The 60,948-nt window shown below is 47.4% G+C and overlaps 1 protein-coding gene across 1 annotated transcript; it reads left to right on the top strand.

The window, feature by feature from the left end:
- Positions 1 to 203: 203 nt before the first annotated feature.
- LOC142817327 (uncharacterized) lies at positions 204 to 45,793 on the top strand. The gene is made up of 7 exons (XM_075894364.1): positions 204 to 429; positions 4,169 to 4,812; positions 8,757 to 9,143; positions 38,697 to 38,827; positions 41,880 to 41,918; positions 45,315 to 45,429; positions 45,659 to 45,793. Exons 1-7 carry the CDS (start codon positions 424 to 426, stop codon positions 45,669 to 45,671), a joined length of 1,335 nt encoding a protein of 444 aa, XP_075750479.1. The 5' UTR covers positions 204 to 423; the 3' UTR covers positions 45,672 to 45,793.
- Positions 45,794 to 60,948: the final 15,155 nt, after the last annotated feature.

The following is a 60,948-nucleotide window of genomic DNA, read 5'->3' as shown; positions in this document are numbered from 1 at the left end:
TGTTAAAACTAAAAATAAAAAAGTACTTTTCACCATCACGTTAGAATAAATGTCTTCCTTCGTATCGAGAATCGACAAAAAAAGAACAAAGATCAATTGGTGCATTGTTCCAAATAACTGAAAAAGAAAAAAAAAATGTAGCGACGGGACTGCGTCATCAACGCCGAATCCTGCACAAATTAAAATGTTTGCTGCTTAAAAATATCTCGACGACGACGTTGACGAGATCGCTAGTGCCACATCAGCCCCATCATCATTATTGGGAAGCCACAGAAAAAGCTGCCCAACAGTGGTCCTTTGACGGCTATTTCCCAGTGCTATTTGATTTTGTTCGCGGTCTAGTTTTCTAACTGGCAGTTCGGGACACACGGTTACTCTACTGGAAGCGGACAGGAGAGGCTGTTTCAAACACTGCACCGAAATATGAAGGTAAGTTCACAACAGTGCTCCTGCGATGGGATTATTCTTTTTAACACTGCTAAGGTGTTTCGCATGCCTCGTGCTAGTGGCTGAGTGTTGCAACGCTAATGATTACGTGGCAGCGAGCAATTAGCATCGAACTGCATCTGATAAAGGGAGGTATGCAAGCACAACCAGCTTTAGTGACACACTCATTGCAGTCGCTAAAGTTATTCGCATGTATTGAAACACAGCTGCCGCGAACGAAACCGAAGACACCGCGCTGAGGCAGAAAGGAGCTTTGCCGCATATGGGCTGGCTCCTGAAATCCGAGCTTCGAGCTGTCCGCTGCTTTATTCATAACAAGAACCCGGTCCGCAGCACAAACTAAGTTAAGCGAGAACATCTTAGTCAGCAATCAGCGTCTATCGCGCGCGTATATATATATATAACGAGTTCATCGGCTTACGCGAACGTGTGCCCGTACATATCTCAAAACAAGGCACGTTTCCTTGTTGCGTAATTACTTGCAAATAAGACAGACTACTAGCCTGTCGTACAATTCAAATCACGTGGTGGCCTCTGAAGAAGCTCAGTGGTTGTCGTGAAATGAAAAAAAAAAAGAAGTTACATTTTTTGTGTGCTGCATAATATGCTTTTTTTTTCGAATAAACGCCGACTGAATTCTGCTCTTTGGCCCTGGTATTCTCTGGTGGCTGTCCTCACTATCGAGTAAATCTAGCAGGTTCAAGTTATTCGGTTTAAAAACCAGCGACCCCACTTGATGGGAGAGCACGAGCAGCATATAGCTGCGGCAGCTGCATTTCCGATAGAGGCGGAAATGTTATAGGCCCGTGTGCTCAGATTTGGGTGCACGGTAAAGAACCCTAGGTGGTCAAAATTTCCGGAGCCCTCCACTACGGCGTCTCTCATAACCACATCATGGTGGTTTTGGGACGTTAAACCCCAAATGTCAATCAAGAGCAGCATATTCTCTGCTCGCCTCACTCTCTAGATTCTTTGCCTGACTGCCCAGATTATTCAATTGTCTTGAAGAACAAAAGCATGGCGTGTTTCCTCTATAACTTCAACGTAGTGTGGCATTTGAATACGCAACAGTAGCGCCAGTGTCAGTTTTGTTTTGGCAATAGGCGCCCGCATCGCCTTCACTTGTCGCCGCTATCGTACGCGGGGGTGGTTTGCATATTCACGCTTTGATTGTGAAAGCTCCAGCACTTATTCCCTATAGCTGGATGTTGCTGTGAGAAAAAAAAAGTACCTTATTTCGGAATCTGGACACTCCAGATTATGCAAGCCGACAAGGAATCAGATTATGTTAATGTAAGCACTGCAATACCTGTGCATTATCCTGCGTAAACCACTTGAGTGACGAATTACCTGCTTTAACCCTGCATACTATAACACTGAGCATGTAGCTTGCCGGCAACACGTGATTTCTTGCCCAATAAAGCACATCGGAAGGAGTTTACCGGAAGCAATAGCTGTACTTTTTCAGCTGCAAACACACAATACGTCTGGTTTCGCGAATCTGAACGGTAGAGGTAAGCCAAGTTGAACGCTGGTGAAGAGTTAACGCAATGCTTCACCCAAAAAGACAACCAGCTCAAGCATAAACTACGAGATAACCTCCGGCAACGCGCCATTTATTGCCGGAGCAAATCTCGAAGGCCATGGCTGAATGGCCGTATTTGATGCCACCCTCGCCTGAGGCACTGGCTGCATCCATATCGGTGCCGCGTTCGCATTTAGAACACATACGGCACTGAGAATCGTCTCTGTGTTGTCCTGCTCCGCACTTCGCGTCGTCTTTTTTTAAAGGAAGGTGTGTAATAATATTCACTATCTGAACACCAGCGGCTTGACCTTTCACCGAGTGAGAAAAGCTGAGTTATCGCTCTAAAATATTGGTCTGGATACATTCAACGACTGGCAAATTTTGAATAATGCATTATTACAAGCGACAATTGGTGGCGAATTCATTGAATATTTTGGTTGTAAGTGCTCATTTGTGTTAATAAGGCGAAACATGGCATCTTGAATTAGCAAATTTTGACGTTAAGGGCGCGTTAAATAGGGCGGTAACAAGGAAGACACACACGAAAAAATTTGTGTGTGAGTTCATTGATATTATTTCGGTTGGTCTATACGCCTTTTACTTTAGAACAAATCTTGGCCACCAGTCATATGCCTTCTGTAGTGGCTTGTCAAACTTTAGTAATGCCTCACAATTTCACGGACATCCATTGCACTAGTTGTCCGTACGAATGAAGCCACAAGAGTGGCACCATACCCAAAGTTGCAGGTAAATCAGAAAAATGCATAATGTAGGGCGATTTCGGGAATATTCGTTTTTTACCTCTCAGACAACCATGTGGCTAAAACTACGTTAGTACGCCATAAATCACCTTAATTTACTCGAGTGCGGGATGTTGTACGAAGTGATTACATTCGTTCTTGCATGTTTTACTCAAGAAGTATTTGTGAATACCCCGCGATGTAGCAACGGTTATGAAATTAAGTAATTACCGTTGACGGTCATGACAGCACAATTCTGTAGAACGTGAAAGAAAGTAATTGTACTTTTTGACGTAGTCCGATAACGCATCCAAAGTATTCCCATTGGCTTAAGCAACAGAGAGTGCGTTGGGAAAAATTTTTTATACCTTTAAAATTGGCGTAGTAAAACTAGTTCAATTTGTCTAACTTAATAACAGCTGTTTCCCTTTGTTATTATTCATTTCAGTGGTGGTGGCTATGTTTCTGTACGCAACTCATTCATGTTATGGTGGAATGAAGGTGTTGTCGAAGAAGAGCAGGATATATTGCATTTTAGATGAATGGAATCTTCTGCATAATTAATATATCTTGATTTAATCTCGGTTATTTTCGCAGTATAGCAAATCCGCAAAACACTGTTTTGCAGCAGCAACTCCGCTGAGCAAGTTTCGCTCGCGGTGGTTCGTGGTAGGGTGCCTATTGGAGCAAATGGCATGCTGGCCGTCTGGTCGATAGGTTTTTTGTCTGTTTTATTGCGATAGCAATTATAAGGACACTCTCGGCTGGATTTCGCCACCGGTGTCGGCGTCATGCATCGTATATGTATACGTATCTATGTATATGAAAACGCAAGAAAGAAAGATCTGAATTAAAAGACTCCGACGTGCGGAGTCGAACGTGGGACTTCCGCATCGTGAATGCGAGACGTTACTCAGTAAGCCACCGACGCGAACCTCCCTGACTGTTCAAACAACACGCTATTTATATCTACCACTTGCCGTTGTTGGCGGGCATTTCGAGGAGGGGGGACTATTGTGCTTCCGCGTTATCAGCAAGATGGCACAATGAGCGCGCGGCGGCGGCTCTCATCTCTCACACGTACTTTGGCCCGCGACAAGGAGGGTGGTGGATTGATGATTTCTCGAGCACCCTCGAGAAATACAACAGAAACAGGAATGTTTCTGTTGTAGTTCAATTAGCAAATTCACAAAGGGCACACAAAGGTCACTGCAATCGTTCCACAGCCTCCGTTTGCGAAAGGGGCGCGCTTTTCGAACCCAGCGATGTAACAACTGAGACCCTTATTTGCGTTTAACTGTACCTGTGAGTACGTTTCGTGCGTAATTTGTGCGTGAGAAACGTGGGGGCACGTTTCGACCTGCTTGCCCATCCGCGCGCCACCTTCAAATTTGTTGCTGTCGCGTTCATTGCTTCGCCTTTGTGGCAAAGCTGTGACTTTTTTCTCCACCAGACTAACACGATGCAGCAGGACGTGACACTGAAGAAGGATAAAGACACCGGCGTGAACGTGGCAGTAAAAGTCGCGTCCAAGCAGAAAATCGCTGGTGTTCAGGGCGACGCCAACGCGGGTGCCGAGGACGATGACGAGGACGCGACCACCACGAAGTTCAAGGACAAGAAGAAAAAGAAGAAAAAGAAAATCAGGAGAAAAGCCGAGAGTTCTTCGAGCTCTGATGACAGTGACTCGGATGGAGACCGATCCAAGTCCAAGAAGAAAGCGACCGCGGGGGTCAGCACCCGGATCAACATATTCACAGGAGCTCAAGGACCTCAGGGCATCGGTATGCAGAGTGGCATGATGGGACCCAACATGCTGTCTAACATGGCAGCGCCCCTTCCCGAAATCCAGCAGCAGCTACCCTTGCTTCCAATGTTGCAGCAAGTGCCGGTGGCACCCAAGAAAGACAAGAGCAAGCGGTCGACAAAATCTGCGAGGTCCAAGAGTTCTCAGAGCAAGCAGAGTGCGCCAGGAATGCCAGCGGTGATACCACCTGCCATGGCGGGCCTCGTTTCCGGTCCTGACGGCCAAGACGTACTCGTCATTCCAATGCCTCCGGGCCTGAAATTGCCACCGTTCGGAGCAGGAGCAAATCCGTGAGTGCTTCATTTACTTTGGGTACCAGTTAACGGGTAGGAACAGAATAGTACTGACACGTCAATTTGTTTTTTTTTTTGCATCAAACTAAAGACCAAGCTGTCAAGGGCCTTAAAATGTGCTAGTAAGCATTAGTGCGCACTAAAAAAGCAATTAGAGTATGTCCGTTTAAAATCAATTTGGTTTTTCCGGTGTCCTTATTTATAAGCCATTGTATGAGTTTCATGACATGTGCTTGTGCAAGAAATCAGTGCGGTTACTCCGTCTGCGACATCGTTGTTGATACACAAGTTCAATTTTGAATGTGTCTCGTGACGCACATGCGGCGAGTTTGTTATGGTGGTTTACGCAGCCGCACTAGTGCATTAGGTCATCCCAATTCACATTGTAGCTGGACGTCACAATAATGTAGATGCCAGGGCATGCGCCATGAGAAAATCTGACCTGCATTTACTGTGCTTCAATCAGCGCAGAGCCAACTTTATGAAGCGGAGTAAAATCACATTAGAACGTTCACGTCAGTACCCGTTTAACCCGTTCAAAAGCAGTCATTCTAGAACGTGCAGATAACATATTCCATGAATTGCTGCAGAAATTATACAACTCGTTTAAAAAATGGTGACTCAAATTATACTTAGAAAAGTTCAGTAATGCTGATTACCCTTGCGTGATAACACTCCAAGTCGTAGCGAAGCACTATGTCTGTGTACTGCGCAGTTGAGCTACTGGTGCCGGCCGCCATTAGACATATCTTAGACGTCACTGGTGCGTCGTACCACGATTGCTCATTGTTCCTGAATGACCCATTTACAATTTTTTTTGTAAATATGAATAGACTTCCGGTGGTGCGACAGTCTATGGCGTATATATTTGTGTTGGAGAAGTTCTAAAAAGTTAGGGCGAAATGAAGGGAAACTTTCGTAACCAAGATATCTTTGTTTGTTCTGGTTGCTTGCATAAATGAAATGTAGAACCAGGAAATTTTGATACCTTTAAGCTATTCAACAATTATTACGTAATAATGTTCAATAATATCAGCCATATGGCACAGTGTAAGCAAAGACAAATCAAGCTCCATTCTTGAAAAGCACCAACGTGTGAGATATGTCTAATGGCGGCTGGCACCAGCAGCTCAACTATTTTGGTGCAAGCTGCCAATACATTGCCTGCACTGAGGTTATTGAAACGACCATCCTGACGCACCACATTGCATACGCAAGGTTTACGACGTCACTTGTTAATGTATGAAGCTGCAGAAATGACGTCAGGACAATCTATCTGTACCTGTGCGAGAAGTTGCGCGATAATTTGCAGCGAATGGAAATAGGAACAATTCACAACAAGCATTATTGAAATAGTGCTTTTCTGATTAACCTAATTGTGTTTATACAGTATAGCCCTAAGATCCCCTTTTAATGTCACAACTTCGGGATCTGTGCATCTTCAGAATTATACAATGATGACCTTGCAAGATTACTAACTTGAACAAGCTCAGGCGTTCTTTTAATCAATGATTTTCGCGGTTTTCAGTGTTGGCGTGTTTCAATATGTATGCTATCCCATTTATTATGCAGTTAGCAATACAAACACACATCCAGCCTCAATAAATAGTGACCATCCAGCATTGGCACGCTTTTGCAGTGTTCGTAAAACGACTCCGTGCATGTTGTCAAAAAGTAAAATAACTATTTAAAAATTGCTTCAAACCCCTCCTCTTATTAGTGCTTCTCTGAGATATCAATTTCTTGCGCAGACCATGAATTCACGAATTTTCGATTTTCAATAAAGACGAAAACTTTTGCGGTGAAAAAGAGGACATATGCTGTACACCTTTTTTATGTCAGGGGTCAATAAGAAAGCTGCGCACATCTATTCTTGAAGTTTCCCGCACCAAGCTGAATTCAAGGCTTTCAAACTTCCACAATGGAAGGCTCTGCGTGCTATGGTTACTTGTGCCCGAATATACAAGGGGTGTCAAAAGAGTTATGCCACTGTTCTAGGTGTTTCTATATTAGCGTGGGAACTTTTGTCCAAGACTGAACGTCTTTCCTCACGTGGCGCTTTTACCAGCGAGGTCTTGGAGAACTCACTGTAAAGCTGTAAGCTTGGTTCTTTTGTACTGTGCAACCGAAAGTCAAGTGTATCTGACGTCAGCGTGGCAGATCCCAGTAGTTGTAGAAACCATGGGAATCATTCTACTATTGAGTGCAGAAAAAAGGTTCGTATCAAGCTTTCTGTGCCGATATGTGTCGAAATATTTTTAGTCCTTGTCGCTTCACCACTCCAGATATGCTCAACTAACCCCCGTATTGAAGAACGTCGCCTCTCAGCACTCCACCTTGACTTTAAAGTGTTGGTGGCCGATCCACTTTTAGGGAGAAATGTTCGCTGCATACGAACGATAGCCGGCATCAATTTGTGTATTCACTGACGGCTGGAATTCAACTACAAGCTTTTTTTTTTGCAATGCAGGGGTAGCTCTGTAGGATGGAACACTGGGCGAGTTTGCAAAGCTTCATTGCGACCACAGCACGATTAAAATAGCGCCGTGTTGAATCCATTTCTTTGCCTGTCATGATTGCCAGTGGCACTGAAGCAACAATTACTTTTTCGAAGTGGGTTACCAGTAAACAGTTTACGAAAAACGGTACGTTGATAGTGCGACGGTAGCAGAAGAGGATAAATGATAAGTACTCTACTATAAAAAAATCACAGTTTCGTCGCAAGGGCAAATCAGTGAATCCAATTGCAACAAATTGAAATAATATATACGAAGTAAGAGTTGCAGCTACCTCTTTCCGATCTGATCTAACCTAATTAAAAAAAACGCGGGCTGAAGAGACTGCAGTTGCTCCAGGGACCGAAGCAGTTTTTGCGCTGTCAGTCGTCTGAACGTGGTGTGAGAGCACAGCATGTTTACGAGCCGTTTCCTAATAGACACATTTAGGTGGGCGTACGTAGCGAGACGACGTACGCAGCACTGCCGCGGGAGAGAACTGCGCATGTGCAGTACGTAACGCATCAATTCAAGAGATTCGCACGTACATTAAAAAAAAACGTGGCGTGCGTAAACGTGACGAGGCGAAGCGTACGTGGCATGACGCTCTCTCGATATCTCGATTGATGTAGGAACTGAAGAGCGAAACAGCAGCGACGGCGTCGAACGCAAAGAGCAACAAAGCCGGCCCAAACCGAGCATATTTTATTTTGAGGGTTGTTGTTGCGCTGCTACCGCACGAGGGCGCTAACAATCACCCAAAAGCTGTTTTATTTTTAAGAAAATACGTTTAGTTGAACCAAACGTATCGCGGTACAGTCAATACGGTGAACTAAAAGTGTCGTTGAGCGCTTCGCATTCAGCGTACGCAACGTATCGTGCCACGAACGTAGGCCCAACTAAAACTATCCAATCTCTGCCGAGATTTATGCACACGCCCCTGAACAGCCGCGTTCTTATGAGCAAAGTTCACAGTTACTGCTGGAGTGACGCAGTTCTCTTCCCCTTGGAGCCCTTTCCATGCTTCTTCGCGGGTAGTTCCACCTTTGCTTAACGAACCGTCGGTTTTCTGCCGCATACGCGGTGCGAATGTTATCGCATTTGCCCTTTGTGCGACTGAGACGTCCGGCTCCTTCGATCTCTGTTTCGGCTGTGCTTGTCCGCAGCACTAGCTCGCTTTTTGCGAAAGAGCACTCAATACGCGGACGAGTGTTATCTATTTAGACCTTATACAGAGCATCAACAGTGACAGGTAAAGCCTGCTGAGAGAATAAGTATAAATATTTTCGCAATAATACCTCATTTCTCTTAATGTCAGACAAAGAATTCAGCGTCGCAAATTCACGGTAGCGTATTTTGTACAAGCCATGACAACACCTGAACGTGATGCAATGCTATCGTGCGTGGAGCCTCAGTGCTCAAATGATACCAGATTGCCCCACGCAGGCTTTTCGGTTCTGGATTTCCTTTTGCCGACCCTCATCAGCTGGAGCAGCAGCATCCCAAAAAGAAGAAGAATAAGAGCAGTGAGGCTAGTGAGAGTGCTGCCGCCCGTAGTGTAGCTTCAAACACAACGCTTGGCCAGGAGCGTCCACGGCCCATGGTGGCCACGGGTTATCCAGCGCCCGATGCCATCGCTGGCGTAGGAACTGTCGTCGATGATGCGGCTGTCGAGGCTGTACTGCAACATACCCAGAAGGCTATGCCACCCGGAAAGCGCCACATGGACGCGCCGCAGGGCGGAGATTGGGAGCCCTCTCCGTCCGCCGTCACGACCAATGAACTGGACCAGCAATCGACCACTGCGCAGGTGGCCAGTGACGCATCACCTTCGTGAGTTACAGATTTATTCGATTTCAATATTTTTATCAATTTCCAGGTCTTACCTAGCTCGATGGTTAATGGTAGTATTCGTGCTTATTTCGTTATTAGGGCTAAATCTTAGATTATTCACCAAATTAGAAAAGCGACTGGCGTCCCGCGTCTGGGACCCACGTAGGCGGCATCAGTGCGAGTGACAATAAAAATTATCAACACGTAATGACGTAACCAAATGACCATATCTCGATGTCTCGGGTCACCAAAAGTTGTCACGTCATCAAAGCGTCACTATGGCGTCACCATGACGTCCCATAGCGCGACCTCAAATTCTGATTTCGTCACATGACATCAGTGCTTCTTCAAAGGTGCATTAATTGCGAAGGCGATGCGAAGCGAAATGAGGCGCGCAAAGTTTACAACGTTTCTGATGCAGCAGGCGTTTCAGTTGCAGAAACCTTTCGAAAAGGAGCGCGGTAGGTTCAATATATTGACTGAGAAGAAAAAGATTGTTTGCGCCTTTGAGTATACTGAAACGGATGAATAAGAGACCCCGTGAGTTTTATATCAGTCAACCAATAAATCAGTCAATAAATAAATAAATAAATAAATAAATAAATCCAATCTTTTTATTCCTATTAAATATGTAAACACAATGGAGGTAAAATATTTTGAAACGGCTGAAAGGGGACCTGGTGAAATACCTCCTCTCCTTCCTTGCGTTTCAAAGAAATCAGGTTTTACCCACGACAACTGCCACCACCACTAGTAATATGGAAACTGCGAGGCACCTCGCCCGTAGGTCTAGTGGCGAAGATACTCGGCTGATGAGCCGCAGGTCGAAGGGTCATATTCAAGCTGCTGCGGCTGCATTTTTAATGGAGGCGAAAAAGCTGTAGACCCATGTGCTCAGATTTGGGTGCATGGTAATGAACCCCAGGTGATCGAAATTTCCGCAGCCCTCGACTACGACGTCTCTCATATTCCTATGGTGGTTTCTGGACGTTAACCCAACTTACCATCAACAATGTCTCACCCTGATATGTGAGACATTGCCCGGATGTCTGATGATTTACTCGCACATCATGAGTTACTCGCACGTGAGTAACATGTTGCTGGCACGTCAGGAGCAACCGTGGGGTTTCGGGATCTATCCAGAGACCCAATGGTGCGCTGAAAGGTTCGATTAGTTGTGTATAAAAGCCGAGGCACTTCTATGGTCAGCAGATTACCGCCGGTCGGAAACTGTGGTCGCTGCTGTCAGTGTACGGCTCCTATTGCTGCTACTTTAACTTTTCATTCACTGTGCCCAAGTTTGCCCAATTAATCATATCGTCTTCAACAGCTCGGCAGCCACCTTCACCGCGAAGAACACGTCACAATCTTCTGTGGGGTATGACGTGCCAGATCCGCGATATGATCACGAGGGACGGCCTGGAGGAGGACTTGGCGAATTTTGAGCAACTCAGGTTCTTCATTCTTTTCAGACACAGGGTATACATAGTCGTGTACATCACTTGATTTTGCTAAATGTGTCGCCTGATTGACTATCAAAGAGCCGGGTACAGAGAAGGTAGGGTAAATTGAACATGCTACGTAATAAATGCGTCTGCATTCAACTTTACTTTGCATTGAGTAGTGCTGCCCATCACCAATTTGCTCGCTGAATGCACTACCATGCTCGACTAGTTGTGTAATTCGCCGTTTTATGTAAACCCAACAAAAGAAATTTTCTTCGCTCGAAACGAATGCGAAGGCACAAAGTATCTCTCGCCTGAAATTTGATACTGTTCACAAAAAGCCAAAAAGTAAATAATTTCAGAGTGAGTAAATACTGAATGCAATTAAAATAGGAATAATTACAACAGAAGACATGAATCCAGCAATCGCTACATTTTATTGTTGCAAGAGAATATTCATTACATTGAAATAACGTCTGTATTCGGTGCATTCAGATGACGGACCAAATCCTGATTTAAAGGTGCGGACGCTGGTCCCGTGATCTCACATCAACGATTATCCTCATCCGCAACTCATTCATAGGAATCGCGGATGAATGAGCTCAGTCTGTTCTTTGAATCGAAATTCTATCGGCAGAACACCCCAGTTCCGGATAGCTAGCAAGCTGGCAACCCGCACACTTTTCTTCCGCTGAAGCCGCACGCCTGTCCACCTAGTTAATATCAGCGCCGCTATAGCTCTTAGATCTGGTTATTTCTGGCTACCTATGCTCGCAAGATCTCCTTCAACATATCTATCACTTCTAATGTGAGCTGATTGGTGGGCTGGAGAATAAGTTCTCACTTTAATCAGGGCAGACGCCGGATTCTGTGACGGGAAAATGGTGCTGTCTTAGAACACAGCCAATGTTCCAACACTGATCATAATCAAGACGCAAACCAAGAGATGGAAACACAATGGCAAGCAAGTCAATCTGCACTGTCGGTACCTGTTATCTGCAAAAAAGAAAAAAAAGAGCAGCTAAAAATATAAATTTTCTAAAAAACTAACTAGAAAGAACTCTGGCGCTGCAATGTGCACGTTCAGCGACCTTGGGAATGATGGGTAGCACAAGGATTTGCCTCGTCTGCATGCTTGCTAACCTCAAATGCACTTCATGCTTTTTTTACCGTTGCGTTTTTGGTCTTGTTTCGAAGAAAATAACGGACCATTTAGAATTTCTTGACCAGACTTCAATTGGTGAGCCTATAAAAGAGCAAGATATATATAAAAGGTCAAGCCGAACATTTTCTGATTGTCATCTAGTTACTAAGCAACTCCAAGCCTCGTAAAGCCAAAACGGAGCCAAAAGAACGAAGATTATGCAAATCCGTGCATGACTCATTTTCTTGCTCCCTGAAGTACTGCGCATTACAGCTCCCTTAGACACTAACGAAAGAGATCGCTTGACGGATTGATTTGTTAAGTTTAACATCCCAAAACCACCATATGATTATGAGAGAGGCTGCAGTCAAGGGCGCCGGAAATTTTGACTACCTGGGGTTCTTTAACCTGCACGCAAATCTGAGTACACGGGTCTACAACGTTTTCGCCGCCATCAAAAATGCAGGCGCTGCAGCCGGGACTCGATCCCATGACCTGTGGGTCACCGATTACCTTAGCCACTAAACCACCGCATCGGGACGACAGAGTTCTCTCTTGTGTACTTATAGAAAACTGCATGGCTGATATCGACACATGTCCGTATCCTCCCTCCGTAAGCGGGGCGTCGAAAGCGACTGGAGCGATGTCAGTCTTTTTTTTCGTAGATCTCTGCAAAGCGCATTAATCTTTCACACAGCCATTGCGCCAAGAACAATGTTTTCACGGCTACCAATTACGTTCCTTGACAATGCCCGACGAAGCTTGGCGACGTTGGCGTTCTGTGGCTTCCATGTTACTTAATACCCTGAAACATGTGTGCTGGCAGTGGGCTTAGGTGAGCGGAAAGGCTGCGGTCGATAGTGATCCGGCTGTTCGGCCCTAGGACTCCGGTCTTAGTGTAGATGCGTCTGCAGGCGCCATCATTCGCGTATTAGTCGTCCACGACTAATGTGGATTCGGTCACTCGTCTCAACACACCATTAGTCCGCAGCGGTGGAGCATTCAGCAGCCGTGGCCGGGGCCACGGCTGCTAACCTGAAAGTCGCTAGTTTTATCCCGACTGTGATGGTTGCACTTCAGTGGATGTGAAGTGGTAGAGGCCCGAGTACTGTTCTGATTCAGTGTACGATAAAGAACACCAGGTTGTCTAAATTTCCGAAGCCGTCCACTACGGTGTCTTTTATCCTCATATCTGTGTTTCGAGACATTGACTGATTTGATTGATTTGTGGGGTTTAACGTCCCAAAACCACCATATGATTATGAGAGACGCCGTAGTGGAGGTGTGTTTCGAGACGTTAAACACCAGGTATTAATATTGAGTGAACCATTACAAACTATTTTTCATAGGTGGCATCAGTTAGTATGAGGCACCAATTACGAGCATGTTGGGTGTAGCGCAATCCATTCGGCTGATGTAGAGCGCGTAGCCAGTTCCCGACCCGTCAACTAGCGAAGGCGATCGGTTCCGCGAAGGCGAACGCGGAAGACCCCGATCATGGGAATGAAAGGAGCCTCCTTTGTTCGCATGGTTCCCAAGCGGAGCCGTCTAAGTAATCGCCGTTCGGGACTAGAAGGAGAAGGCTTACTCGGAAAAGTGTCTAGCAAGAGGCAGGTCAGGCGCCACCGTCTGAGTTTAGGCTATTGTTGGCATGCATGCTTGTCGTTGAGAATGACGCGGGGACTTGACCACTTGGCTGACCGAGACATAGTGGCGGCAGGGAAACGACCATAATCTCCCCCGCTGTTGTTAGGATGTCGGGGCGCCTCGCTGTCGCATGCACACCTGGTAAGTGCACGGAGCCCAACGGTGTACCCACCACTCTTAAGGAGGCTTCTGGGAAGCAACAATTAATGAGAGAACTGACGGGGCTCGAGCGTGAGAATGGCTGCCGACGGAAGTCGGCCGACGGAGGCAGCACGGCCTGGCATGGGAGAGAGTGTTACACGCGCTGAACCTATCTCTTTGCGTGTTTTATTTGGTTACGTGGTTTTTACTAATGTAGTGCCTGTTATGAAAGTGTTTCTGCGATTGGTTGTCATGATGCAAGTCCCAGCATGTGATTGGTTTGTGTAAAGACTGTTTGTTCAACCGAGGGTTGAAAAGAGGATGTTTCAATTTGAAATGAGAGCGGATGTTCGGGCTTGGACTCGGGCAGTAGCCTGAGGCTGCACTAAAGCGTCTCTTCACCGGACTACAGCTCTTCCTTCGCGCTGCCACCGTGCACTCGAGTCATCGAGGGGACCCATTCCGAACCTCAAACATCTTCCCTCCTTAGCTAGTGTTGAAGCTTGTCGAGGAGGAGGAAATTAACTGGCGCAATCGACAGGATGTGGAGAGCCCGCAGCGAGGAAGGCGCTGAAGTCCGGGAAGCTGAGAAGACGCTCACCGCTTCGGGACCTGCTGTTGCCCTGCAAGAAGCAGCATTGACATCTGGTACGAGCCTGCCGGTCAACATTGGAGCCTGGAGTTTGGCAGCGCAAGAGCACTGCGCGTCATTGAACGAGAGCAGAGCTAAAGGTCGTCGTTGAGCGACGGACTTGCCGGAGAGGCGCTGCAGGTTGCTGGTTCAGGAGCAGAGCAGCAGAGACAGTCAATGTGAGTCAGCGACAGAGGTGATCGGGCGGAGTCCTGCTGCATTGGAAGTGGTCATCGCACATAGCGTTGGTGACGAGACGGACGCAGTTTCAACTGTCAACTTAATCGGGCGACGCATCACTGCAAGGTGAGGCCTGCTTTGTGCACTCTCGGGGCCCCCCAAATTTGTTTTTACTGAATGCACTTGCGTTCAGGCACTCTCTGGGAAATGGCGGACTCAGATAAAGATGCGATAGAAGATGACAGAGTGAATAAATCGGATCGCACCCGTAGCTTGAGATTGAAGTTTTAAAGCTCAAGCTCGAGCTAGAAAATATGAGATCGTCGCGTGCCTTATCAGAGGAGCCGGAGAACCGGAACAAGCAAACCAGTATCAGAAGGTATGCGAAAGAGCTAAAGGAAGTCCTTGGGCGCATGCCCACTGATGAGCCTATGATTCCCGCCTGGTTCAAGAACGTGGACGCTCTTTTTGTGGTGCTGAGCATTCCTGAGCAAATTCAAGCAATTCTGTTGCCATTTTTAACTGACAAGATGCGGGCTGCATTTCCGATGGGGGCGGAAATGTTGTAGGCCCATATACTCAGATTTGGGTGCACGTGAAAGAACCCCAGGTGGTCAAAATTTCCGGAGCCCTCCACTACGGCGTCTCTCATAATCAAATAGTGGTTTTGGGACGTTAAACCCCACAAGTCAATCAATCAACTGACAAGATGCGTACGTTCGTGGCCAATCAGGCAGAAGCTCGGGTGATGCCGTACGTGGATTTGAAGTCTAGAATGCTGAACGAACTGAGGATGACTCCGAGCGAATACCGGCGAATGTTTGTGGAAATCAAAAGACAGGAAGGCGATTCGTAGAGCCAAGTGATGGCGCGCCTGGAGACCATGTTCACCTACTACGTTAGAAGTAGAGAAGTGGAGACATTTGAAGGTCTTCAAGAGTTGCTTATAGCTGACAGGCTAAAGCAGGTAATGCCAAGTGATCTTCGCTCACTGGTCATTCAGCAGGAAGTGAAGGGCTGGCTGAAGGCCAAGGATATTGCGGAGTTGGCCACCAATTTTGAAGAAAGCCTCGACAACAGCAGGCAGACTAGTTACCGCGGTGCAGGACCACGAAATTCAATATATGGGCCGCAAGGCAAACTATTTACTAGAGCGAATTTAAGCCGTAATTCGGGAGCGTGTTTTGGCTGCGGACAACGGGGCCACTTTCAGAGAGATTGCGAGCCCTCTCGTGAGACTGCTGCTATTACAGCAAAAGTTTCATGCGTAGCTTCCCAGAATAAGCGACCATTTGATAGCCGAGCCACACCATCGCGACACTCTGCGGTTATGAAAAACTCCTCCATGAGGGATCTGCAGATTCAGATCCTCGTGGGAAACAAGCCAACTTTCGCACGCGTTGACTCAGGTGCGGATGTGACAGTGGTGCGTGAGAATGAAGTGTCCGCTGATATTTTGGGTCAGAGTAGGGCCACAATAGAGCTAACCGGCGCTTTCGGGCAAGGTGTGACCGCGCGCCTAGTGTGGGTACCTCTCAGACTCCCAGTCTCACCAGGAAGTGTTGCTGAGCCGGTGAAATTGCGATGCGCGATTACCGATCAGTTGGCTTCGAGTGTATCCATTTTGCTTACACCGAAAGATTACGAATGTCTCCGTCACCAACGGCAAAAGCAACTGAATTGTCTAAAGGAGCGCGATGCGAGGGTGAACTGTGTAAAGCGGGAAATTAGACAGGAGCAGTATTCACCGAGGAGGGAGCCAGATCATGTGCCTCGAAATTTAAGCCTTAGCGCTAACGCCGTGCAGCGCACAGTGGAGAAACAGGACGGCCGAGCAAAGGAGGCGCAAACGATTAAGTCTGCTTCACTTGTAGAGCAGGGGGAATTGAAAAATGCCGCCATATCCACGAAGTGAATGATGATGAGTGGGCGAAGCTCCGGAGGTAAACCAGGTAAACCATGAATCCTCCGTACATTTTGCCCACTCGATTTTATTGCAACGCTCCCCCTAGCGTACGTCGCCGCACTATATCGAACGATGACACGCGCCATATGTGGCATCATTCCTATTTTATAACACCTCGCATCTTTCATAATCAACTACACGTACCGCCGTCTAGTTTATAACATCTTGCATCTTTTGGACGGACGGACGGACGGACGGACGGACGGACGGACGGACGGATGGATGGATGGATAGATGGACGGACGAATGGATGGACGGATGGATGGACGGACGGACGGACGGATGGACGGACGGACGGACGGACGGATGGACGGACGGACGGACGGATGGAAGGATGGACGGACGGATGGATGGATGGACGGACGGACGGACGGACGGACGGACGGACGGACGGACGGACGGACGGACGGATGGACGGATGGATGGATGGATGGATGGATGGATGGATGGATGGACGGACGGATGGACGGATGGACGGATGGATATGGCTGTCTCTTTAGATCGGGCGGTGGCTAGCGTAATACTTAGAACTGAACGAGAGGTGGCTACATACAGGGGACGCACAGCCCACGCCTTAAGGAGCTTCGCTCCTAAATGTCTCAAATATGCGGCAGAATGTGCTATTGTGGACATCGAGAGGCTTTGTCCATTCGATGAAAATCCTCTCTACGGAGAGCAGAAACAAGATGATCCACTGGCTGATGTGTGGCATCAGGTGAAAAAGGGGTCGCACGTCTAAAGAACTGATAGAAAGCAGTTAGACCGGAAGCAGCCACGCCATTCAGTGAAACCACAGTCGTGCCGAGACGTAGTGTTAAAACACAACGACTCTTCCGGTGGTAAGTCATCAGGGAAGATGAGGAAGCGCGTTAGCGCATACTTTGCCAAAAGGCGTCTGGCGTTGGGTTTTGGCAGTAGAACGAGGGGGTTCTATGTCTGGCGTATTCCCCGTTCAAAAGGAAAGGTTGTCAGGATGGGACCGTCACGTGTGCGACTCAAGATTGAAGTGGAGCCGTAAATTCTTGGAAGGATATAACTACCGGATTTTTTTCGAAGGTATTTTTGTTCTGCGTTGTCTTTTTTTAGTTTTGAAACAATTTTTTATGCAATCGCCGCGGAGAGAAGTTATTTAAGTAATTGGTTTTGCGCTTTCTTTTTTTTTGGTGTTTAGGTATGGCGTGTTATCGAAGAGTGGTGAAGACATGGTGAATTGCTTTTAGTGAAAAGTCTGTTTATTGGTAACGGCGGTTCGAGAGTGTTGAACACGCTGCCGTGCAACGTAGAGGCACGGGTAGCGTTTAATTGAGGTAGAGGGCTTGGCGTTGTTTTCTAAGTTGACGGCAACCAACCCCAGCAAAGCTTTTTGTTTCGCCACAGACGCATCGAAAAGGGCAATTAGAGGTTGCCTCTCCCAAACGATAGGGGAATGGCAACGATCAGTCGCATTCTTCAGTAATAGACTGAACCAATCGCAACAAGAGGCGTCCACAGTTAAATAAGAGGCGAATGGGAAACAAAAATTGTTGTTAATTAGGGCACAATGAGTGAGGCTGCTGATGCTCTTTCGAGTATCGGATCATCATTGAAATCGGTAATTGCAACTGTTTAGGGGCAATGGGATGTTTTGTCTATTTCATTTGGCTGAGTTTTTGTTGTTTTTATTGATATTGTCACGTAAGAGTGGGGGTAGCCCGAAGACAGGAGACCGGGAGGTTAGTAGAAATAGAAGGAGGTCCGTTTATTTGGCGGACTTGGGCCCACTAAAGGAAAACAGACACACCGGCTTAGCGGGAGGCGAACAGCGCGTTCGACGGCCGTCGGGTAACAGAAAATGTCCCACTGGAACGCAAGGCGCGTTCGACGGCCGTCGGGTAACAGAAATGTCCCACTGGAACGCAAGGCGCGTTCGACGGTCGTCGGGTAACAGAAATGTCCCACTGGAACGCAAGGCGCGTTCACCATCCGAGATACAGTCGCCGTAGCGTCTGGCGCTATCTCGTTATCAACGAATGGTCGACGTGCGGGCCATGATCTTCGCAGATGGGTCGCGGTGCATCCTGGACCACGATAAGGCCGCGTGCCGGCGGTATCGGCATGCGCAACACTATCCGCAATACGCCTCGCGGCATTGCTCCCCTCCTCAACGTAAGCATCAACCCGATGCTTTGTTTAAAATGAAACCAAAACAAAAGGACAGCCTGTGCGAAAGAAAATGGCAAATAAGCACGAATCACGCACACATAAACAAAACAAGAGATGCAAACATGGAGCCTCCTTTAGCGCGCATGATAGGGCTTCAAACGGGCGACGTGTACCACTTCTTGTCGTGCGCGGCGTCATTGGGGTGAGCTAGCCCCATCAGGGACTACTTCATAGTCCACTTCACCCACTTAATGGATGACTTTGTATGGGCCGGAATAACGGCGCATGAGTTTTTCGCTTAATCCTCGGCGGCGAACGGGCGTCCAAACCCAGACTTTGTCACCTGGCCTGTATGTTAAATCGCGTCTCCGCAGGTTGTAGCGTCTTGCGTCGTTTCGCTGTTGGTCTTTAATGCGCAGACGAGCAAGCTGCCGGGCTTCTTCTGCGCGCTGAAGGTAGGCGGTCACGTCTAGGTTGTTTTCATCGGTGACATTAGGCAGCATAGCGTCCAGGGTAGTAACGGCATCCCTCCTATGGACGAGAATAAATGGTGTCATTTTAGTGGGCTCCTGCACCGCGGTGTTGTAGGCGAAGACCACGTAAGGCAGAATTAAGTCCCAGGTCTTATGTTATGTGTCCACGTACATAGCGAGCATATCGGCAATGGTCTTGTTCAAGCGTTCCGTGAGACCATTTGTCTGCGGATGGTACGCAGTTGTTCTTCGGTGATCTGTATGACTGTAATGTAAGATTGCCTGAGTAAGATCAGCCGCAAACGCTGTTCCCCTGTCTGTTATTAGTACCTCAGGTGCGCCATGACGGAGGAGAATTGATTCGACAAAAAATTTGGCAACTTCTACAGCTGTGCCGTTCGGGAGGGCCTTAGCTTCAGCGTATCGGGTAAGGTAATCAGTGGCCACTATGATCCACTTGTTACCGGATGTTGACGTGGGGAAAGGTCGAAGCAGGTCCATACCAATCTGTTGGAATGGTCTCGATGGGGGTTCAATTGGCTTGACAAATCCAGCTGGTTTTGTTGGAGGTCTCTTCCGGCGCTGACATTCACGGCAACTCTTGACGTACCGCGCAACATCTGAGGAGAGGCGGGGCCAGTAGTATCGTTCTTGAATTCTGTGGAGTGTGCGTGTAAAACCGAGGTGGCCTGCAGTGGGTTCATCATGTAACTCTTGTGAAATTTCTTCTCTGAGGCTGCTTGGAACGACAAGAAGGTAAGCTGCCTTATTCGGTGCGAAGTTCTTTTTAACTACCACCCCGTTTTGCACACAGAAGGAGGATATCCCACGCTTGAACAGTGCAGGCGGTATGGAGGACTTTCCTTCGATGTAGTTGATCAACTGTTGTAGGATCGGGTCTGAGCGCTGCTGTAATGCAAAGGTGCTGCTGCTGATAGGCCCAAGCAAGGCATCGTCGTCTTCATGGCTTGGTGGTGCGGCGACAGGGGCTCTTGAGAGGCAGTCTGCGTCGGAGTGCTTACGACCAGATGTGTAGACTACCTTCACGTCAAACTCCTGAAGCCGTAGGCTCCATCGAGCAAGGCGGCCAGAAGGGTCTTTCAAACTGGCCAACCAGCACAACGCATGATGGTCCGTTACGACCTTGAAGGGTCTGCCATATAAGTATGGGCGGAATTTCGAGGTGGCCCATACTATCGCAAGACACTCCTTCTCAGACGTGGAATAGTTCACTTCCGCTTTCGACAGTGAGCGGCTTGCATACGCGATGACGCGCTTGCAGCCCTTGTGCTTCTGAACGAGAACGGCACCTAAGCCGATGCTGCTGGCGTCTGTATGTATCTCAGTTTCGGCATTTTCATCAAAGTGACCCAGCACAGGCGGCGGCTGTAAACGTTGTTGAAGTTCTTTGAATGCCTTACGTTGCTCAGCTTTCCATTCGAAAGGGGCGTCCGACTTGGTGAGCTGCGTCAAAGGGGCAGCAATGTGTGAGAAGTTCTTGACGAAGCGTCGGTAATAGGCGCACAGTCCTAAGAATCGGCGCACTGCTCTCTTATCTTGCGGTTGAGGAAACTGTGCGATAGCGGCTGTCTTCTCGGGATCTGGTCTTACGCCATTTTTGCTTATAACATGGCCAAGGAACTGTAGTTCTTCATAGGCAAAATGGCATTTTTCTTGCTTCAGTGTCAGCCCTGATGACTTAATTGCGTCCAGTACCGTCCGGAGCCTTTTCAGGTGGTCGCTAAAGTTGGAGGCGAAGACGACCACATCGTCCAGGTATACGAGACATATTTGCCACTTGAGACCTGCCAGCACTGTGTCCATTAGACGCTGGAAGGTTGCTGGAGCGGAACAAAGTCCTAATGGCATCACTTTGAACTCATACAATCCATCCGGCGTGATGAAGGCGGTCTTTTCTCGGTCTCTTTCATCAACCTGAATTTGCCAATACCCTGTCTTCAGATCAATGGACGAGAAGTACCTTGCATCACTAAGACGATCTAGGGTATCGTCGATCCTTGGTAAAGGGTACACGTCCTTCTTGGTTACACTATTCAACCGTCGGTAATCGACGCAAAACCGAAGACTTCCGTCTTTCTTTTTGACAAGGACGACTGGTGCTGCCCATGGGCTTTTCGATGGCTGAATTACATCGTCGTGTAACATTTCCTCAACTTGCTCTCGGATGGCCTGACGTTCACGTGCCGACACACGATAAGGGCTTTGATAGAGAGGGCGGATGTCTTCTTGTGTTATGATTCGATGCTTTGCCAGAGAAGTGTGTCGGACCTGTGAAGAAGTGGCGAAACAGTCGTCATAACGTCGAAGGAGGTTCTGGAGCAGTTGCTGCTTGCATTGAGGCAAGGAAGGGTTAATGTCGAATGACAGCTGCGAGTTGTGGGTCTGTGGGGTGATGGTCGCTGGATTCGAGAGGGCGAGGGTGTCACTGACTTCCGCCATTTCATCGAGAAAGGCAATGGTCGTGCCTTTGGCCAGGTGACGGTGTCCTTGGCTGAAATTTGTTAGCAGCACTGGGCCCTCTCCATTCCGGAAGTCCGCAATGCCTCTTGCGATTGCGATATCACGGCCAAGCAAAAGCTGTATGTTACCTTTGACGACGCCATGGGCATTTTCGGCTGCACCAGTGGTTACGGGGATTAGAGTCGTTGATCGGTGTGGTACGCTCACGTCATTCTCGAGCACACGGAGGGCTGCGCGATTATGTGGTGCCGAGTATGAATTTATGGCTTCATCCGAGGAAAGTTTGATGGATCTGGACGCCAGGTCAATAACCGCGTGATGTTGAGTCAAGAAGTCCATGCCGAGAATGACGTCACGGGAGCACTGTGGGAGCACCAAGAAAGTGGCAAGGTATGTGTGACCATCGAATGTCACCCTTGCAGTACATCGCCCCGATGGGGTGAGGAGGTGGCCTCCCGCTGTGCGGATCTGCGGGCCGTCCCAAGCCGTCTTAACCTTCTTCAGTTGTGCTGTCAATGGCCCGCTGATGACCGAGTAGTCAGCTCCTGTGTCAATCAAGGCAGTTACCGGGTGGCCGTCGATAGATACTTCAAAATCGGTGGCACGTGGGCTGGAGTTGCGCGTTGGTTTTGGGTTCGGGTCATGGCTTCGTCTTGTTGCTTCGTTTTGCTTCGTCTCGCGGCTTGGGTTGTTGTGCGTTGTCGTCGTCGTAGATGATGTGCTGTCGTCATATATGGTCGTCGGTGGAGGGTCTTCAGCTTTTCCTCTTGAAGCAACCTCACCTCCCAAGGTTGCTGGTTTTAGTTTCCCCTACGGGGGCTTGGGGACCTTTTTCGTTCGTTGTTGCTGCGGTTCGGTGACGTGAAGCGTGGGGATGGCGGTGATGGAGAACGGCTGGACAAGTACTCTGTATGGCGCAAGTAGTCTTCGATTGCCGGAGGTCGTTGTCCAGGGCGTGGCCGTGGTGCCTGAGATGAGAAGCCATGCAGTCCCATTCGCCTGTAGGGGCAGTGTCGAAGAATGTGGCCGGCCTCACCGCAGTGAAAGCATAGGGGACGGTCGTCGGGAGTTCTCCAGGTGTCGCATTTTCTTTGGCTCGGGCGTCTCTCGTATGTAGGGTGGGCGGATAAGGGCGGACGGCTACTTGGGGCTGCAGCGTACCGTCGAGGACTGGGCTCGTTTCGTCGGGGTGGCCTAGTGTTCACTGCAGCGGCGTAAGTCATTGCTTCAGCCTCTGTTCGAGTCGTCGCTGATGAAGAGCCAAGCGCCTGCTGGACTTCATCACGCACTATGTCCAAGAGAGATGCTCCTTGGGGGGGCTGGGGGGTAGGAGGTAGCAATCGGCGTAGTTCTTCCTTAACCACTTCTCGAATAGCTTCCCGCAGATCGTTGGTGGTTAGCCTGCACCTCCACCAGATGTCACGTAAGAGTGAGGGTAGCCCGAAGACAGGAGACCGGGAGGTTAGTAGAAATAGAAGGAGATCCGTTTATTTGGCGGACTTGCGCCCACTAAAGGAAAACAGACGCACCGGCTTAGCGGGAGGCGAACAGCGCGTTCGACGGCCGTCGGGTAACAGAAAATGTCCCACTGGAACGCAAGGCGCGTTCAACGGCCGTCGGGTAACAGAAATGTCCCACTGGAACGCAAGGCGCATTCGACGGCCGTCGGGTAACAGAAATGTCCCACTGGAACGCAAGGCGCGTTCACCATTCGAGATACAGTCGCCGTAGCGTCTGGCGCTATCTCGTTATCAACGAATGGTCGACGTGCGGGCCATGATCTTCGCAGATGGGTCGCGGTGCATCCTGGACCACGATAAGGCCGCGTGCCGGCGGTATCGGCATGCGCAACACTATCCGCAATACGCCTCGCGGCATTATGTAGCCACTGAATAGTTTCTGGGAATAGAATTACTGTACAGTAGTTAGCATCGCACGTTTAAGTGTTATGCGTGATGTTAGGTTGGTTGAAGAGACCAATAATTCCGGCGTGATGCGAAAGTGTTTTGTTTGTTGTACCAGGCGTTTTTTGTTGTGTTTTTGTTGTTGTTGAGATGCGAGCTTGCCTCTAAGTGGTAGAACTGCTTTTAGGTGTAGTTTATGTGTTGTGTAGGAATAATTTTGTAGATGAAATAAGATAGCGTTTGTGAAGTGAGTTTGCTATAAATTTTTTTCTTGGTGCGATCCATTCAGAATGAGGTATACCTATAGTGCTGGGTCCGTCGCTCTCTTTGAGTGTGTTATGCGGGGCCTGGAGGGCGCATGGAGTGGGTCTGCCGTTTTGGGACAATGACCGTGTGGTGTTGTGTATTTAAAAGAAAATATGCCGCCAGACTATCCACGGTGCGTGTGGCCTGTGCCAAGCTAATGCGAACTGACTAGTGCTGTGGACTTCATCCTAAGTGCATTATTCAGTGTTGTGCATTACGACAGTGCTTTCTGCCGGAGGACTATTTGAGGGCATTAGGTGTCTATTTCGCAAAAGGACGCGAAAGCTCTCCTGTTGAGATGGAAGTGATAATCGGCTCACGCATGTGCGTGCACCGAGAGTAAGTTTATTTTGAGCGATTTTTTGTTTGTTTTTGTATCGCGTTACTGGACATCGAGTATCCAGTAACACTCTTGAGGGGGGAGGAGTTAGTATGAGGCAACAATTACGAGCATGTTGGGTGTAGCGCAATAAATTCGGCTGATGTAGAGCGCGTAGCCAGTTCCCAAACCGTCAACTAGCGAAGCCGATCGGTTCCGCGAAGACGAACGCGGAAGACCCCGATCATGGGAAAGAAAGGAGCCTCATTTGTTCGCACGGTTCACAAGCGGAGCCGTCAAAGTAATCGCCGTTCGGGACTAGAAGGAGAAGGCTTACTCGGAAAAGTGTCCAGCAAGAGGCAGGTCAGGCGCCACCGTCTGAGTTTAGGCCATTGTTGGCATGCACGCGTGTCATTGAGAATGACGCGGGGACGCGACCACTTGGCTGACCGAGACATAGTGGCGGCAGGGAAACGACCATAATCTCCCCCGCTGTTGTTAGGATGTCGGGGCGCCTCGCTATCACATGCACACCTGGTAAGCGCACGGAGCCCAACGGTGTACCCACCGCTCTCAAGGAGGCTTCTAGGAAGCATCAATTAATGAGAGAACTGACGAGGCTCGAGAGTAAGAACAGCTGCCGACGGAAGTCGGCCGGCGGAGGCAGCACGGCCTGGCATGGGAGAGAGTGCCACATGCGCTGAGCCTATCTTTTTGCATGTTTTATTTCGTAACGTGGTTTTTACCAATGTAGTGCCTGTTATGAAAGTGTTTCTGCGATTGGTTGTCATGATGCAAGTCCCAGCATGTGATTGGTTTGTGTAAAGACTCTTTGTTCAACCGAGGGTTGAAAAGAGGATGTTTGAATTTGAAATGAGAGCGGATGTTCGGGCTTGGACTCGGGCAGTAGCCTGAGGCGGCAACAAAGCGTCTCTTCACCGGACTACGGCTCTTCCTTCGCGCTGCCATCGTGTACTCGAGTCATCGAGGGGACCCATTCCGAACCTGAAACATCTTCCCTCCTTAGCTAGTGTTGAAGCTAGTCGAGGAGGAGGATATTAAATGCATTTGAAATTGTTAAAGTGTTCCTCAATATAAGTACACCAGCCTCCAGTGTTTCGCTACAATATAGATGCGGCCACCACGTGAGGAATCGAACCCGCGACCTCAGCATCAGCAGCTGAGCGCCGTAATCGCTGTGACATCTTGACGGCTCGCCTTGTCATTGCTAAAAGAACGATCATCATCATCATTATCATCATCATCATCATCATCAGCCTAACTACGTCCACTGCAAAAAAACGATAAAGTGAAACAATTATTTTATTAGACTGGCAGGCCGTATTGAGAAACTTTATTGTATACTTGATTGTTATAGGTGAAATATTAGCAGACAAAAATCAAGCTAGAGGTATCATTTTAAGTTTCGCACCGAGATTTCCGAACACATACGTCAGCATGACGTCTCGGATTTCAAAGATGATTTTTTGTATTTCAAACAATTGAGCTGAGAAAGGTTACTTAAAATATAGCATTTCAGTTATTTGGCCACCCGAGGGGTCAATGAACTTCATTTTAACCGATCAGTACGTAGGTTTCAGTAAACAGCGTCAACATTTATGACACCACAGTGACTTTGTAAGGGAACAATCAGGTGGCGTCACTATTATTTCTTTGTTTTTGCGTGTTTTTTCGCGCCAAGCGTCCCTTTATACTTCGTCCTAGTTCACGCTTGCTTCCTTTCTTTCTTTTTTGACATGTAAGTCTTCTTGTCCTTTACCAAACGTACTCGTTTTTTTTTTTGCGGATAATGATGATAGGTGTTCATAATGGGCGCACTGGAAGAACGAAACAAAAACACTTCTCCTTTGCGCGAGCACGCCAAGAGCGCGCTCTCGCCAAGGAGAAATCTTCTTTTTGAGCTAAGAGACGATGACAGCACACGATAGCATACGACTGTTTGACCTCCTAAGGAGCTCCCGCATGCGGAACTTAGCAGCGAAGAGCGAAGACCTCTTTTGCCGCTTTTGTCGCAGAAGTACCAACCCCCGTAACTAGGGTGTGTGCCGTGTGGCGGGAACATGGAGGCCTCCTCATCTGGCGGAACCATCTGCCAGATGGTGTTATCAAGCAATGGTGTTATCATCGAACAAGAAAATTTTTGGAATAGCTCACCTTTTACGATCAAGTTGATACTTTGCGAAAAAAGTTAGGAATGACGTTGTAGGCGAGCGCAATAAATGGTCACAGTTCTGGCGCGAGCCCGAAGACATGAATGCGATAGCGGCCAATTCGATTGCTATACGAAATAAGGCCTTGAGATTAGCAGCCATACGGAATGTAGTGAACACGGTCAAGTGTGCGGTGAGCTGCAGCATTTCTCGCACACGCAACAGCACATTCTTCCTTTGTCTGGGCACGCATGCGAGCCTGCCTTGCTTCAGCGCGACTACCATTCTGTTGAAGCTGTTGCACATGCACGTGGTGGCATCACAAAGGCCAAACTACATACAGCGTTTTCGTTAGCGTTTGTCCGGTACTTCCTTCCTTGGCGTCCATCGACGTCGACGATGCCGATGAAGTTAGCGAAAAATCGCAGTTTCATAGCGCTTCAGTAAAACGTCCAGCTGAGATTATTCCAGACATTTCAGTGTGGACATCGACGCCAGAAGAATCTAGATGGCGGGCGAAGCTTGCTTTCTTGCTTGTTCCTAAATATATGACTTCCCGCGAACATGGATTCGTTGTGCCACTTTACGATGAAACTCGCTGTCTCATGTTTTGTGCTGCATAACAACAATCAAGACAAACGAGCTTTGTTCAAGAATGTTGCATTTAGGTTCATTGACAGTAGTATAGTAATAAATAGTATATATATATATATATATATATATATATATATATATATATATATATATATATTATATATATATAGTCGCGGTACAACGCGAATAAAACAGAAGTACACCTTGAGGCAACGAAAACAGCGTGTTTTTAACAGCTGAGCCATAAGATCGTCTTCTTCGGTCTCGAGTGAAGCTAGAGGCCCACTACCTCGTGTCCACTAAATCCCCCATCGTTGTTTTCGTCCACATGTAGACACGCGTCATTAGCCACCCTCTTTAAGAGCATCGCCCCGATGCAAAGTCTGCAATGAAGTTTAGTTTTTTTTTCTCAAGAAGAGTCTCACATCACTCGCTGAGTAAGGCTTCATGCGGACTACGTGAACGAGTTCAGGATGGTGCTGGTGACACCTTGTATTATGCTAACTGTCGGGAACAACTTCGTAAGTGACGTCACTCAGTCTTCGCAGCACTAGGTACGGTCTAAAGTATCTTCTTAAGAGCTTTTCTTAAAGTCCTCCTTTTCGTACCGGCGTCCAAACCCATACTTTGTCGCCAGTTTGGTAGACGACTGTTCTGCGGTGAGCATTGTAACGGCCTGCATCGTACTCTTGCGACTGGCTGATCCGTAAACGTGCAAGCTGCCTAGCTTCTTCCGCGCGTTCGGTAAACGTGTTGGCATCCGAGACGATGTCGTCGCCTTCGTGCAGTAACATTGCATCTAACATGGTTCGTACTTCTCGTCCATAAACGAGGCTGAACGGTGTCATGCGGGTCGTTTCTTGCTTGGCCGTGTTGTATGGAAACGTTATGTATGGCAAGATTTGATAATTTTTGTGTTCAACGTCTACGTACATTGAAAGCATGTCTTCAATGGTTTTCTTTAGACGCTCTGTCAGCCCGTTCGTTTGCGGGTGGTAGGCGGTGGTGTTACGATGCTTTGTTCCACTCAACATCAAGACATGGTCCAAAAGAGCTGCCGTAAATGCGGTACCTCTGTCTGTGATTACGACGGCTGGTGCACCATGCCTCAGTACAATATTCTCAATGAAAATTCTTGCCACCTCCGCTACTGTACCTCTCTGGATAGCCTTTGTCTCGGCATAACGGGTCAGATAATCCGTCGTGACGATAACCCATCGGTCGCCTGCAGTAGAAGTAGGGAGTGGGCCCAAAATGTCCATGCCAATCTGGTGGAATGGAGTCATTGAGACCTGTACGGGTTGCAGGAGGCCAGCTGGTTTAGTTGGTGGTGACTTGCGTTGCTGGAAGTCAAGACAGGTACGAACATGGTTCTTCACGGCTGTGGTTAGTCTTGGCCAGTAATACTTTTGCTGTACCCTAGCCAACGTTCTTGTGTAACCCAAGTGGCCAGAGGTAACCTCGTTGTGGCTCTTTCAGTACTTCGGTGCGCAGGGCTGCTGGGCTGACGAGTAGAGAGGCAGATCCCGTCGACGAAAAGTTTCTTTTGTAGAGTACTCCGCCCCGTAAACAAAACGATGACAACACTCTTGCGAAAACTCTTGGCGCCTTCCGAGAACTGCCATCCAAGTAGGTAATTAAGCCAAGCAACTCAGCGTCGTCGCGTTGTTGCTGCGCAATGATGGGCGTGTCGAGGACACTGAGAAATGATGTTTCCTCCTCCACGGGTAGGGTCGCCGACTCAATGGGTGAACGGGACAAACAATCGGCGTCCATATGCTGCTTCCTTGACTTATGTACTACTGCCATATCAAATTCCTGCAGCCTGAGACTCCTACGCGCCAATCGGCCGGTAGGGTTTCTAGGATTTGTTAACCAACACTGTGAGTGGTGATCGCTAATTACTTTGAAGGGGCGACCATATAAATACGGACGAAATTTTGTAACCGCCCATACCACGGCGAGACATTCCTTCTCAGTCGCGGAGTAATTAGCCTCAGCACGTGTTAACGTTCTGCTTGCGTAAGCGATTACCTTTTCTGTGCCTTCTTGCTGCTGCACAAGCACAGCTCCCAGGCCAACATTCCTAGCATCGGTGTGAAGCATCGTAGCGGCTCTCTCGTCGAAGTGGGCAAGGGCTGGAGGTGTTTGTAGTCGCTGGCGAAGATTGTTAAAAGCAGCATCCTCTTCGTTATTCCACTCAAAGGTGACGTCTTCTCTCGTGAGGCGAGTTAACGGTGATGCTATGCGTGCGAAGTCTGCGATAAATCGTCGATAATATGCACAGAGGCCGAGAAAGCGTCTGAAAGCATTTTAACGGTCAGCAAAGGGAACTGTTGTAGGGCTGCAATTTTTTCAGGATCGGGACGAACACCTGCATAACTGAAGACATGACCAAGAAATCGCAGCTCTTCGTAGCAAAAGTGGCACTTCTCAGGCTTCAACGTCAGGCCCGAGGACTGTATGGCTCGTAAGACCACCTCAAGTCTCTCAAGATGCTCGTGAAACGTTGCGGAGAACACTATGACGTCGTCCAGATATACTAAGCATGTTTTCCACTTTAACCCAGAAAGCACAGTATCCATGAGTCTTTGAAAGGTAGCAGGCACTGAGCACCAACCGAATGGCAAGACCTTAAATTCATACAACCCATCTGGTGTTACAAAAGCGGTCTTCTCGCGGTCTCTCGGATCCACCTCAATTTGCCAATATCCACTCCGCAAATCTATTGAAGAGAAGTATCGAGCGTGTCGAAGTCTGTCGAGAGAGTCGTCTATACGCGGTAGTGGATATACGTCTTTCTTGGTCACCTGATTTAGCTTGCTGTAATCCACACAGAAGCGCAGGCTGCCGTCCTTTTTCTTAACGAGGACTACAGGTGACACCAAGGGGCTCTGTGAATGCTTAATGACGTCATCTTCAAGCACGTCTACCTGCTGTTGTATCGATTCACGTTCTTTTGGAGCCACGCGATAAGGGTTTTGGTGAATAGGTCTCGCCATTTCGTCGCTAATTATTCGATGCCTGGTTAGAGGCGTGTGGTCAACTTTTGATGTTGTCGAAAAGCAGTCTTTAAATTTGGCCAGTAGCTCAAGGAGTCTGCGTCGGTCGTCTTTCGGCAAAGTAGTGCTAACGTCCAGAACAGGCGCTGAATCAAGATTTAGCGACACATCGACTACCACCAAGCAGCCTTCGGCAGTTACGACATCGTTGAAGTAAGCGACAGCCGTGCCTTTAGGAAGGTGCCGGCGCTCAGCACTGAAATTGGTCAGCAGCAACTCCGTGCGTCCAGCAGCAACTGTGACGATACCTCGTGCGACGGAAATACCGTGGGTGAAGAGCAGCGAGCTTATTTGGTCTGCAACTCCTTCGGCGTCAAACTGAGCATCAGTGGCCACCGAAACAAGCGTGCCTTACCTAGGAGGGAGAACCACGTCGTCATCAGTAATACGCAGTTGGTTTGGTCGCGCCTCTGGAGAATTGGGTAAGCCCGAACTGTTGCAAAACGTTATCAAGCTCTCTGGTAAGTTGATGACGCCGCCATATTCCCGTAAAAAATCCATGCCAAGAATTACATATCTGCAGCATGCGGCGATAACGACGAACGACGCAGTGAAAGGACAACCTCTGATGTCAACTCTTGCGGTACATCTTCCAGAGGGCATCAGTAACTGGCCCCCTGCTGTTCTTATGTGAGGGCCCGTCCACGGCATCTTCACTTTTCGGAGGCTGTCGGCGAGGTCCTGACTGATAATAGAGAAGTCGGCACCAGTGTCGACTAAAGCTGTCACTTTCTGACCATCAAGAAGAACATTAAGGTCGGCCGTCACAATTTCATCGTTTTTACGGCCAATCGGCTGTACGAAGTCATGCTGTGGGGGCTTCTTGTCGTCATATTTATGGACTGCAACCTTGCCCCCGGAGGTCGCCGCCCTAAGTTTCCCCGTCGCGGGCTAGGTGACCCTCTTGTATTAAGGTCCGCGCATGTGCGGCGGTGCGATAAAGGCGAACGCGCGGGAGACGGAGAGTGGGCTTGACGTCTCAGACTAGGAGGGTGAGTAGGCGTTGCCTCCTCTGCAGTGGTACAGCCATCCTCAAAGTGAGAACGGGCTCCATAGAAAGGGGTGTCGTCACGGCGTGGTGTGTCGGTGTGGTGTGTTGACGGTCGTCGTTGGCACGTCGACCATCAAACCAAGGTCTATGAGGACGGAATGAATCACCTCGATGCCAGCAATGACGGGAAATATGGCCTGCACCACCGCAGTGAAAGCACAGTGGACGTCTGTCCACAGTACGCCATGCATCGGTTTTCCGGGTCGGTGGGCGTCTGAGCATCTCCCCTGGCGTCGCTGCCCATGGGATGGCTGTGGACGGCTGGTTGTGTGACCGTAGCGTGGGTGGTTGATGCAGTGTCTGCTCTTGCGGCGGATACGAAGGGGCCATCGGCACCTGGTGGTACAGCGCCGGCATAGCGGGTGGTGGACGTCGGAGAGCGGCAGCGTAGCTCATAGGACGCTGCTGAGCATCAGGACTAGCCGTAGACAACACTTGGTGGATTTCGTCGCGTACGACTTCAGCGATCGACGCGATGGGATTTTCATTAACAGGAGTCCGTAGCCTCTGCAGTTCTTCGCGAACTATCTCCCTAATCAACTCTCGTAAGGAGGTCTGATTCTCAGACGTCATGGCGTTAGCGTTGATTGGGACATTGCAGGACATGCGGTCATATTGCCTGCAGCGTTGATGAAGGGCCCGCTCGATAGCCGTAGCTTCCTTAACGAAGTCAACCACGGTACTTGGAGGGTTGCGCAGGAGCCCGGCGAAAAGCTGTTTCTTGACACCGCGCATGAGGTAACTCAGCTTTTTATCTTCCGTCATGTGCGCGTTAGCTCGATGAAAGAGACGAGTTATGTCCTCGGCAAACATTGCAAAGGTTTCGTTTGGTTTTTGATCCCGTATCTCCAATAACTGCTGCGCGCGGTCCCTTCTATCGACATTTGCGAAGGTATCGACGAACTTCTGTCGAAAGTCAGGCCAAGCTGACAAATTGCCTTCTCTATTTTCATACCAAGTACGAGCACCATCGTCAAGGTAGAAATAGAGACGCGAGAAAGCTTTTCCTGTTCCTACCACTGATTGACCTTGGCAACACGCTCGTAGTTGTCAAGACAGTCGTGGACGTCTTCATAGGCACCGCCACTCAAGCGATCGTGAACGAGGGGTTGAAAGATGGTCACCTGGGATGGGAGCGTCGAAAAGCTGCCTTGGGGCACCTGTTGTGGGCTTGCGTTGGTCATCGGTTGAGGTATACGGTGCCTAGGAGGTTCCGGCGAGTCAGTGAGCTCTGGTGCGAGGCCTCGCAACCGTCGACTGGAGCGATGCACCGGAGTTGCTACCGGTGACAATGATTCTGGACTTGATGAACGGCTCCAAGCGGGCGTGTGGAGCATCAGACAGGGTTGCGGCCCAGCTCCTCCACCAGTGTCGCGGTACAACGCGAATAAAACACAGGTACACCTTGAGGCAACGAAAGCAGCGTATCTTTAACAGCTGAGCCACAAGATCGTCTTCTTCGGTCTCGAGTGAAGCTAGAGGCTCACTACCTCGTGTCCACTAAATCCCCCCCCATTGTTCTCGTGCACATGTGACACGCGTCAATATATATATATATATATATATATATATATATATATATTTATAGGTATAAAAGTTGATGCACTTTCACATAACAATTTGCTTATTCAGCCGACGTTTCGACGGAGACCCCATCTTTTTCAAGGCATATGCCTTGAAAATGACGGGGTTCCCGTTGAAATGGCGGCTGAATAAACAAGATATATATATATATATATATATATATATATATATATATATATATATATATATATATATATATATATATATATATATATATATATTGTGGGCATTTGTTACTTGCATCGTCCTCATCCCTGCATGATCACAATCACCATCATCCGCTTGTATATATATATATATATATATATATATATATATATAAGACGAAGACAGAATAAGAACACCTGGCCCAGGATCGGGTGTTGTCTCTTGTTCTCTGTCTCGCTCATTACAATGGCGCAGCCGACGAAGAAGAAGTCTTACATCCCGGCTTCGTCATCCAGGACAGCCGCAATAAGCGCCGCTTGAGGACGGCGTCAAGGCCTCCTCGGCAGCTGTTCACCTGCCGCCACTGCCACCACCATTCGGGGACGGCGTCAAGGCCTCCTCGGCGGCTGCAGTACACGTTACCGGTACCATTTCACAAGGGACGCCGTCCACTCGTCCTGGGCTATGGATTCTGCCATCAGCGCAAGCCGACAAGTGAACCCTCTGCGGGAAGCCACCGGTACGTGTCTTCGTGGTTCGTCGGCAGTGCGGGCTTCTCCAGCCAGGAACGCCGTTCACGCTTCTTTGGCGATGGAGTCAACAACCCAGCCGCCGCTTCAGCTGCCCATCGGATCATCAGTGGACGGTGTCAATGCCTCCTCTGAGGTACCAGGGCATCACCCAATGGACACTTTGCTACCACTTCGCGGCCGTAATACGCACGGGCTTCTGTCCTTTCGTAATGCTGTTCAAGCTTCCTACGGCCTGCATTCCCTGTCAGGGACTCTTCCAACACATGAGCCGCCAAGAAACGCTGTGCATGCTTTCTTGGACGTGCGTGTCACCACCGTGAGTACTACTAGAACCACGTACTTCACGGACGCGAACCAAAAAGGTTCAGAAGCCTCGTGCGATAGTGCCGTGGAGCTGCGGTGTACCATCGCGCTACTCCGCGTCGAGACTAACAAACTGACAGCATTGATGACCGAGCGAGCTCCTAGAATGTTGCCAGCATTGTGTGACATTAACGCAGTGTTGGTTTTAGCTGCCTCATACGACCTTGAGGCAAGCACACCGGAGCAACGCAGGTAGCTTCGGTCTTCTCTGATCCTGCTCTCACACCAGCTCGACTGCTTCGCATCGGTGATCTCTGCGTTGCCACCTGCCACCTCACAATCACCAGCTGTCTGCGAACTACCGAAATTCCACGGGGTCCAGAACGACGCCGACAGCTGGGTGGCAACCGTCAAGGCGATAGCAATGCGTGAGGCCTGGACGGAATCTCAGAAATGGACCGTAGCTGTAGACCGTCTTTGGGAAGGTGCAGCGGCATGGCACCGGTATGAAGGCTTCAAGCAGCAGTCCTGGGTGGAGTGGAGCTCCAAGCTCATAGCTGCTTTCGGCTGGACACTCTCCGATCTCCTTTCCACCACCCAGTCCAACCTGACCGGTACCGAAGATGGAGTTCAAGAAGGGTTCCATCTTGAGGCTCCAGCTGAGTACTTCAGTTCTCCACATGAGCTTCCAGACTCGTCGCTGATACCGGACCCAAATTCGTGTCAGCCATCCGTAACTGCTCACCACCACGCTTTGACCGACGGTAGTGATGTGCCGCAAGCAGGCTAAGTCAACATCAGCACTTCCGGCCTCACGGCGTACAGCCCTACTAGGGATCACGGGCAATGCAATATGACTTTGAGACCATCTGAATGCCGTGCGAATCACCAGGAGGCAGTGTGCGTTGAGGAGGAATCGGAGATGCATCGGCCAGTCGGTGACCAGTTCGCACAGAGCAGCGAGGTGAGGCCTTCATACGCCCCTGGTGTCTGCAGCATGATGTGCAGTTATGGTGGCGTTAAATTGTACGGACGCCGCGGTCAGAACAACTAAGGAGCATCCTGATTCCTTGTGGCCGCAGAACAAGAGGAGCCAAAGATGGCAGCGCAGAGGCTCCTGTGCCAAGGCATGATGGCCGAGAATCTCAGCCTGTCAAGGACGCTGACGGCAATGAAGACCAGTGCCCCAAACTGTACCAACAAAACTGCCTGCTAAGCGTGCTGTGACCGCTACGAGATAGCCATGGTTACCGACCCGCATATGGTTCGAGATAGCATATCGCTACGAGATAGCCATGGTTCGACAGCCCCGCAAGGCGAGTCATCGCGTCCACGAGAGGGACCCAACAGACGCAGCCAATACGATGAGAGCTTCACAGAATGTCCTGCCGCAGATGCCAAGACCGGCCGTGAAGTATGTTTTCTGCCACACATCACAGAAGTTGCGCACCCACTCTCGACACCAGCCAAGGCACCTAGCTCGTCTTTTGGGATACGTTTTCGGCAACCCTCGCGCGCTGTCAGGTGCATGTTTAGCTGCTTCCCACAGGGAGTCTCTGCATGGGCGAGACCAGCCGTGAGCAGGTTCCTGCTCACGGCTGGTTATTTTTTCACCCACTTTTTTATTTACATTTCATTGGTTCTAATAACTTCCCCCTGTACATTCCTTGGCATTACTGTATGCTAGATCTCATTATATATATATATATATATATCTATATATATATATATATATATATATATATATATATATATATATTTATATATATATATATATATATATATATATATGTGGAGGCTATAAGAAGTCGCACGCTGGCTCTGATAGTGTAAAAAGAAGCGCGCTTCCACAACGAACGTTTCAGCACACATTAGACCAAAGTTTCGGCCGTGGGACCGGCCTTCGTCTATGAATCCCGGATGAAGACGAATTTCCCAGACGAAGACGAGTTTTCAGACGAAGGCCGGTCCCACGGCCGAAACGTTGCAATAATGTGTGCTGAAACGTTCGTTGTGTGAGTTACGCTTCGCGATATATATATATATATTTATATATATATATATATATATATATATATATATATATATGCTCGTCGTTAGTAAGGTGAGTACCATGAGTGGCGTGACTAAGTTGATTAACGCAGTAGGCTGAAGACTGAGGAGTTGTTGGTTAGAATCACCAGTGAAAGCCCTAAGGCCACTAGTGAAGCTGCATTATTTCTGGGATATGTGCACAGACAAGTGTGGGCTTCAGCTCTCCAAGTTTTCAATTTCGCTTGCGTATATATATATATATATATATATATATATATATATATATATATATATATATATATATATATATATATATATATATATGTGTGTGTGTGTGTGTGTGTGTGTGTGTGTGTGTGTGTTGTTGTGACTCCGGGTCCTGCGGGTCTCAGTTTGGTAGCGGGCCCCCGTCCTAAGAGCCATCGTCGAACAAGTCAGTTGAGGCGTTCGTAAAAACGACAATTTATTTACATGCTTAGTAACTGGAAAATAGAAAAGAGGTGATCAAGTAGAAGTCAAGAACTGTACATAAGAACTGTTGAACTTTAGAACTTTAAATACACGAAAGTCTTCGGCTTATATAGCGCCTCGTTGCCAACCCTGGAATTGTCCGCGGCTTCCGCCAATAGCGCGCTCCATGGTCTAAGTGCTCCACCCACGAAGGCGGGAAAAGAGACCACACAATGCACGTGCAGAGGGCACAGTCTACACGATGCCCAAATATGGCCACCAACGCACTGCACCAATGTTTTCGCACACGTCACCAAGTTTCGCGCACGTCCGATGATATTGGCTTCCAAGATTCTTCTGGCAGCTGGGTTAGGTTCGAAAAACCGGCTGCCAGTACACGTGTCAAACACACGTCACCAAGTTTCGCGCACGGCCGATGACTTTAGCTTCCAAGATTCTTCTGGCAGCTGGGTGAGGTTCGAAAAACCAGCTGCCAGTACACGTCTCAAATTTGCCTGACTGTTTGGGTAGGACAATGTAGTGGTGGGCCAGCATATCGTCAAAATATGCCACCCATTCAGCCGATCCTATGAAGAAAGGGGGAAGGAGGAGTGGTCGACCAATCCCTCGTCGTCGAAGCGGCTCCCGCAAGTGCTGCAACAGCTAGTGCATTATCCTTTCCTTCAACCCCACATTCCATTCCTAGTTGTTTGCCAGAAGCTGTGGCATAGCTGCGCATATCCGGGACTCCGTTTCTCCTCGCAAGATGCAGCCACAACCAGTTTGGCTTTACCTTTCAGCCTGAACTGCAAATACCATACTGGTTCCGAGATTTCCAGATCCTCGGTGACCTCTAAAATGGCCCAGCTGCCTCCTTGCCTGCCTCGAAAGCGTTGCTCGCAGCAAACACAATGGCCTTTCTTGAGTCGAGCTCACAATGGCCTCTCTTGGCTCGTGCGTTTTCTTTGCGCGAACCAGTCCCGAACCCCTCGTTCAGGTTTTGCCGAGAGGAAATCAACCCGTCTTGACGGCACACCCTTGCTTGGAATGCGTCGGAATATTTTCGTCCCATTCAAAAAGGCCGAAAAACTTCAATAATGATGACGGTCGTAACAATATATAATGTGGGCATTTGTCATACGCTTCTTTTCATATATGCAGAACGAATGGACGAACAGATGCTTCGCCACACTATCCATCATTCACTCCGTGAATATGCTGCCATTTTTTTTCGGACTGGTTTTTGTGAACGCGACCGCACCAACGGTTGTTTTCTCGCGTTTGAAGAGGTATCTGAGTTTTTCACTTTAAAGGAAAACTAAAGAGAAAAAAAAATCGCAGCATATCCACAGTGTGAATGATGGAGAGCAGGGCGAAGCATCTGTCCGTCCATTCGTTCTTGTTTCCATTCGTCCGCTAAACCTTTCTAACGCCCGCTAAACTTTTCTAAAACCAAGGATCCTTGGTTATGCCCAGCGAGTAAAACATACCGACTCTTTCTTGTCAGATAGTGCTAAATGTACATGCCAATGGCTGCTAACAGGGAATGAGAGACAGGAGAATTTGGCATTTAGTTGACGCGCCCGCTGCGAATTTTTATTGTTCAACAACGCACAGGAGAAATCTCCCACCGACACCACCTTGCAGGTCAAAACGTAAGACTGGTTATACACTACGACTGCGACTACGAGGGACGAATGGGTGCTGCTTTAAGGAGGTTCGCCCCTAAAAAATCTTTCCGTATTCTAGAATCACTTCTCTAGGAGACAAATATCACCACTTTTTTCAGAAAAAACGCTCAGTTGCTTGAAAAAAAAATCTGCAAAACGAACCTACAGAAGCTAGGCGACGCCAACTTGAAATTTCCGCACCAATCGTTGTGACATAATCGATTTTTACAGCATCTCCTAGATTTTCCGCAGCTCTCACTAACTTAAAACTGAACATATTGTTTTTTGCAAGGGCCGTAGACCAAACATACTAAGCTTGTGGACATATCCTTAAGTCAATATCTCCAGAATACCAAAAAATACCCTTTAATGTTTGTGGCGCCACACCAGGTTCATAGCCAGCAAGTTTTTTTACGTGTGGGAGGCACTTATGAAAAAACTTGGAGAACACCCATTTTTTTCTGATTTATTATTTGTCGTCTGTAAAACGGCTTCCTGCTTTTGAACTTCGAAAAGGGGAAAGAGGCAACGCACCCCCTTGGCAACGGGCCTGCGTCGCGAGCTGAGATTTCTGCATGAAGTTTAAAAATGAAAGTCTCACCTCTATTTTATCTTCGAACTTAAGACTATAATAGTGAAGTTAACGACATCATGGTTCTAAGAGTACACCGTATCAATTACACTAATTTACTAGAACACTTTAGTGTTGCTTTAATATGCATGATGTCTTTCGTTATAGAGTGCACCGAATTTTCGCGTTACCAGCCTGAATGCACTCGTAAGTCAAGCTCCTCATAAGTTTCATCGCAAGAACTCAAGTGGCCAGTGAAGGGGCCTTTTTTGTCCGCCTTCCACTTTTTGGGAATTTTCTTTGTAAATTTTCACGTTATCGCCACCATTCTCATTACGGTTGTCTACATGGCTGAGATCACAGGTTGGTGAACCCATTCATGAATCGATTCACTAGGTCACACTCAGACAGAGATCGATCCGTGACCCTGAGTGAGTTCGAGTGAGTAGTATGTCAGTGAGATTTAGTTCGCTTGAGTGTGGTTGAAGAAAATTTTGGTGAGTCTGCGTCAGTGTGAACTCTAAACGCGAGATATATTTCTAGAGAGAGTCTGAGTGAATTCACTTCATTTTTTTTGCTGATCTATAATATGTGACTGTTACAGCAAGAAGAGCCTTTCCAGTGAGGACGACACCAACACAATGGCTCTGCTCATATTCGCCGCTGTCGTCGGCATTGTGGTCATCGTCATCATCGTCTTCATCGTCGCAACGGCTGGTGCACCATCGGGGACAAGTAAGTATGGCGTAGCTGCCTTGACAACTTCCAAATGTTCGAGAATTAAAATCTTTATTTCTCCTCATAGCAATTCCACACATTCGGTCAACAATTGTACCAAATACGATAGCCTAGAATAACGTTGAGCACAAACCAAAAACGCCTATGCGAGGGCATGTTTCCAAAACTGCTATATTTTAAATATCTATTTGAAACAAAAAACGATCTGCCTTTTTTCTCGTAAGCTCCCCAGTATATGAGCCATGCGCGTTTTCTAGCTTAACCTGCAAAAACAACTTGCATTATTTTTTGTAAGATCGGAAATACATAGCCACGGATGTGGCCTAGTGATGTTAATGGGTAACCACTTAATTAAGCAAGCACTCAGAAGCTGTGTTTGCCAAAATTATGGCTTAGAGGCCTTAACTATGCTTTCTCATGTTCCCAAATAAACTCATTAACAGAAAAAAAAACCACATGCCAGTTGTTAAGTTTGTTCGTTATAGTTGACAACTTCACAAGGCAAGCTTTATTGAAGACTTTTCATTTTACTCTTCTTCGAACAGAGCCATGACTGCAGGATAAAGCCGATTTGCCTTTGCCACCCAAGACAGTTACTTAAAATTTGGATTGCATTCTCACTGGTTTTCACTGTTAACTTTACAGATGAGTGATTATTTTCAGTGTGCACGTCTGAATTGCGGAGGGAATAAAACATTCTGGTTTTCTACCCTATATAGTTTCTGGTCCTGCACATTCTTGCTGAATGCTGTTCATTTCACTCTGCAATATGCGCATCAGCGAAATCGCACAGCATCTTGGTGGACGACGGACTTTGAATCCTATCAATATCTGCTTTCAAGTTAAAGCGATCAGTATATTTTCACGCTTCTGTCATTGTATGCAACATGCGCGCACATCGAACCACCGTTGCGCCTGAGCCCGAATTATGCTGCAAGAACAACCTGAGTGCATGATGTTAATGAAGACGTTATTTCTGCGGTTCATATTTAAAAGATTGCACCAGTTCTAGTTCGGCGAAGCTTCTACGCAATCTGCGTAAGAGGACCAGAGTATTAACTAAATCGACAAACAGCGCAACTGTTCTTGGTAATGATGCGGTTCCTTTCCACAGCTGGAGATTTCTCAACGCTCTTGGCGTGAAAAATTACGCGCAATGCAAATTTCATCTCTCTTTGCATAAGAAAATCTTGCGGAAACGTTTGGTAGTTCCATGCATTAGTTTGCTGAAGCTTATGCGAAAGAATATGAGAAGCGAGCTTGAATGGTTACTTTTCCTTTTTTTTCGCAGCGCAAACAAGTAAACTGATCAAACAATCCGAGTTTTCGCTGGCATTGGCACAATTTATACCATGGCGAGCATGTTGAATATTCAGTGCCTTCGAAATTCAACAAAATGAAAAATTTTCTGAAGGTGTTTGGCAGCAGAGTCTATCGTCTGCTCTCATATATGGGGCTGTTTAAAAAAAAAGTTAGAGACCTAAGCAAATCATTCACTTGAATGAACATTCACAGGATACAGTTCATTGTGTACAGCAGATATTATGTCAAAAGAGTTAAGTAAAATTTCTTTTGAAAAGAACTTTGTACTTTTCATGTCGAATGGCGCCCTTAAAAGCGCAGAAGGGGAAAAAGTTTCCCAGTAGGCCATCCTTTCTGTGAAGTGCCTATTTGTTAAACTCTCGTCCAGACTAGTGAAAGTTCCCTGCGTATGCTAAGTGCTGCTTCTCCATCACTGTCAAATGGAAGCATGTCATATAGATGGGAGAAATAAGTGCAATGGTTTCGTTGGGAAATGAAGTCTAAAAGGAGGATGACAAACGTACAAAGCCCACATTTTGCTAACAATTGAGCAGGAAGTACTACCTCCACGAGAAAACAACCTGCTCAGATGATAGATCATAGAACGCCTTATTCTAAGGTCGAAGGTTTGTTCCCTTCCCATGGCAAGCTATTTTTTCGTCCACTTTTATTTCTTCACATTCACATTACAAATACTTCTAATAACAACCCCTATATTATCCCTGGCATGATTTTCTGTTAGATCAGATTAATATTGTAAATGTGGTTAGTGATACGACAATGTTAGCAGGTTCCGAATAGCACATGAAAAAACGACGCATGCACATGGTAATGGTTGCACTGTGACGTGATTTGCCGTATACAATGCCTCCGAGGTGTTTCAATGTCATCTCGTCTCGGAGGTCATACCGAGGACCCGTGCGTTCTAAATGTAGTGTCCTCGTCATTGGTGACTTCTCGTGAGTGGTAACCACGATAATTTCTTGTGCTCCAGTTTTGAAAAGCAATATATCTTGTGATGTTCATGTGACTCTTCTGTTCAAACTTCTATTTTAACCCATATTGGCCGAAAGTTTGGAAAATTAACAAAACTAATTTATTTCCACAAAATGATTGCTTCTACGACCTCAGAAAAAAGAATAAGGCTTTTATTAAAAACGTCTCTCGAACAATGGTTTTGGAGCCGTCCTATATGTAGGGCACCAATGTTTGACACACCGCGAACAAAACATTTTAGCGCCTATTACTGTCATACGAAAGGTACTGCACACCCGGACACTGAAGAACAATGGAGAAAAATATCAGCAGCATCGAGAACAAGTTAACTGTATATTACTTATATATTTTTTCTTTCGCGGTATGGCGCTCAGCTACACGCACGCGAAATAGCCATTTTGTGACTGCAAACATGTGGCTATTGGTGGCTCAGCGATCACCTAGACTTCCATGTGACGAGAACAGGGTATCATAAACACACCTTTAGTGGCGCTGCCTTTTTCACACACACACAAAAAAAAAACATTCAAACTATAGTGAAAGGTTTCGGCGTCCTATATGTAGGACCCTGGACATATATGTGGTAAACATGTTCACAAATGCTACCCTTCTACATACGTGCGATTTAAATGTAGACTTTTTATTCCGTCTAGAGTTTTATGATGTTTCACTTTTAGAATGGTTCTGATGTGTGGATTCGCATCTTTTGCTGTAACATTAGAATTATTTTTTTGTTTTGTTTTTATTGCAGGTGTGGCAGTTACAACAGTACATGACAGCATTGACTCACGTAAATATGTGTAGCAAATTTTCGTCTTCCTTGTTATGTGAAAGCAGTGTCAACCCCGTTACACTACTTTCAATCACTTTAAACAATGCATGTGTTGCGCATCTTCATAGAAGTAAGGTAGAGAATTTAGCGGGTTGTAAAAAATGCATCTTCATAATATCATTTGAAGCATTACTGCACAAATCAGTATCGAACTAAATGGGTGCGAAGTTTCATCACCATAGCTACATAACCTTTAAAGCTGTGCTTACGAAATCGCTGCATAACAATCGGTATGCACAGAAGGTTTTTCCAAAGTTGAATAATATTTTAAAGACCGGCTTTTGAGCAAAAGCAAAAAAAGGTAGCAATAACTTGGAATGTAGCTCTGAGGATGACTAGCAAATCAAAACGTGCAGCGTGCTGCTCACGCACAAATGACACACGAAAACAACGCACACAGGACGAGAGCAAACTAACGGCGTTTACAGCTAGACGCTTAACGTGCTATTTAAAAACGAACGCATGAAACGTAATCACAGGTACTGATATGAGTGCGAACTAGCGAGTGTCCCAGTTGTTGTATACTTCACAGTACTTGAAGAGCGCGTTCTTTTCGTGGTCTTTTTCATAAGTTTTTTTACTGTTCACTTAACCACATGCCGTACATCACCCCACCATCAAGAATATCGCAACGCACTGGTCACCCGCTACAGGTTTCAAAACCGCGCACACGCACTACGAGCTTCTCTACTTCATTTTTTTTCACAGCGGCAGAGTGGAATGCCCTTCCGCACCATGTTGTATCTACAAATAACCGTCACATGTTCTATGCTGCTGTGTCTTCTGTTTTACCAAATTAGTTTCCGTTGGTTGTACTTAACGCGAGTCTTTATTTCTACAGCGTTCGTTGTTTGTTACTGTTGTATTTATTTATACAGTTTTATTTTTGTGCAAGATTTTCAATGAATATTACGTTATATTGCGACATCATGTTGTTGTTTTTTATTTAATACATACTGCAGTCCGTAGACCAAGCAGGAGGGGCACAACTGTTTCTTCTAATGTTACCAAATTAATTAGCGCGTGTTCTCGTTTTCACAGTGTATCAACATTTATTTCTTTTGCTTTCTCCTCTTTTTCCAAAGCTCTATTGGTTTTTATGTTTATTTGGATTTACCCATTACATGTTGTCCCCACCCTTTATGTAACACCCCTAGAAATGGGGCCTTTAAGGAAATAAACTGAACTGAACTGATCTGAATGGGGCCTGCCCGGCGAGCGAAGTTGACCTTTGTGGCCCAGGCAGCTAACGCACTCATTCCGGTGAAAGGCCAAGGCACAAGATTCTCCCCACCTAAGGATGAGCGGGAGCGCACAAGCACCTAACCCCCGCCCCCTCCCGCGCCTTCATGCGTGGGACCAAGTACGCGTGGGAGACAAGCGCGCGTTGGCGCATCGTGACGAGCTGGGTGCCGAGCGCGGGCGGCCTTTATTTTTAAAGACGATAATCTTTCTTGGGGACCTTCGACGCAAAAGCTTTGGTCTTCATGTCTGTCTATCTGTGCATTTGTCTGTTTATCCACCGTCACCGCGAACCGGGTACTCTAAACAGCACCAGCCGATACCCCGAACGGCCGACCCCATCCGCAGCGCCCACCAACGTTGCTCAAAAATCAGCGTTCATATGTGTGTGATTGTCAATTAAAAGCAGTTATTGCGCATATCTGAGGCACCATAACAACAAGTATATATTCTGCATGTTCGTCTTTTACTATGAAAGGCATAAATAGGTAATTTTAAGGGCCGTAGCGCTTATCACGCTGCGCTGACCATGCAACGCTTGCACGGAACGGGGAGTGTTTTCAACGCTTTGCTAAGACGAGAAGGTGGCGGCACCTACCCGTCGCCTTGCGTTCTACACTTTATCGCCTCTAATACGGGCGTGCACACCCGTCTCAGGGCCACGCGCTTTGTTTTCCAAAAAAAAAAAACTGCCATATGGGGCTTATGTCTCACGCGTGACGTGACTTGATGCGCTCGTTCGCCTCCGCTGCACGCTCGAGGCACTCTAACGTAGCGCCTCCGGAATACCATTCACCGATTGTCTTGCGCAGAACATCAAATATATGCTTTGTTAACTCTCTCCGCACGCAAGACTCTCGTCTTTAGACGACATTTGCAGATTAAATGCAGATACGGGGCGAATTTTTTCTTGAGTTTTCCTATATATAGATACGTATACTTATACAGTGCATGACGGTAATTGTGACAAAGGTAAAAACCAGCCAAGACTGCCCATATGATTCCTATCGCCATAAATGTATTCAAAACCACAGCACGAGATTTAGTGAACGCCCACAAAAAGGTAATGGTATTTGAATGAGCATTCACTAAAGGTCACTAATTAGCTATTTGAATAATTACCACTTTGCTGTCTTAGAGCTCATATTGCAAAAGTTGAATTTTAACCGCTGAATTGGACGGCGCGCCCACTTCAAGCAAATGTTTCAACTAATCATTTCCAAAATGTGGGATACAATACATAGGCGTTCCAGCTTTGTTTTTTGCGCTTCGGTGCACGTGATGAAGCGCCCCGCCGCGGTGGTCTAGTCGCTAAGGTACCCGGCCACTGACCAGCAGGTCACGGAATAGAATCCCGCTTGCGGTGGCTGCATTTCCAATAGAGGCGAAAAGGTTGTAGGCCCGTGTGCGCAGATTTTGGTGCACGTTAAAGAACCTCAGGTGGTCGAAATTTCCGCAGCCTTCCACTACGGCTTCTCTCATAATAATATAGTGGTTTTAGGACGTTAAACCTTACATATCAATCAATCATCACGTGATGAAGCAACACAAAGCCAAAATGTATCAGTAACAACTTGTCCTTTAAACTGGCACTCTTTGGCCATCAAATGGCCTTCGCGCCATACAACACCACACATCACCATCATCATCAGTAGCAACCAATACCACAGGATTTAGAGACATGCGTTAGCGGCGCCATCTCTCGGTTGCACCAACAGAATCCTGCTGATACTGAATTGGAATGCACCAAAACAATGATAATTGACGATAAAGACTAGTTAGAAAAACGACTACCCATTACATGCAGCAGAGACCCACTGAAACATTTTGATAGAACTGTGGTATGGCACACTTGTCAGTGGCTTTGAAAGATGACTGAACACTGCTCAATGAAAAAACACGGCACCTCATTGTAAAACTTTGAACATCCTGGGATGCCGCATGGTTGGTAGTACGTGTGACGCTGTAATCTTCCTGAAATGTTCCAGTTGCTCCATTTTGTGACTCCATATTTTCAAGACGATGTATATTATACGACACAATATATTTTCTGTCACCTGTTCAATCCGACTACATCACTGCTAATAACCTGTTTGCGTTTATTATTCACAGGATCCGACCAGCACTCTTTTCGAGGACGTCCTCGTTTGGCCCGCAGGCATCCAAGTCGTCACAAGAACTACATCAGGCAGCTACGCCGGTTCAAGCAACCAGCGGAGCCCTATTGGTAAGCCTAGTCCACTCTGCCTTCTATTTCGCTTAGTGAAATTTGTCTAAACTGCAGGGCAAGAAGTAAGCCCAAAGTTTCAGCTCATCGAAGTTTAAACCTCAAAAAAAAAAACAAGCCTGCTTACGAAATCAAAACATTAGTTGCGAAATTATTTGTATGAAAAAAAGTAAAAGAAGTATTAACCTCAAAAAGTGCTTGCGTAGTTATATTCTACTTTTTTTTGTAGGGACATCAAATGACAACTACAGAACCATGGATGCTCATTCTACAATCTTGTTTACCCGGTGTTGCTCCAAAAGTGTAGACATGTTGAATGAATGCAAACAAAAAGTTGCATGCAATAAAAGGTGTTTTCTTCTTGTACAGTGGGTTTTCTTATACAATAAAAGTGTGCGTAATCCAATACCAGCGGCTAAACTTGCCTGCGGAATGTTTCACAGCAAACTAAACGGCACTCCGGCGTTTCTGTTGAGCGTTTTTTTGTATGGTACATTGAAAGAGCCATCAAGGAGCAGCAATAATTATCAGCTTTTATCAGCAACGTCTGGAATATACAGGAACAAGCGTGCTAGGAGGCCTCTGAGTAGCGCTACAAATGTTGAATTTAGTAATTGACAACTAGTAATAACTGTTGGAATTTAACGTTTCTTAACCCTAATATGATTATGAGAGACGCCGTAGGGGAGTGCTTTGGAGGTTTCAGCTACCTGCAGCTTCTTAACGTGCACTTTATTCTGAGTACACGGGCGTCCAGAATGTTTGCCTCCATAGAAAATGCGGCCACCGTGGTCATGATTTCAGCACGCTACCGGCGAGTCAGCAGCCGAGTGCCTTAGCCACCAGAATGTAGAAGTTAACTAGTGTGGTGCAGTTTACTTATTTAAACAATGCACCCTAATTTACTTATGGATAATTTTATCCACAGTATTCATAAGCCTCACTGGCCATTTAGGTCAACAGAAATGTAAGAAGCTCAGTCGACGTCAGCGTTTAAGTGAGTTGGTAATATGCTGCTGAGGAAAGCTTTAACAGCTTGGAAAAGCACGAACGGTCAAAGGGAGGCGGTACGTACTACCTCTGATTAGGAACTAAGCTTGTATTTCGGAAATTACATATACATGTGTGTACAAAGTAAAAAGAAGATGCCATCGGCACTCAGAGTTCCCAGGTGGTCTCCCTCTTAAGTACCGACCGACTTCAATGCCGCTTAGCTTCGGAGATAAGACAAGAACTGGCGCATTCAGCATGGTATGGCCGGTGGCTATGTGTGTATAGCAATAAAAAAAGTTGCAACACTCTGAGGAAAAACAGAAAAGAAGTGGTAAGCATTGATAATAAAAGCAGCTCTTAACAAAGGTAAATATTGTCACATAAAAGAGGTATTACAGTTCTTTCTTTTGTATATGAATTATTTCAATGCATGCACATGCATCCTTCGCCCTAACAAGCCGCCCTAACGATCTCTAATCAGTTTAGTAAGAATTTTCTACTTCAGGATGCCACCATGGTTTGTGTTGTAAACAGAAACGAAACGACTACAGCGAGCTCGGACGTTAGACGTTGCCACTCTGCCCATTCCAGTGATGTTTACGCAAGCGTACATTGAGGCACCCCTAACTGTGGTTGCCGTATACATTGCGGCATGAAAGTGTATTGAAACACCCTCTCCACCAAAAGATTGTGGAACACGAGATTTTTGAGTAACCTGTATTTCCACTTTGTCTGAGAACATAGCATTGAAATAAATGTTTCAGCCTGGGACCTATAGAGCAACCCGTTTAATTTAAATGCGCTGTGCAGACGAGCCATCATCATTTTCAGTGGAACCAACGTTCCATAAACTTTTGTGGATGGGTGTACACCACGTTGTCGATATGCGAGTCAAACAAGTTCGTGTGTTTGATCTGGCAGACAGCGTCTTGCGCTAGCAAAAGCCATTAGCTTGTCACTTTCTTGAAGTTTAAACAAGAAATATTACAGCTAGATTTTTAGGTGCCACAACGTATGGATGCGGAAATACCACCGGAACGTGCTGAGGGGCAACACCGGACATTTTTGCGGGCGTTGTATGGGTTTTGATTGGATTCCTGCGAGGAACGAGCTGCACGGCGAAGCGGTTGCGATGCTAAAGCCTGACCCAAACGTCATCCCAGCCAGTGCGGTCACATTTAGGGTGGTGCAAAATGCTAGTGGCTTGTCTACAATTAGTTGCCAAAGTACGTTGCATAACACCAGATGGTCGGCTGAGATTGCTCGCGGGGGGGAAGCATGCAAATCTGTCGCATTTGTTTTCATGAGCAACGTGAGGTTGTTATAAAATTAGCGTACTGTGAGCACTTTTGGCACCTATCTATCTATCTATCTATCTATCTATCTATCTATCTATCTATCTATCTATCTATCTATCTATCTATCTATCTATCTATCTATCTATCTATCTATCTATCTAGCTATCTATCTATCTAGCCGTTTACGTCTGTGACCTATAGTGATCACCCTTAGAACTCCGCAGGAGCCAAAATTAGTATGAAAGGGTAAGGTGGTTTGATAAATAAGACGCGCTAATCAAGACACTATTAATGTCAATATCCTGTCACGTATGTCATCAAACACATTCCACCAGACAGTGGTACATATACACGAGGGCGGGATGTGCCACAGATAATTGACCCTTAGTATCTATCCAAAAACGACGACAACACACTTGGGTAATTTCAAAGCGTGAGCGTTCAGAAAAGGCTTACCTAAGCAGCGTTGACAAGACGAATGCAAAAAGTAAGCGCCAGGAATCCAGTAGAATCAAACAAGCATTCTACAGCGCAAACAAGAATTGCACCACAGAGCCACGCCAGGTCTCGGAACAACTTTTCATATAGACCTTAATGCTCATGAAACTTCGATGGTGGTTGCAGTGCTAGCTATCTAATTCAGAAAGATTACATATGTATTTCTATACTACAGCTGTCAGGTCTGGTTAACGCGAATTGCAGTAAGGTGCCATCTGCTGAAAATGATTAATGTAGTTGTGTCCAGGGCTACTATCCTCGCGAGCACCAGCGCTTCATATCAGCGTATCGCTTTTTCAGTTTTCTAATACCGGTGTCACAGGGGCACTTTTAAGCGAAATCGGGGTGGTGCGGATCGGTTTTCTTTTTCGCGATGAACTTTATGGCCGCTGCTACACGGCCCACGCTAATCGGGTACGAGCTTGGGTCAGATGAAATGCACCAGGTGGCACTTGCGTGCCGTAAAACATGTCATTGACAAAACTCCGCGTGCGATATTTCAATCGAACCACTTATCAGGAATATCTTATTCATGCGAGAACCGCTCGAACGTTAAAAACTTAACGTTCTACTAGAGAAGCGATTTCATGAATCCGTCATTCGGTAGCGTTTTCTTTGCACTTACTTGTATTGCTGTGCGAGAATTTTAATCATCACTTTTATTTCTGATGGAACCTGCTCGTAGCAGTCTAGTCACAGCGAAATGGCAATCGGGTTGTACACGGCAAGGTTTCACTTCTGGTGCCTCAATACTCCCAGGCGCTCCTGCCCGCGGTCAGTTACTGCGAAGGTCTCTTCATTGGACCACGAAGTGCACGTGCACTGCGATGTAGTCGTAAAGCTGGCGACACTCATAATCAATTTGCTACAAAGTACTCCAACTGCTCCGACGGTGCCAGAGTTGAACTTGTCGTCTTCTTATAGTCCCCTTCTCCCACAACTACATGTGGTTAATACGAATTCTCAAATATGCAATACTATTTCTATTTTTTTCATTGAAACAGTTTGAGGTTTCTTTTATAATAAACATCTCGCTTTTTAAATTTTTACCGAACTATGCTTGAATTTCTTTTGCTTTCAACAAGCTCCGCCAGGGGGTGCAAACGACACGAAATCACGATCTCTCAGCCAGATCGTGATGCGCGGATCGCGATAGGCTTGACCTCAATAGGCCTGATCGCGATTAAAAGTGACCGTGTAGCAGCACCTAATCCGAATCCTGGTCATCGCGATTAAAAATGCACGTGTGACACTAGTATAATACTCATGTCGCTTGGCATCGTTGCGCAGGTAGAAACAACTGGTTATCTAAACGTCTGCGACTGTTCAACATACGTCTGTGTGGGTAACACTTGTACATTTACATTTAGCGGAAGTTTATAACGTGTCACTCAATAAAAGTATAACAACACAGTCACCTTCCATCCACATAATTCGCATAACGTTGATTCCCAAGGTACGTCGGATATGCCGATTTGTGTGTGTGTGTGTGTGTGTGTGTGTGTGTGTGTGTGTGTGTGTGTGTGTGTGTGTGTGTGTTGTCTTGTCTTGTCTTGTCTTGCAATCTTTTTCGGCAACATTAGACATTTTGAGGACCTAGTTGTTGCACATTGTTTAAGATTACTTTACGCCTAAAATAAAAAAAACGAACGCACAAGATGGGTGCACAACTGAAAAACCCGACATGTATATGTAGACATGCGGCACCTTCACAGATCCATTTCATAAAAAAAGAAATGAAGATAACAGATTTTTTTAACTTGTACACGTGTAGAGGTAATAAACTTCAATCTAGTGGAGTGGGGACTATCACACCCCACCCCCCTCGTCCTTGCAGTAGCAAGCGGTCTTGTTCAGTGCTGCTTTTGCCCGAAATATTTGCCTCGCGAAGCAATGCCTCCCACCGACAAAGGCTCACCTTTCTTGCCTCGCTGATGAGTCCCTATAGTATGACAGTTATAATTAATTGCAGCTGACTGATAATGAATAAAATTCACAAAATGTTAGGGTTGTAGCGCCTCAATGCGCCGCTCGTCAAGGAAGAAGAAGTTGGCATTTGGGCCACGAGGCGGGTGCAGCGCGATAATAAAAGAAATTATTTCGAAAACTGAACGCTGTCAGGGCTGGATCTTTCCCGTGTTAGCTCCGACAGTTAATGGTGACCCGATAATGAACACACAGCCCCGATCATCCCGCATGGATCCCGCCGGCTCTGCCACCAATCCTACCGGTCCTGACGCCCAAGAAGACACCAGACCTAGCGGTGCTGCAGTCGCTGCGATTCAACATGTCAACCTGCCACCATTTTGGCCCAACAGCCCCAGCACATGGTTTGTGCAGGTCGAGGCGCACTTCCGTCTACGGCAAATCACGTGCCAACAGACCAGGCACTGGCATCTGGTATCCTGCTTACCTCCGGACGTAGCCGACGACTTAGCTGATATTTTAGCGCCGCCGCACCCGAGCCATCGCTACGACACGTTGAAGGCAGCTATCATTTCCCGCAAGTCTGAGTCCGAACACAGCAGACTCCAACAGCTCATCACAGCTACAGAGCTCGGTGACCGTTGCTCATCACAGCTCCTGCGACGCATGCGCCAGCTCCTTGGCGGCCCCTCCGCCCCTCAAGAGGAGAAGCTGTTACGTGAGTTGTTCCTCAAGTGCTTACCGCAGAGCATGGTCCCCGTCCTCGTAGCTGCAGGAGATGTCCCAGTAGACACACTCGCTGAAATCGCTGACCGAGTGGCGGACTACTCGCAGGCACATAGCCTCAACGCCATTACCACACCGCCACCGGCCACCGCTGCAGACCAGGCGCTCGCGAGCATCGAGAACCGCTTGGACACCCTTGTCAGGCGCCTCGATGACTTTGTACCTGCGCATCGTCCACCGTCATCTGGGTTACAGATACACATTCGCTCCTCGACGCCCCCACGTTCTCCGGAACTTCGGCCACCCGACGCGCCGCGGGAGGTTTCATCCTCAACCGTGTGCTGGTACCACCGCCGATTCGGTGCCTCTGCTCGCAAGTGCACTCGCCCGTGCTCCTGTTCGGGAAATGCGACGACCGGCCACTGACGCCGGCAAGAGGTACTGGTCGCAAGTCATGCCGCCTTTTCTATGTTTCTGGTAAGATCACTGGCGCTTGCTTCCTAGTCGACACAGAACCCAGGTTAGCGTCATCCCGGCCTCATGTGCAGATCGCCGTCGCAACGAACAGACCTGCCCACCCCAAGCGATCAACAATTCCGCCATTCGCACATACGGCCAACGCTCTCTTACACTTGACCTTGGACTACGCCGTACGTTCCGCTGGATTTCATCCTCGCTCACGTCTCGCAAACTGTTCTTGGAGCTGACTTCCTCAGTTTTTTCAACCTTGCTGTGGACATGCATGCTCATCGCCTCATTGATCTCAACACCCGCCTCTCCATCAACGGTGTACTCTGTACTTCCTCGCCAACGGGACTGCGAGCTCTCACACCTGCTTCGCCGTATGTAAAAATACTCGACGACTTTCCCAGCATCACGAAGCCGCACACAAGAGAGTCACCGGTGAAGCATTCCATCACTCACCACATTGTGACCACTGGACCTCCCGTTTTTACACGACCCCGTCGACTATCTGGAGAACGCCTCGCCATCACCCACCGTGAGTTTGAGCACATGCTTGAACTCGGCATTGTGCGGCCTTCCTCCAGCAACTGGGCGTCGTCACTCCACATGGTGCCGAAGAAAGATCCTGGCGACTGGAGACCATGTGGGGATTACCGCGCTCTCAATGCCCACACCTTACCAGATCGCTATCCACTTCCTCAGATACAGGATTTCACATCAAATTTGGCTGGGTGCACAATCTTCTCTAAGATTGACTTAGTGAAGGCTTACCATCAGATTCCTGTAGAACCCGCCGACATTCCGAAGACGGCCATCACCACCCCATTCGGTCTGTTTGAATATGTGAGGATACCTTTTGGATTGCGCAACTCTGCACAGACCTTTCAGCGCACTATCAACGAGGTCACGCGAGGTCTCGATTTCGTATTTGCTTACCTTGATGACCTCCTTGTTGCAAGCTCATCCGGCTATGAGCATGAAGCCCACCTGCGCACCCTGTTCCACCGCCTGGATGATTACGGCCTCGTAATTAATCCCAATAAGTGCCTCTTCAGCGTCGCTACAATAGAGTTCCTAGGCAACCTTGTCACTCCAAAGGGTATCCAACCACACGCCAGCAAAGTGAAGGCTATTCAAGACTTTCCACCCCCGACTTCACTGAAGAGACTCCGAGAATTTCTGGGCCTACTAAACTTCGATCGCCGCTTTCTTCCAAAGTGCGCCACATTCCTAAAGCCCTTGACCGACCTATTGGCTAAACAGAAAGACCCGGCTGCGCCACTGGAGTGGCCCAAGGACGCTGTATCTGCCTTCGGCACTGCCAAGAAGGCTCTGGCAGACGCTACCATGCTCATACATCCCGTCCCTGATGCCCCAATTCGTCTCATCACCGATGCATCAAGCGTGGCAGTTGGCGCCGTTCTCGAGCAGCACGTATCCGGTTGGCAGCCCCTTGGGTTTTTCTCGCAAAAACTGAAGCCACCAGAGACAAAATACAGTACATTTGCGCGAGAACTCCTCGCGGTATACCTCGCCATCAAACATTTTCGTCATTTATTGGAGAGCCGGGACTTTTACGTCGTTACAGACCACAAGCCCCTGACGTTTGCCTTCCATCGCAATCAGAGCAATTATACTGCACGGGAGATCCGTCAACTGTGCCTTATTTCCGAGTTCACTGTGGATCTCAGACCCGTACATGGGCCGGAAAATGCTGCTGCTGATGCACTATCCCGCATCAATGCCTTGTCAAGCCAGCCACCACTACCAATCAATCACTCAATCAGTTTATTATCATGTCATAAAGTGATGTTACAGGGAGAAAAATATACAGACGAGGGTCCCAAAGTACAAGACTGCAACGGGACCCTCGATGATGATTACAAATAATAAAAGCACAAGCAGCTCTTAGAATCATAGAAACAAGAATATATAAAGCAGAATGAAAACAAAAAGGCATGCAATCAAAAAACAAATACAGCATAAAGCAACACAAAGATAGATAAACTATTTAACAGGTACTCTTTTAATGAGTTTTTAAATGAAAATAAAGAAACAATGCAATTTAGCGAAGTGGGCAAATTATTCCATAAGGTAATGGTACAGAAGAGAGAAGAGAATTTACCATAGTTAGTACGAACCTTAGGAAGTAAAAAGTTATTATTAGCCCCAAACCTGGTTGTGTTAGTATTCACTAACATCTTAGGATCAATGAAATTAGCAGAAAGTTGATTTCTTATTTGTTTATGGAGAAACATAATTAGATTAAACCTGAATAGATAGCTAACAGTTAAGATTTTATTGCATTGAAGAAGGGGAGCGGCGCTACTGTCACGAGAACAGTTAAAAATAGCGCGAATAGCTCGATTTTGTAGATGTTGTACGGATGAAAGATGACACTGGTAAGTATTCGCACTGGAAAGATGACACTGGAAAGATGACACTGGTAAGTACTAGACATGGAAGAGCTAGCAGCTGCCCAAAGCAATGATCCTGAGCTGCATCGTCTTCGCTCTTCATCCACGTCTCTATCATCCACAGAGTGCCCGCTTCCATTTTCTACCTCTATAATAACGTGCGAAACGTCTACGGGTGTCCCTCGGCCCTTCGTGCCTTTAGCTTTTCGTCGTGCAATTTTTGATCAATTGCACAGCATGAGTCATCCTGGTATTCGTGCGACCCAGAAGCTAGTCACATCTCGTTTCCTTTGGCCAAGCATCAATGCTGATGTCCGACGCTGAGCGCGGACATGCCTTGAGTGCCAGCGCGTTAAAGTTCACCGTCACACTGTCACGGCAACATCCCCGTTTCGGCCTCTAGACGCGAGGTTTTCTCACGTCCATCTCGACATAGTCGGTCCTCTTCCGTCATCGCAAGGAGCCTGTTACCTGCTGACATGTGTGGATCGCTTCACCAGATGGCCGGAAGCGTTTCCCATTTCCGACATTACAGTACCAACAATTGCCAAGGCTTTCACAAACGGCTGGGTGTCCCGCTTTGGATGCCCTTCTGTCGTCACCACTGATCGTGGTGTTCAGTTTCAATCGGCCCTTTTCACCGCACTTGCCAATATCCTGGGCATTCGACACATCCACACAACTGCCTACCATCATTCCGCCAATGGCATGGTCGAACGGCTTCATCGACAACTGAAAGCTGCCCTCACTGCTCACCAGCCAAGGGAACGTTGGCTCGACCACCTCCCCTTCGTACTTCTGGGCATCCGATCAGCATTGAAAGTGGATCTCGGCTGCTTATCAGCCGAACTAGTCTATGGCGTTTCCCTGCGTCTTCCAAGAGAATTCTTCGAGTCATCATCGCCACCTTCTACTCACGATGCCTCCACGTACATTCGAGAGCTGCGCACCACGTTTCGGGACCTTGCTCCTGTGATTCCTGCCAACCGACACCCTTAGTCTGTCTTCGTCAGTCAGGATCTGCATGACTGCAGTCACGTCTTTCGGCGTGACCAAATGTCACACACAGGTCCCGTTATTTAGGGAGGCGATCGCCGGGCTAATTCCAAGAGCCGAAGTATATGCCCCCGAACCGCACCACGAAAGCATGGACAATCTAGAATTGGTCCTTATTGGCGCGCCAGCAGACGCCGGCTGTGGCCCAAAGAACAAGTCAGAGCCGAGAGTTGATAAACAAACAAAATTATATTCTCAATAATGGCAGATTGAAAACAACACACGAGTATGCACACTCCACAATAGTTGAGTACAATATGTCACCAATCAAACCAAACAAACAACGTACTACACAGTACAATCAGCTACACTCAAAACAACGGACACAGACAACAATACACACTACAATGCAGTCGCATGCATTTAACATCCAAGACACTTAAAGACTAAAGAGATAGAAAACCTATTCAGTCCAAAGTCCTTGGAACAAAAGTCTGAATGATACTCTTCCGAGAATCACTCACTCAAAGTCCAGCGTTGTTGTCGTTCCGCTGCCCCGAAGTTTCTCTTCCAGGAAACCTCGCGTCTTCAATAGGCCACTCTCCAAGCTTCAAACTTCTTCGCCCGAACACGTCGGCTTCCCACACGCAGCTGTCGCCACGCGTCTTCGCTCGATAGCGGTAAACACACTCTCTTGCCTGTAGCTCGAGCCTTCACCCCTCAGGTGGAAATCCTCTTCATCTCCTGCTTTGTCGCTACGGACAAAACCTTCGCCGACTACATGGCGGAATCCCTACGCACTCTGGCGCTACTTCCGTCTTCTCCTGATCTCTCGTCTCCGCTGCTCGGTTAAATACCTTCCGTGCGCGATTCCAGAAGGTTCTCGTCATTTCGTCGGCGCGATACGCAGCGAAGGCTCGGGAGAGGCGCGAGACTGTACGGGGGCCGTCCCTGACAGATGAGTCAACCCGGCATACACGCCCCGTTCCTTCTGGAAAAATCGAGTGCTTGCTCGGCCGCCGTTGTGGGGTGAGGAGGTTCGTCGACGAAGCCACGCTTCTGCGGGGAGAGCGCGCGCCCGGGGAGCCTTGGATGTTTGTTTTCTTTTTTTTTTGACCTCGCGGCGTTTCTCCCGCCCGTTATCGCAAGAATTTGGCGGCGCGCCCATTTTTGGCGCTCGTTCTGTGACACCAAATACGGCCACCACTAACACCAGCCTATGATGGCCCCTTCCGCGAACTCCATCGTACACCTAAGACGTTCACGCTGGACATCAATGGCCGTGAAGACGTCGTGGCTGCGGATCGACTGAAACCTGCGTATATCGCCGCTCTCGCGGCCGCGGGGTTTCAATCTAAAGTCTGGATGCCAACATCCAAGCATCTCCACTGGGCGACTCCTCTGGTGATTCTTACGGCTCTCGCTCTACGGGGGGGAGCCCTGTAGCGCCTCAATGCGCCGCTCGTCAAGGAAGAAGATGTTGGCATTTGGGCCGCGCTGCGGGTGCAGCGCGATAATAAAAAAAAATCAGTTCGAAAACTGAACGCTGTCAGGGCTGGATCTTTCCCGTGTTAGCTCCGACAGGGTTTTACCAGTATAAGCTGCCAACATATGAGAAACATGTAAGAAAATACATGAATAGGGAGAGTTACAGCTAAATATTTCAGCGGGGAAGATAAATAGTGAAATATTTTAAGAAGTAAGACTGCAGTAGTTAAAGCTGGGGATTAATACACATAGAACCTAAATCAGTTATTAATTGAACACTCTGCAGACGCAGTGACTCTTTCCTCCCAGAATAAAGATACACAAATTAATTACGTAACAAAAAGCTTAAAGAGAAAAATAACAAATTCCAAAGATAAGAAAACGAACACAATGTTTACCACCATACTTGAAAAGAGGATCCTCCCGAAGAAAAATTTCGCGCAATTCATTACGCCATGAATGCTTGAACTTCGTTCCTTCCAGAGTCTTAACTTAGTACAGAGATCACCGACAGCCACTAAATTATGGGAAGACGAAGGCACTGGGGATGACCAGCCATGCTAAGAGCTGCTCTCGTAAATTTATTCGATAGAATGCCATAGTAGAGTACCCTGTGCTCTAAATTGTTACCCCCTTTTTCTAACCTCCCCCCCCCCCCAATGCTTTTGTAGTATTGTCGCGGTTCAACGTAAGCAGTTCACCGAGACGTTGAGTCCGAGAACCGACGGCGTGTGTTTTGTGCAGGAGCCAAGAGCAAGAGAGCTAAACAAAAGCACGTCGTCTTCATCAGTGTCCCTTTTCACGAGGCTGTTGGCGCGCACATCGTCTTCATTCTCTGTTTCGGGCGCGGCAGTATAGCTCAACGCTTTAGGTTACATTCTCGCAAAAATTTCAGCGTCCGGATCACCGGTCAGGTGCCCAGCTAAATCAGGTCGTTCGTGCTTCTTGCTAAAAAAATGAGAAAGAAAAAACGGGAAGCACTCGGCTCATTCATTTGCGTAATAGCGCAACGCCCAGTTCTCAGAAAACTTAGCTGCGTGGTTCTTTTTTTTGAGCAGAGGCCACATTCCCACCTCAGCAAGCAGGCGACACTCAAGCAATCTCGTCCAGCGAGAGCCAGGACACGGGATAAGGTAAAAGCGATGGGTAGGGGGACAGTATGCATAGAGTCAAGACAGATGCCATTGGAACAAAAAGAAAACTATTTCCCTTATTTGATACTCGAACGATTGTTAAAAAAAAATTGCGTGCAAGATCACAACAGTAGGTTGACACCGTTCTCAAAAAGTACTGAAATCTGGTGGCCGATTTCGATATATTGTTTATGTTTCACTGTTGTGCTTCATCACATATAGCGAACATATGAGGTGACTCACGGAGACAATAGCGCTTCAGGCTAATCGTGCCTATGTAGCACATGAGCATAACTATTGCGAATTAAAGAAAACAAGTCATGGTTTCGTCAGAAGGGCGAAAGAATGAATGCGACAGCAACCTGTTCGAATGTTTTACGAAGCAAGGCTAGCATATTTAGGAGCAATAATAATTGTAGGGAACACACGCTTGCTAAGTAACCAAGTTTCCCGCTTCCCGACACCAACAGATGACCACAAGAAGGCTCGTGCGTAGTAATGACGTTTATACACGAAGTGAGGCTGGCAGTAAACTAACTTAGACCCGATCTCTCGTAACTCTACTAGATGCTGGTGCAAAAGAACACGGTCACTCCAGGTACTCACTTAGCACCGTTATTTCGTGTTAAGTGCGAGGCCCGTAGAAGCTACCGCCTGCTGTTGGGCACAAGGCACCTGCTGTTCGTTGCCGCATTAGCGCGGCAACCATAAGCGCCCCCCCCCCTGTTGTTCGCTGGCGAGATAAGCGCGCGCGTAGGCGAGCCCGGCTGGTAAGGCGATGTTGGCTTCGCAGAAAGAGGAGCTAGGCTAGGGCATGAGTCCCCGTATATATATATATATATATATATATATATATATATATATATATATATATATATATATATATATATATATATATATATATATATATATATATATATATATATATATATATATATATTTACGAATGACAATAATATGAATGATATATACATGAATGACAGCGATGGCGGCAACGACTAAATCCTGCCGAGACTGTTCATATATTTGCTATCGCAATAAACGAATTGTGGGAAGACAGTCATGTGCGGGCCGCTTACGACAGCTTCAGGAGCCACAAGCGGCCCGCAGACTGCGTGTTTGAGACCCTTGCTTTCAAATGAAGGCGACTTTACTCCTTGATTTATGAATCGATTAGTGGCGCTCACAGTACGGCGTTGGTGAGCTCTCAAGTTAAGTTTGCGTTTCCTCGCAGTTCTGATGCGGATCTCAGGGACCACGTAGAGAGAACTACGTTGTTATCCGGCCGACAAGTGCGGCAAACATCCAGAATAAATGCAAACAACACTTTTTTTAATAGAGCCACGGCACGATCACGCAACTCTTAACGGTTTTCATGGAAAAAATATAAGTACAGAATATATTATGCCTGTATATGTATGAAAATTGCACCTTTCATTTCAGTAATAAATGGGCCAAATATCTCGTCGGTTCTTTACACCGCTCACCGCTCTCAATCGCCACTTCACGATGCACGGCGCGAAGCAGCGCCATCGCCTTCTCTCAGCAGCTTTAAATCATTGAATTTCAATGCCGGGCCGAAGAAATCTTATATGCCTCTATTGCACGCGAAGCAAACGAGATAACAAAATTGTTTGGGGAAATGGAGAGGCTCGCACATGAAGCAGCTTGCCACGTCGCGGATCACGACTGCAGCGCAGATGTTGGTCGAACTCTCAGGTCGTTTGCGAGTTTTTTTTTTATTGGCATACTAAAATATAAAGAAAGTGTTCGAACTAAAGCACCAAAACTTCGCCAGCTTGTTTTCGAATGATCAAGGATCAAGTCACATAACGCGGATAGCAATCTAAAATTATGTGTCACGGAGTAAATTCATGATTCGATTCTCAACCTTAACGAAAACTATAAATTACGTAAGTACGTTTTCATTTCTGTAAAGGCTTTTGTGTACGTTCAGAAAAATACTAAGACAGAAAGTACTCGAGAACGAAGCAAGAGGGCCACTTGTGGCTAGTATCACTAAAAACAGAACAAGATTCCCCAGGCTTACCTGAAGGACCACCGTCAGTTTGTACACTTGGATTATGATGCAGCCAGTTGAGCCCAGAAATTGTCATTTTACGATACTTGCAATGGTGGTGCGTGTGCCCGGCTTTTCCGCAGTGGTAGAAGGGTGGATTTTTGTAAGTACTGCGACAAACATCAGTATTTCTCGGTGCGTAGCGCCGGTCGACATGCGGGCAGGGTAGCGATGATGTTGGCGGCTGGTGATGCAACAGTGGCCGTGCAGCGTTCTGAATCGGGCGTACCATGTTGACGGAGCGGCATGCGACCGCGGCGTAGCTCATCGTTTCCAGCTGAGATTGTGATGATTCAGTGACTGCCTGACTGGCTCACGGACAATTTCATTATTCGGATCCACTTGAGGCTGCCGAGAGTGCAATAGCTTGCGCAGCTCCTCCCACAAGATTTTCCTGGTAGTTTCCCATAGATCGTCGGTGCCTATGCTAGAAAATAAGCTGTTAGCATTTGCACTCTAGAGCCTAACAGATGATTTTAAGGTAATACGGAATGCCACCAGGTCATCTGGCAAGGTTTGCGAAAGGCAGTATTTAGGCATGCAATGAGCCGGCTACATACTACATAAAAGAAAGAGAGGTGTGTGTGGTAATACTCGGCGAACCAAAAGTAATTACTCGGCTGGGAGTGCTGGGGGAGAAGAAACGGTGCTAATCGTAGCTCGAACCACTAAAACATTACAAGATTTATTCTTGTTCACTTGTATGCTAATATCAGTCGCCTAATCACGCCACTGTAGCGAAACGTCGGGGTTGTTCAAGTTAGGCGCATCGGACGACCAGGGAGACGAACAAGTGTGGTTCAAACTCCGCGGAGGCAATCGATGAGAAGTCAACACGATGAATTCGGGGAGCACTCATTGGGGGTTTATTTAGCTAACACAACTTCAAGTTACAAAATGCACTGGGTTATAAAGACAAAACATAGAAAATGGTGGCATACCCCTCGGCCCGCATAGCTGGTCTCCGGTGGTGAGATCCGCCTTTGACCCCGACTCCGCACCCCTTTCAAGTTCAAACATCCCCTTTTTAACCCTTGGTCGAACAAAGAGTCTTCACAAAAACCAATCACATGTTGGGACTCGCAGCATCACAACCAATCACAGAAACATTTTCATAAAAGGCAATACATTTGTAAAAACCTCCTTACCAAAATGAAACACGCAAAGGGAAAGGTCCTCCGCACGTGACACTCTCTCCCATGCCAGGCCGAGCTGCCTCCTTCGGCCGACTATCGTCGGCGGCCGTTCCCACGCTCGGGCCCCGTAAGTTCTTTCATTAACTGTTGCTTTCTAGAAACGTCCTTAAGAGCGATGGGTACACCATTGCTTACCAGGTGTACATGCGACAGCGAGGCGCCCCGACATCCTAACAAGAGCGCGGGGGAATATGGTCGTTTACCGGCCGCCACTATGTCTCGGTCAGGCTAAGTGGTCGCGTCCCCATGTCATTCTCAATGACACGCGTGCCTGTTAACAATGGCTTAGACTCAGACGGTGGC

The sequence above is a fragment of the Rhipicephalus microplus genome, chromosome 5, assembly GCF_043290135.1.
Source record: "Rhipicephalus microplus isolate Deutch F79 chromosome 5, USDA_Rmic, whole genome shotgun sequence".
NCBI classification, from domain to species: domain Eukaryota; kingdom Metazoa; phylum Arthropoda; class Arachnida; order Ixodida; family Ixodidae; genus Rhipicephalus; species Rhipicephalus microplus.
This window is presented reverse-complemented; position numbering and strand designations above follow the sequence as displayed.

Bases quoted from the DNA above. Each gene is read 5' to 3' on its own strand.
- LOC142817327 (XM_075894364.1), top strand. The intron at 4,813-8,756 runs GTGAGTGCTTCA...TGCCCCACGCAG, and splicing joins TTCGGAGCAGGAGCAAATCC to GCTTTTCGGTTCTGGATTTC. The intron at 41,919-45,314 runs GTAAATATGTGT...TATTATTCACAG, and splicing joins ACATGACAGCATTGACTCAC to GATCCGACCAGCACTCTTTT.